The 72,089-nt window shown below is 36.4% G+C and overlaps 4 protein-coding genes, 1 non-coding gene and 1 pseudogene across 7 annotated transcripts; 2 read left to right on the forward strand and 4 right to left on the reverse strand.

The window, feature by feature from the left end:
* Positions 1–2,861: 2,861 nt before the first annotated feature.
* On the reverse strand, positions 2,862–5,363 carry LOC147502245 (uncharacterized). Of its 2 annotated transcripts, XM_086607147.1 has the most exons (4): positions 4,951–5,363; positions 3,867–4,456; positions 3,646–3,732; positions 2,862–3,342 (listed from the first exon to the last, which is right to left on the reverse strand). In XM_086607147.1, exons 1-4 carry the CDS (start codon positions 5,173–5,175, stop codon positions 3,072–3,074), a joined length of 1,173 nt encoding a protein of 390 aa, XP_086463273.1. In that variant the 5' UTR covers positions 5,176–5,363; the 3' UTR covers positions 2,862–3,071. The 2 variants fall into 2 exon arrangements, with proteins under 2 accessions (XP_086463273.1, XP_086463274.1); XM_086607148.1 differs by lacking the exon at positions 3,646–3,732.
* Positions 5,364–8,253: 2,890 nt separating this feature from the next.
* Positions 8,254–10,900, reverse strand: LOC147502246 (pollen receptor-like kinase 4). Its single transcript, XM_086607150.1, has 2 exons — positions 9,519–10,900; positions 8,254–9,147 (listed from the first exon to the last, which is right to left on the reverse strand). The coding sequence occupies exons 1-2, from the start codon at positions 10,849–10,851 to the stop codon at positions 8,525–8,527; spliced, it is 1,956 nt and encodes a 651-aa protein (XP_086463276.1). The 5' UTR covers positions 10,852–10,900; the 3' UTR covers positions 8,254–8,524.
* Positions 10,901–18,212: 7,312 nt separating this feature from the next.
* TRNAG-UCC (transfer RNA glycine (anticodon UCC)) lies at positions 18,213–18,284 on the reverse strand. The gene has a single exon. It is a non-coding gene; the product is annotated as a tRNA-Gly (tRNA).
* Positions 18,285–34,207: 15,923 nt separating this feature from the next.
* LOC147502248 (uncharacterized) lies at positions 34,208–45,137 on the forward strand. The gene is given in 13 exon segments (XM_086607151.1): positions 34,208–34,369; positions 35,491–35,759; positions 35,762–36,654; positions 36,657–37,072; positions 37,074–37,108; positions 38,591–38,770; positions 39,672–39,767; positions 39,857–40,043; positions 40,256–40,388; positions 40,484–42,250; positions 42,337–42,520; positions 43,939–44,520; positions 44,612–45,137. Coding segments are annotated over 11 exon segments (4,185 nt in total). The 5' UTR covers positions 34,208–34,369; positions 35,491–35,710; the 3' UTR covers positions 44,184–44,520; positions 44,612–45,137.
* A 2,152-nt stretch (positions 45,138–47,289) lies between these two features.
* LOC147502249 (uncharacterized) lies at positions 47,290–52,020 on the forward strand (annotated as a pseudogene). The gene is made up of 6 exons (XR_015221642.1): positions 47,290–47,631; positions 48,406–48,495; positions 48,635–48,813; positions 49,354–49,452; positions 50,387–50,628; positions 51,399–52,020. The product of XR_015221642.1 is annotated as an uncharacterized LOC147502249 (transcript).
* Positions 52,021–59,194: 7,174 nt separating this feature from the next.
* Positions 59,195–63,055, reverse strand: LOC147502250 (2,3-bisphosphoglycerate-dependent phosphoglycerate mutase 1-like). The gene is made up of 9 exons (XM_086607152.1): positions 62,809–63,055; positions 62,253–62,518; positions 61,923–62,146; positions 61,337–61,455; positions 61,093–61,249; positions 60,800–60,901; positions 60,597–60,716; positions 59,523–59,582; positions 59,195–59,448 (listed from the first exon to the last, which is right to left on the reverse strand). The coding sequence occupies exons 2-8, from the start codon at positions 62,515–62,517 to the stop codon at positions 59,538–59,540; spliced, it is 1,032 nt and encodes a 343-aa protein (XP_086463278.1). The 5' UTR covers position 62,518; positions 62,809–63,055; the 3' UTR covers positions 59,195–59,448; positions 59,523–59,537.
* Between the last annotated feature and the right edge of the window lie 9,034 nt (positions 63,056–72,089).

Below are 72,089 nucleotides of genomic sequence, written 5' to 3' on the forward strand. Positions count from 1 at the left end.
CACATTTACTAAAAGAAACACATTAATTTAGGGGGGGGAGGGGGGAAATAGACAAATAAAATAAATAAATAACATACTATGCTTGAATATTTGTCATAAAATTAGAATGACAGATAGGGAGTCCAAAGTTGAACTGCTCTAGGAAGATGATTATCCACAGAGTTAACAACTTAAAACAAAACAAAAGCAATACTTCGTCTGAATACCAGAATCATGTAAATCATTGAGCCTTTAGCTTGGACGGGGCTCCAAGCAGTAACGGATCGACATGCCAAGAAAAACCAAAACAAACGCAGCAAACAACTCCTGCTTATTTGCAAATTTGCACGGTAAGGACCATAGTCACCATAACGCTGAGCGAGAGCGGAAGCGGCTAGCGTAAGAGCGCCTAACTTGAGAAGCTCTGTGTTTCAGAGCGCCTTGAGAGCGGCGTATATAACATATAAATAATACACATATTTGTAAAACAAAATAGTAAAAAAAATTATTCAAACAAAGTAAAGCTTAGATATTCAAAATGAAAGGAAATATAGTTACAAAAAAAGAAAATAAACATATGAAATTTCTTAATCAAGATTACTACCAACTCATTATCTTTAGTTTTTTATCATTTTTTTTAATATAAAATATCCAACTCCACTCTCTTCTCTCCTTTCTCTCTTTGTTTGCCAAGAACGCAATGCCTAAACCAGTGAACACACACATGTCAAGTTTGATTTTTTTATCATTTCGACCCAAATACTACTCCTTTCAACTGAAACTTCTTGTAGATAGACCTAAAATAAGTTCTAAGGTAGTTCTCAATCTTTTTTGTTGAAGGAAAGAGACGATTTTCGTTAAGATTTCGGAGAGCGCGGTTTTAAAAATCTCAAAGCGCGGTTTTATGGAAGATTGGCACTTAAACCGCGAGAGCGAGATTTTAGAGCTGGAGCGATAGTCACTTCACACGGTTTGTGTGACTAAGGTAAAGACTAAATGATCTTTAATTAGTAGAACTGTCAAACTATCTCAAGTATCTCATATATCTTTTTGTTCGTATATAGTTCAACCTTTTCTTAAGCAAAGCTTACTTACCTGAAGTTGCTTGATTTTCAACTTACTTTGTAGTTAGTTTTAAGGTTTTTTAGACATTAGTCCTATTATTACTATGGTAATTAGATTTTTGTCCAAAAATTTTAAACATTAGTTTTTTGTCCTATTTCTGTTACTTGACCGTTAGACAAATTGTTGGTCGTCATCTCTCACTCTTAAACATAATTTAATATTTGACCCAGATAATAATGTCATCGTTAGGACTTCTTATTATAAGTTAGATATTAGAGTTTAGTCATACTTTCTGACGGTTGGGCAGTTTAAGTGCCGCATAATCGGCGCATAAGCACTATGCACCTCTCGATCGATCAGATCAAGAAAAAATTTAGAGGTCTAAGCAGATGTCATAAAACGAGCAATTTCTTCCGCTTAATCGGCCGATTTTCGAAAAATCGGTATAAGAAAAACACTGATTAATAGGTTTGCAGATTTTGTTTTTTTTTTAAAAAAAAGTAAGTCCACAAAAAGACCCAAAAAAGAAAAGCCCACGAATCTATATATTAACAACATTTCACTTCACATAGGAAAAACAATCAAAACCGTAAAAAGTGAAAAACCAAAAAAAAAAAAAAAACTAACTCTTAGGCCAGCTAGCCTTCCACCACTTACTCAGGCTTGTAGTTTTTTTTTTTTTTTTTAGATTGTTATATCACTTATATGTGGCACATATATTATAGGTTAACTAAGGCGATTAATTCCGATTAATTGCTATAAGCTTTTAGAGCGACTTGCTCCCGATTAGCGTTTAGACTGCACAGTCTGACGGTCAAGTAACAGAAGTATGACAAAAAACTAATTTTTCAGCATTTCTGGACCAAAATCTAATTCTATAGTAATAGTAAGACCAATGCCTAAAAAAATAGTAAATTTTGGAGTTCTTTTTCATTTTTACCTTTCTAAGAGAAGCCGACGAAATACCTTAATCTAACTTCTTTAAAGAAAACGAGGGCTTCAACAGTAAATTCATCACGTCATTAATTTTTATTTTCCGATTTTGCCCCTTGCCAAACACGAATATTACAGCTCATGCCGTTTTTTGTTTTATTTTTTTATTGTCTTTTTGCAGGGGTAAAATGGTAGTTTTACGTTCATAAATTAATGAAAAATAAAATAAAAATCGGAGATTGTTAACGTGGCGGAGACACGTACAAAGAGGCTAGTCGTGCTTAAAGTCCAAAAGGATCCCAATACGGCAATCGGCACAAAACTATCTTTTTCTTTTTAGCTTTTTCATCTTTAGGAAAATTACCTGAATATCTTTGCACATTTTAACCTTTTCTTCCCCTCCAACTTTACTACCATACAGTTGCATTCTGCGTTCAAACTGTCATTAGTTGATCCCATACTCACTAAAAATTATTCAGCTTCAGCCTTCGTTAGGAATGACTACCAAACCAAATTTTTGTATTTTTAGGATGAGTTAGCTACAATTTTGATTACAGCAATGCTAGCTACCAGAATAGCAGATAATGCAATGACATATCAATTCACTTCGTTGATAAAAATATTGCTAAAAGGAATAGCTGAATCGTTGAACATGCTGACCAACAATCAGATCCTATATGGGTATATTGCATATAGGAGAGCAGCACGAGAAAAGAGACCTAAATTTTGCTTGAGTAGCATATAGTAGTGTGGTAAGACCGTAAGACAACAAACTCTATGCATCAGCAACAGCGAGGCCCTTAACTCCCACCCTTTTTTGCCGTGTAAACAGAGGTTGAGACAAAACTGCAGTATTGTAGACAGATGTTGGTTGCTATAAGGTCTAAGCCAAGAAATATTTCATCACTTTATTGAATACTCAAAACTGTAATTTACAAACTGAAAGTATCACAATCTATCTGGGGTATTATGTCACTAAACAACATGCCAAGCAACCGAGTTTACAAAAATACACTGTTTTCCTTCCCTGAATTTTATCATACAACATAATGAACCAAATTGTAAAAAAATGTTAGATATTCTGTAGTATTCCGTCATCTCTGTAAGTTCCTCAACTGTGATTTGCTTGCTACAAGTGTAGTTGATATTAGAAGAAGAATGACAAAAATGTAGGCCATTATTACATTGGATTCCCTGGCAAGAGAGCACTGGCTGACAGTCACTGCTTTGTTCCTCCCAAAGGTAGCAACAACAAACCCAGGATCGTCCCTTGCACCCCACGTCATGGATGGAACAGTAACTTCCCGAGTTCCATCTTTGTGTGTGTGATCACAAAATCCATTGCTGTGTGCACTAAATATTATCCTGAAAGTAAGAATGAAAAAGGAAATCAACACTAAGTATGATGATAGGATGCGAGCCACCAGTGGAGGGAGATTGACACTCGATAAGAAAACAGACAACTAGCCCATGTTAGAATATAACTATGTTACATGGACACACCATATTTCAAAAATAATCTGTGTCGGATACATATCCACGTGTCCGTATCAGATACACACGGACACATATTGTGTGTGATATACCTTAGTTTTTTATATTTCGCCATGTCAGACACTCCGTATCCGTGTCAATGTAACTTCGGAATATATATATTCAACTCATTACCTTGGTTTGAGAGCTTGAAATATGTATTCAGTTGCATTTGGCGGGAGTGTCTGCAACAAGTCATATGGCCCAGGACTACCAAGTTCTCTGGAAGGAAATAAGGGAAAACAATGATTAAAAGATGCAATTATATGGAAGGACTAGAAGTAATATGTGAGCATGGAAAAGAAAATTTTATACCTTAAGCATTCAAAAGAATGACCTAGAATAAACATACCTACCGATTATGAAGCAATTTCAAACTCTCGTCTGGACCAGAAGAGATATGATCTTTGAGAGTATTGTACCCTTTGCAATTATTATTCGGTGAACGGTGCAATGGGAAATGGAGTAAGAGTACAGGACCAGAACCGGATGGCATGTCAGTCACTCTCCACCCAAAATGACCAACACTTTGACTTGGCTCATTTTCTCTTTCTACCAAATCCTTGCTAAAAGTTTGCAAATCTGAATTTTCCCTCTCTATAACTTTTTCAATGCTAAAGCGTAGGTCATTGTTTCCACAAAGCATAGCCACGGCATTGAGTGAAACAAAACTAACATTGCTCATTTCAAATGCCCCACAACCTGAAGAGTCTAACCCTGGCATATTGCTAGCTATCCACCTAACAGATTTCAAATCTAATTTACTGCACTCTCCAATATCCCTGTCACCTAAGATAATATGAAGCGGAAGACCAAGAAAAGGGCCTAGCATCCTCTGAAATTGCTGAAGCACAGATAACCATCTACTTTTTGTCAGCTCTGACCCTCTTGCAGAAACATCCCCCAAAACTATAAGCATATCAGGCTGTAGTCTATCAAAGGATTTCTGGATCAAAATAAGTCAAAGATTCATTCTTCAGGACATGAAGACACAAAAATTAATGTCCAAAGCAATATGCATATATTTATTGATTGGTACATACGAAATAAAAAGGCATATATATATGTCAAAACGAAACAATCTAACTCAATGTAACTGATAAAGGGAGAATATTGGAGCAATAGTACTATTAAATTGATTTCTTTGTTTAACCAGTGGATCAGAATTAGTTCTATTGAATCAATTCCGTCTTCTCGTTTCTTCGGCAACTTCTTTATCCCCATCTCGATCTCTTGATCACTCCCCTAAAGCTACTATCACCCACACTAATGCATCAAAAGTGATTGACTACAACGACATTGCTATAAATGTGCTCTCTCACAAACCCTCTTCACTATGTATCTACAATTCCTTCCAACAATATGCTTCAATAACAATGCAATTCAAATTAACTAGTACAAGAAAGAAAGAAAGAAATAAGATTATAAATGAAGACATACCTTTAAGAATTTAGCCATATAAGAGTCCCTAAAATACATATTCATATAACCAGCTTCAGATCCCATCAACAATAAATTAGCAACCATCATCACTCTAAGTTCCTCTTTATCAACTTCAACACCATCTCTAGGAACAATTTCACATGATGGGATTGAAACCCTCTCTTCAAAAATCGCTAAACCAATTACAAAAACTAATGGAAATAACCATTTTAAAGCAATCATTTTTATTCAAGGCTTTGAATTCTGTTAATAATAATGTGGATTTAGAAAATGAGGAAGAGAGAGAAACTCCATTAGAAGTCAGAGCAGTTAAATTTTGGTTAATGTTTTTCGCCATTGTCACAATCTTTGTTTTGCAGAATTGGAAATTTTAATTTACTGTTTTAATGTTTGTTATTTTGATGAACGATAAGGCCATTTTTGTACTTTGATTCAATATATAGCACGGAATGTCATAATAATGTCACGGGATATTTCACCTGTCCCCATCGTGGACCAGATTATTATCAGAACAATTTGCAGTGTTAGAGCATCTTTCTAGGCGGTGGTGGTAGTATTTTGTTGAAATTTGAAGGCGAAATTTGGAGAAATTAGACGCAAATTTTAACCAACTCTAAGTGATCGCAAATATCTACCGCAAATTTGATTGTAGGGTCTACCACGCGCCATAACTTCGTGCAAGGTTGAAAAAAGTGGGAAAAAAAATCCACGCGACATTCCCAATGTAGCGCCCAAATTGAAAAAGTCAAAAAAAAAAAAACTCACGCGACATTAGGAGTGGCGTGCGACAGTATTACTGGCACGGTATGCTGGTCAAAGTCAAAAAAAAATTTGGGACAACATTTGAAATGGCGCACGACATTACCACTGTTGTTCTGCATCCGCATCCGAAATCCCAAATTTGCGAACAAGAATGCGGCTAGATAGGTGATACAACTGAATTTGCTTCCACCTAAACTTGGATTTCCACAAAATTCTGAATTTTGGAAACAAATTTGAAGAATTTGAAAGGTGATACTACCACCTAAAAATACTCTTAAGTAACCTAATAGCCGACTGATTTTTTGCTCCCAGTGTTCTTGCCTCCAAAACATCCGAGTGAATTACTAGCTACACACGTATCACACTCCACAAAATAAGGGAAGTTACAGCCTTGTACAAAATTCTCAAAAGTTTGATTTTACATGTTTGTCTCTCTACCTAAACAGTAAAAAACAAAATACGAAATAATGACTCGTGTATTCATTTTTTGTGGGTTCGATCTCTTATCTTCTTCCCGCAAATAAATGGCACAGGGTTTAATTGATCGTACACAATCTTCGATAATGAAAGATGCATTGTTACTTGGTCAAGCAATTAAGGAGCAACCAAACAATCTTTTGAAAAGTGACGCTATTGTTTACTAAAAATATTATAGGAAATTTGCAACAAAGTACGCTCGTTGTTTGACTAAAAATATATTTGGACTAAAAGAGTTTCCACATGGTCATTCAAATGGTAAGTTTGAACTTCGACGAAGTTTGGGTATATGCCTGTTTCACCTCAATAATACCTGCTGGAATTGCTACAAACAAGAGAAATTATTTACATCTATCAATACATTTATAATGCCTAAGGAGTATTTTTTATGAGAGAGAGGTGTTAGTTTTTGGATAGAAAGGAAATATGCCTCGGGAATAAGATGAAGACTAGCGTTCAACTTTTTTTCTTTTTGTTCCAAGATCTAAGAGCATCTCTAGGTGGTGGTAGTATTTCCTTCTATTTGAAGGTAAAATTTAGAGAAATTGGTCACAAATTTTGACCAACTCTAAGTGGTCGCAAATATTATTTGCAAATTTGAAATAGGACTACCTCGCGCGGCATTACAACTATCGCCGCAAATTGGAAAAAAAAAAAATCACACGACATTCACTGTCGCACCAAATTGAAAAAAGTTAAAAAAAAAAAAAAAAAAATATTAGCAATAGTGGCGACGATTACCAGCGCGTGTCTTTGGTCAAAAAAAAAAAAAATGGGGGCGACATTTGCAATGGCACACGACATTACCACTGTCGCTCCGCATCCACATTCGAAATCCCAAATTTGCGAACAAAAATGCAGCTAGACAGGTGATGCGATCGATTTTGCTTTCACCTAGAGTTGGATTTCCGCAAAATTCTGAGTTTTGGAAGCAAATTTGAACATTTTGGGAAGTAATACTACTACCTAGAGATGCTCTAATGTGTTTTCCGTATCTGCCGGCTTTTTTTAGAGGGACAAATCAGTAAAATTGACTTTTTAGAGAATCTTTTACCAGCTGTAACTTCCCATATTTTGTGGAACTAGTGATACGTGTGTGGCTAGTAATTGGCTTGGAGGGCTTGGAGGCAAGAATGCTGGGAGCAAAAAATCCCTACTAGCCTCACTGCCTGCCCATTAGGCTTTTGTCAAAGAAACTATACGGACCATTCGACGCACAACAACTAGCAAGGAGGTTAATTAACTTGCTTTATGAATTTTGAAGGTATCCTTATTAGTGAGTGTTTGGATCTCATTTTTTAAAAAAATCAGTTTTTTTTCAAAAAATATTTTTCTGAAAAAATATTTATTCTAAATAAATAAATATGTTTGGTTGAATTTTTTTCTTAAAAGCTATTTTATCAAACTAGCAAATTTCGTAATATTTTTCAAAATATTTTAATATATCTCGACATTTTTTTACTAATGGGCAATCTGATGAGAAAGTGAGAAGAAAAAACTATTTTTTAACATGAAAAACAAATTTTGCTATTTATCATAAAACATGTTTTTTGGACCAATAAATATTTTTTGGATGAAAAACTAATTTCTATAAAAATATAGACCAATTTTTTCAAAACACGTTTTTTCACTAATAAATGGTTATTGACAATAAATAAATAAGATCCAAACACCCCTTTTTTAGGCTCTGAGTCTGCTTATTAATATACAAACGCCTTTCCCACCTACTATTACAACAGCTTACTTGTTCTATTTAAACTTCAAAGTTCAAACACTTCAAGTGGACATTCCAACAAAGCAATTACTAAATACCTTTATTCTCATTTCAAAAGTCAAAATATTGTATAAGTCCATACGGGCTGAAGATCAGATTAAATGTGATTCATGGTGTGGTTGGAAAATGGTCATTAGAATAGCTTTTACAGATATAACAGGATAGGAGAAACACCATCCAACACACACTGTATTGTTCATAGGTTACCATATATTTGATCCGGAAGTACGGTGTAAGATGTCAACATACACAAAATAAGCAAATTCAGAGAAAAATAACATATACAGTTTAGCTAAAGAATTTTTTTTTATCAATGCCAAACTTTTATTTTATGTCTATAATAAAGATACTAAACATTTAATATGTAAACACTTTACAGTACTTAGGCTAGGAATTGTTCATACACACTATAACAAATCCTGTACTTTGTCCAGTTGTTATCTAAATTTTACATGTATGTTCCATACATCTTGACTGATGTAAAATTATGGTGATTAAATCACAGAGCAATATTTTCTTTACTCTCCAACTATTCTTGAACCGTTTAGTTGAAATTTATTATGCACTCACAGATTGCTCAAAGGAGAAATCAGAATCATAATCTGATTCACAAATCCTTATCTCTTCAACCTCTCTTACAACTTGTTCCATATCGGGACGCTTCTCTGGTGACTTGTCACAACAGCGTAGCGCAACTTGTAGTAAACGTAGCATTCCATCACCAGCATTCCTCTGTCTTGATATCTCTAAGTCGAAAATCTCTGCTGTCCATTCTTCTCTAACTGCTTTGTGTATCCAACTACCTAGGTCCACACCATTGATGCCTTGAGGAGCAGAGTAAGTCGAGATTTTTCCTGTTAGGAGTTCAAGGAGAAGGGAACCATAGCACCATATATCAGCTTTCTTTGAGATCCTTTTACGGGTTTGATATTCAGGGCATTTATATGAAGACATTCTCTGTGCTGATATAGGTAGAGCAATCAATGAAGCCAGTCCATAATCAGAAACAATAGCCATTTCATTCGCATCGAGAAGAACGTTTGAAGATTTCAGGTTCCCATGGGGGATGGCGTTCTGTACCTTACTATTGAGATGCAGATACTCCATGGCTCGAGCTACAGTTTGAGCAACTGATAACCTTGAATTCCATTTGAAAGGAATCCTGTTTATCCCTCTCCCTCCTGCCATCATTAACCATCAAGGATTTCATGTGTTAAATCATCCTTACAGGAATTCCGTTAAGTAAATGTGATCCAGATACTAAGAAAGAAGCTTTTAGTCATGTGAACACATAAAGGAGTGGGGACTGACTTGTTTTCTCTTCTTCTCAAAGTTCTGAACAGTTCGATCATAGCAGTTAGTTACCTAAGAGTTCACTTATTTGTTTATCTAATTAATGGAAGTGGTTTTGAAAGCTCTATTATAAACAAACAATTCCTCGCTTGTCTTCATTTATACTTGTCTGCATTTTGTAGAAGGAAAATAGATTTAAAACTAATAAGTTCATAAAAACTTTGAGAGCATGCATCTCTAATGTAACAACTAAACTCACCAAAAAGACGGTTGAAAAGGTTTCCGTTTGCCAAGAATTTGTGTATCATCAACTTCTCCTCTTTTGAAAAGTGATAAGCAAGAGGAGGCAACAAATTAGGGTGTTTCAGATCAGCAATCAGCCTCATCTGCTTGGCAAATTCATCGTCAGTTAAAGGCCTCAGGTCCCTTAGTCGTTTAACTACAACCTCTGGACCATTTTCCAGTTTAGCCTTATATACATTTCCGAAATTTCCTTTACCCAAACCCTCAGCAGAAGCTTTCAGAAGATCTTGAAGTTCAAAGTGTTCTACTCCATCCAAAAAGGTGAGTTTTCTTCCATCTCCCCTGGCAGCAGGTCTGCTTGCTCCATGACCTATCTTGTCATTCCTTTTCTCATTCTCTTGTTCTTCCAACTTAATTTCTTTTGTTTCAGTCTTGTTCTTTTTCGCCTTTTTGTAGTAAACGTAGAACAGAAGCACTACAATGACTAGTCCAATGATATCTAATACCACAAAAATTGAAATCAGAGAAGCTCCAGCGATGGTTTTATTCTTGTTATTATTAGCTGTAGCGGGCTCACTATAAGCACTGCCACAGGTTTTCAACGTGGGCAAGCCACATAAACCCGGATTGCCAGCAAACGAAGACGAGTTACAGGATTGTAGAAAGCTCGTTCTTGGAATCTTGCCAGACAGATTGTTGTCAGAGACGTTGAACTCTGCTAAACTCTGCTGATTAAATTCAGGTATAGGACCTGTTAAAATGTTACGTTGAAGCTGTAATGACTCCAACACATCTAGACCAAGTAATGAGTTTGAGACAGGCCCATCAAACAAATTATCAGAGAGATCAAGACTTCTTAATTTTGTATTGAATGTGAAATCCATCAGATTTCCAGAGATCATATTGTTCTTGAAGCTTAAGCTAGACAACTCTGTGAGGTCAACTAATGCATGGACATTTACCTCGCCAGTAAGACCCATGTTTTCTAATAATATCCCTGTAACTCGACCATTTAAACATTGAATTCCATACCACCTGCTAGGTGGTTTGTTCAAAAAATAGCATGGAAGACCAGTCCAATTCCTGACAAGAAAATAGTGTTTAAAATCAGCATTTAAAGCAAGAAGAGCGTCTCCCTCCGCGCTCTGGTATACTGCTGGAGGACCATCTTGAGTGATCACGAAGCTAGGAAGTACAAGAAAAATATAGCAAGAAGACTTGTTAAGGGTGGGATTAGCTTTTGGAGAGAAACCATCGTTCAAGGTAAGTGAAATTCTAGTAAAGTTTTCCTTTATGAGAGTTGTGCAAGGAGTACTCTCTTGCACTTCAATTGCACTTTGATGAAACATTGGATATTCTAATGTGGTGCTGTCACAGATAATATTTATTTCTGTTGGGGACAAAAACAATGAGTTTGTAAACTGTTCTGTTGGAGTTTTCTTTTGAGAATCCGAGGAATTTTTGACATGAGTTCACCTTGGCTACATTCATAATGAACTGTAGCTAGCTTAGGAATACATGTGTGCTTTAAACCAAGGATATTTGCTATATTATCACGTACATTTCTAAAATGTGACTATATGTTTCTTTTGATGCGAAACCAAACACATTAAAAAATCTATGCCAACTTCACTGGAAAATTGAACTTAGTGTTGCAGACATGGCCGTGTTAAAAACAGCTGCACGTACAGTATCCTCACATAGATAAATTTTCATTTTCTTATGCATTCAACTTGTTTGCAAGAGAGGAAGATGTGAAACTTGTAACTTAAAATCTGTACATAATAAGAAAGCATGCAACTTAATTTTGTTAAAACGGATGTCTTATTATCTTCCCTCTGTCCATTATATATTCAACAACCTAAATCACATTCTTCACACACACGTACATTGTCTCCGATCTGTCTCAGCTCAGTCTCACTCTTTTGATCTTTCCATGGCTAAATGGCTTTCAAAGATTTATGCAGGGTCATGGGAGCTATTACTGTTGGGGTTTACACCAATACCAATCGGTTCCCCCACTACACAGATAATTTGTATATGAACTCAATTCAACTCCGGATAAAATCTAAATATCAACTACAACCTATACTAACATGCCCAACTCGCTAAACAACTATCAACAACAAATAATAATGTAAAGCAGTAAAAGGCAAACCACAACACAAAGATTTACCGTGGTTCGGCCAATGATGTCTACTTCCACAAGAGCCAGTTCTTAATAAAGTGGGAAGGAAGATTACAATCTCTCCTTACAGTCTCTCACCTTACTAGATCACTCTTATCTCTTTACAGGGTTGTTTCTCTGTAAATGTTCTCTCTCTTTTGTTTTAGTCTGGATTCCAATCCTTCTGACTTGTTTGGTTTTGTTTTTCCAAAACCTTGATTTTTGGTTTTATCTCCAAAAACCAAATTTCGCGAGTACTGTAGTGAAGCCCACGGGCCAAAGACTTGGCCTGCGGCGCCCCCTATGTGGCGGTCGCTAAGACAAGACATGGACAGATCGAAGCTGGTCGCGCTTTGGCCTTGGGCTCTATATCTTGGAACTTCGAACGGTCGCCCCTATGGCCTGGGCGGGTCGCCCTATTCTCTTGGAACTCGGCGAGCGAAGTCGCTATCTGGCGCGCTGGCCTTCCTTCGACATGTTCGATGTCGAATTCGCCCGTTTCTCTCCAGCTCTGTTTTCTCTCCTCATGTGAGGGATAACTCCAACAATCTCCCCCTCCCGAACAGTGAGGGGCTTCCTCCATGTAATTTCCAAATCAACAGGAGGAGTGTGCTACCAATCCGCATAGCACAACAAACATCAAACTTACCTTTTCGGTAAGACTTTGGTCATCATATCCGACCCGTTCTTGTCGGTATGGATCTTCTCGATACACAAATGCTTGTCTTCGAAACTTCTCTAATCCAATGATAACGACGTGTATGTGCTTGGATCTAGAATGAAAACTTCGGTTCTTGCTCAAGTGGATGGCGCCTTATCACATAGAACTACAAACCGCAACTTTTTAGCCCTATTTCGTCGAAGAACCTCTTCATCCATAGCAACTCTTTGCAACACTTTCGATGGGAATAATATACTTTCGAAATACGTAGTGGAGAGGGCAACACACTTTTGCAACTTAGATTGTCAAGAAACCGCTCCCCGCAAAAGTAACCCGGATAACCGGGGGTGGACTTCATCGAAGTCAACATCACCGCCATGTCTGCGATCGGTGTAGCCTTCAAGTAAGGGCTTACTTCCACCAAAACACAAACCACGATCACGGAAGTGCCTTTGAGATATCTCAATATCCACTTAACACCTTCCCAATGCTCTTTACCCGGTTTGATGAAATCGCTTACAACCCCAACGGCGAAAGCAATATCCGGTCTAGTACACACCATGGCATACATCAAAGCGCCCCATGCGGATGCATAAGGAATCTTTTCCATCCGACTCTGCTCATGCTCACCCTTAGGACACATCTCTTTGGTCATGCGGGCGCCGCCAAAGCGGACAACCGACCGGGCAGCTTTGATCCATGTTGAATCTCTTCAACACCTTCCGATGTAGCTTTCTTGAGAGAGCCACAACTTCCCACTCTTTTCTCATCACGGTGATCCGCGATCCCAAGTATCGCTTTGCTTGACCCAAATCCTTCATCTCAAAGGACTTACTCAAGTCTTTCTTCAAATTGGATATCTTGTTGATGTTTGGGCCAACTATCAACATATCATCCACATCCAAATAATAGCCTGATGAAATCCCCATCCGGAAATCTCTCGAACAAACACACAATGATCGGAGCGGACTTCTTGTATCCTTGCTTCGCCATAAAGGAATCAAACTTTATGTACCAATGTCTCCGGTGCTTGCTTCAACCCATACAAGCTCTTTATCGGCTTGCATACTAGGTGCTCCTTGCCTTTGACCTCAAACCCCTCGGGTGGTCCATGTAGACATCTTCTTCAAGGTCTCCATGAAGAAAAGTCGTCTTAACATCTAGTCGCTCAACCTCTAGGTTCATACTTTGCGGTCATACCCAATACCACCCGGATAGAAGTCATCTTTACTACAGAGAGAAAAATCTCATCAAAGTCAATCCCTTTTCTTTGACCAGAATCCGCTTCCACAACAAAGGCGAGCTTTATGCCTTGGGTGAGGATTGTTCTCCTCATGCTTGACTTTGTATATCCACTTATTCTTGAGAACTTTTCTCCCCGCATGGGTTTCTCAACTAACTTCATAAGTGTGATTCTTATGCAAAGAATCCATCTCGTCATACATGGCCTTCAACCACTTTTCTTTGTGCGTACCTTCAAGTGCCTCTTGATAGTACATAGGTTCTCCACCATCCGATAGTAGCGCGCACGCATGTGGTGGATACCGGTTGAAGCTAGTCTCCCTCAATGTCGGACCTCCTTGCCTCATCTAATGGGTGCCTCGGGAGGTTGCACTTCTACTTGCTCTGGTGGTGGTTCATGCATCTCATCTGCATCTTCTATACCAATAGGTTCTATCCCATCATGAGCAATAGGATTCTCATCATGAGCTTCAAACTCATGGTTCTCTGCATTCTCAATGCCTTCTGCACGTTCCACAGTAGGAACTTCTGGTTCTGAATCAACAAGATCATTAGTGAAAGCCTGTAACTTCTCACCCTCCTCAAAGTCTGCTATGGTTTGGTCTTCTAAGAACACAACATCTCGACTTCGGATTACCTTCTTGTTAATCGGATCATAGAGTTTGTAACCAAACTTTTCATCTCCATAACCTTAAAAATGCACTTTGCTTGGCTTTGTCATCAAGCTTGGATCTCTCATCCTTCGGAATATGCACAAATGCCCCCGCACCCCAAATACCCTCAAGTATCCATAATCAACATCTCTGCGACCATACTCTCTCCGGATAATCACTATTCGAGGCTTTGCGGCGACGGGTTGATCACATGCACGCGGTATGCGCATTGCTTCTACCCGGTAGCTTCTAGGTAGCTTAGAGTGAGATAGCATGCATCTCATCCTCTCTACAATGGTGCGGTTCATTCTCTCTGCTATTCCATTCATTTGCGGTGTCTTGGGAACGGTGCGCTCATGACGAATCCCATGACTCGGCAATACTCTTCAAATGGCCCAATGTACTCACCCCATTATCGGCGAATACATTTCAACAACTTCCCGGTCTCTCTTTCCACCATCTTTGTGGAATTTCTCAAACACGCCAAATACTTCATCCTTGGTCTTGGACTATAGGCCCATATCTTTCTTGGACGATCATCAATGAATGTCAAAAGTACGAAAGCTCCCCGGTGGGACTTCACTCTCATAGGACCACATAAGTGCATTGTGCACTAGCTCAAGGGCGATTGTCCTTTCTCGTGAGACGGGGAATCTTTGGAAAGACACCCTATGTTGCTTTCCTACCAAACAAATGAGTACATGTATTTAAATGTGTACCTTTAATGTCCGGCATGACCTTTTGCTTAGCAAGAACTTCCATCCCTTTTATGCCCATGTGACCGCGGTCTCTTGTGCCCGATTGGATGAAGCTTCTTCTTCGCGCGTTAAACTTCGCTTTACACAAACTAGCCCGTGTTTTGTAAAGAGAGCAAGTTTTCTTTCCTCACGCTGCTTCTGATGGAACCTCTGCTTTCGGTTTCCATACCCCGTTACCAAACGAGTTTACAAAGCCATCGTCATCTAATTTCCCAGCCGAAATTAGGCTTAACCGTATGTCAGGGACATGTCTTACATCCTTGAGTGTCAAGGTGTAGCCGACATTGGTTTCTACATGAACATCTCCAATGCCTATAATCTTCGAGGCGCCATCATATTACCCATCCTCACTTCACCATATTCACCACACGGTTGTAGGTAGTGAAGAATCCCCGCAATCGCGATGTGGCGTGATAGGATGCTCCCCGTATCTATCACCCACTCGTATCCTCGACATGAGGTACTAAGGCGGACACACCACAATCGACCACAATTCCCCACTAGGTCGCCGACTAGTGTGGTAGTATCTCCTGCCTGTGTTTCCGTTCCTCTGCACCATATCTTCATGTACCACGTTATTCTTCTCATCCCTCTTCGATTGTTACGCGACTCATATCCGAAGTGGCCTTTTGTGGCACAATAGTAACATTGCCTCTCTCGCGCTTAGGAGTTCTAGCTTCACCCCTAGATTTATACGCCATCACCTCTAGAACGAGATGGTTTTACTCCCGACCTCTCCCCGTTTCTCGTGAAAAGATCTCTCGAGTGAGAAGAGCCGCTTCTTGCACTCCTTCTAGTCTCCTCATTCAACAAAGGCGTGGTAGCCATCTCCATGGTAACAATTCCATCCTTGGTCGCTCCATGTAGAAAACCGCTAATGTCTCCCACTTTCGGGTAGAGAGCCTAATAGAAACAAAGCCTCAACCGTCTCCCAAATTGATCTTCATCAAATGCATCGATTGATGATATTACGTACTTCATTAAGATGCTCGGACATTGAAGAACCTTCTTGGTACTTCCGTTCCGCGCAAACTTCTTAACGACTAGCACTTTGTTTCCACCCGACTTCCTCTCATAAAGGTCTTGAGTTTCTTCCATAGGCCAAGGTTGTAGTCTCTTAGGCCACATGGTGAAAGACACAATCGTCAATCCAATCGCCTAATGTATCCAATCGCTTTTACGTCAAGCTTTTTCCACTCCGGCCTCATCGATCTTTTACGGTTTTACTCCCTCATTCTCAATGGGAAGTGCCAAGTCCTTGCGGTATAGCAAGTCTTCCATCTTGGCTTTCGGATGGTGTAGTTCTTCCTATTCGGACTCATCATACGAGTGTTCACGGAATGGTCCATCTCTACAAGTTATTTAACCTCAAATCTTCTCTCAGGAATTTCGTCAAACACCTTCTGACCAAGATTCGGATAACACCCTAGGCTATTCTAACCAAGGCTCTGATACCACTTGTTGGGGTTATTTACACCAATACCAATCGGTTCCCCCACTACACAGATAACTTGTATATGAACTCAATTCAACTCCGGATAAAATCTAAATATCAACTACAACCTATACTAACATGCCCAACTCGCTAAACAACTATCAACAACAAATAATAATGTAAAGCAGTAAAAGGCAAACCACAACACAAAGATTTACCGTGGTTCGGCCAATGATGCCTACTTCCACAAGAGCCAGTTCTTAATAAAGTGGGAAGGAAGATTACAATCTCTCCTTACAGTCTCTCACCTTACTAGATCACTCTTATCTCTTTACAGGGTTGTTTCTCTGTAAAGGTTCTCTCTCTTTTGTTTTAGTCTGGATTCCAATCCTTCTGACTTGTTTGGTTTTGTTTTTCAAAACCTTGATTTTTAGTTTTATCTCCAAAACCAAATTTACGCAAAATCTTGTAGTGAAGCCCACGGGCCAAAGACTGGCGCCGGCGGCCTTATGGAGCGCTGGTCGCTTAAGACATCGACATCGGCGGTCGGTCGCTTTCAGCGGGGCGCCTCTATGTATCTTGGAACTTCGAGCGGTCGCCCCTCTATGATGGCGGGTCGCCTATTCTCTTGGAACTCGGCGCGCGAGTCGCGCTTCTATCCGAAGCGACATGTTCGATGTTCGATGTCGACCCGTTTCTCTCGGCTCGTTTCTCTCCTCATGTGAGGGATAACTCCAACAATTACAGCATCCCCCAACAAGCTACCAATTAGGCCAGGGCACAACCTTAGGGCCCGGCTCTACGGTGAAGGGGGAGGTACCGGAGTTTGCTGGAACGCTTTATTCCAACTGAAATCTTGCAGAAAAGAGATTGTTCTTTTCTTCATTGATGGTGAGACTGATCTAGGTGCTGAATGGATATGTTGCCGAGCAATTCACATCATTACTCGTGATTGCTGGCCTAGTATGCTTACTTCATTGGTTTTACGTCCCAAGAAGGTGGTATACTTGAAGGTTACTGGGACGCAACATTGGCTTCTCCTGCAGAACCAGTTCAGTCTCCTCTTATGTCACCTCCTGCTGCAGTTTAGTTAGTCACAGTGTCTACTCATTCTAGCTTACTTAATTATAAGTGATGAGTGCAGTTGGAATGATGTTACCATAAGCCTAAGCGCTTTAAAATCTGTATTTATTTGTTATATTTCTTGGTCTACGTTTGAAATCAACATGCATATACGCAGAAGATCTGGCTTGAGCAAAATCAACTAGTGTATTCAAGGGTAAATTCCCATGCCTCAGGGTAGACGAGTATTTGTTTTGTGTGCATACAACGTGCAGCGTAGGCCGCAACAGATACTCCAGATTATACTTGAAGTCATTTCATTGGCCTATTTATTTGGAAATGGTGCAAACGATATGAAAATGATTGTTCAGTTTATAGTTATTCTCCAGCCAATAACGCCGAATTGGAACTCAATCATATATCACACAAAATATATGGTGCATATGGACATATGGTGATTCGACACTGAATTATATTACTACTAGTTTACACCCAACAGTGCTGCATAATGGGCGGTGTCATGCTGTTGCCTCTTGTGAGGGATTAGTGCCGGGGTTTGTCCAGGGCAGGCGTGGATGCCTAGCCTCAGTTTGAGCATGGTTTCAAGTTTCAACAACCAATACATACAATCAAAATAACCCTAAATCCTATCAATAGTATACTTACTTGTACAAAATTAATTGCTAGACCTGCATTTTAAAAAGTGACTCCATTAAGTTGGTACAACCAGGATGCGTCTGCCGGGAGTCGAACCCGGGTCTATTGCTTGGAAGGCAATTATCCTAACCGTTGGACTACAGACGCTATGTGTTCATACTGGTTAATTGATAAAGAACACCCAAAAGTAGATTTGTTTTTTTTCTTTTTTTTCAAAAGTAGATCCCTTGGTTAATTGATTACTTCGCATATTCAAGAGGTAGTTACTGCTGTTCTCTTGCATATTCATGTGGAAAGGGGGTGTTAGTGATGGATTGATAGTTTTGTCCATTCAGAAATAGGTATTCTCTTGTCCATTACGAATTACGATTCTTTTTTGTTGACGAATGAACTCTTGAAAAGGAATAACCGTTCATTGTGAATTGAACCTTCATACTAGTCTTTACCCCAAAAAAAAATAATAAATAAAATTAAAGTCCTAATTAAGTCCAAATGAAAATGGAAACAAATTAGTTAAATACTAGATTTTGGACCCGGACATACGTCCGGGATCTATTAAATATTTTGTGGGCTGAAAATGCTTTACAAAATGTCTCACACACATTTTCGAATCAGAATATATTTTTATTGAAAATAAATCGAAATACATTAATGACCAACGATTATGGTGCATAAGTATTTGGAAACTAATTAAGAGATCAAATTGAGATAGCCTCATCACTTTGTGGTGTGGATATTAATCCGTAATTTTCAGATGGAATTATCTTAAACTCGATCTATCTTGTATAATAATTTTATTATATTTATGGTCGTTTAGCGGCAAATTTTCGAATCAGAATATATTTTTATTAAAAATAAACCGAAATACGTTAATGAGCAGCGATTATGATGCATAAGTACTTGGAAACCAATGGATCAAATTGAGATAGCCTATTCACTTTGTGGTTTAGGATATTAATCTATAATTTTCAAATAGAATTATATTAAACTCGATCTAGCTTGTATAATAGTTTTCTTAGATTTATGGTGATTTAGTCAGAAATTTTTTTAATCGAGAATATATTTTTATTGAAAATAAAACGAAATACGTTAATGAACAGCAATTATGGTGCATAAGTACTTGGAAACTAAGGGATCAAATTAAGATATTCTATTCACTTTGTGGTTTAGAATATTAATCTGTAATTTTCAAATGAAATTATTTTAAACTCGATCTAGCTTGTATAATAGTTTTATTAGATTTATGGTGATTTAGCGGTAAATCATCACCGTTAAAACTACGTACTAATGTGTACAAATCACTAAAACAGATTGATTGTTTCCATATCCTCAAATAATACACTACTCCCACTTGAAAAGATTTATCATATGATCGTGTCCTACGAACGGGTGCCGTTATATTAAATTATTCTAAAAATATTAGCAACTATGCATAGTTATGAGATATGAAAATTATATTAATTACTCATTTAAATTTCTTGCACCACTCTCTATAAAATGAAGCACCAAATCTTGATAAAACTAATCGACTTTTTTTTTTTATTGTTAGGTTTAATAATTGAAGTTATGCCCAATCTTGCGTGAAGATAATATTGAAGATACTTGAATAGCAAGGTATTCCCAATCACAATAAAAAGAATTATAATAAACAATACTTAAAATGCAAAACTATATTTGTCGAGACATTTATCCCCCCTACATAAAATACAAATATGTTTTAGGGTTATTAGTTCAATGCATTTGCACCAAGTTTATGATTTTCCATTAATTATTCTTTGTGGTTAGTTTAATATAGTATGTTGCATCCCGTTTCTAATTTCTCATTAATTATTCTTTGAAGTTAGTACAATGCAGTTGCATCAAGTTTTCGATTTTCCGTTAATTATTATTTGAGGTTAGTACAGTGCAATTACATCCACTTTATGATTTCCCGTTAGTTATTAATTAAAGTTAATTCAAGACGCATGTCTGATTGCATCCAGTTTTTGATGTTTAGTTAATTAGTCTTTGAGATTAGTTCATTGTATTTGCATCCAGGTTCCAATCTCCCGTTAATTACTCTTTGAAGTTAGTTCAATATATTTGCATCCAGTTTCTGATTTCTCATTAATTATTTTTCTAGGTTAGTTCGATAGTTTACAATTTCTATACAGTTTGCATACATGTAAGAGTCTATTTTTATAAACTCACTTTCGCTTTTGGGTTCATAATTACTTGTAATTACTCATATGAGAAGGCTAAAAAGTGGATATTTATGCCTTGAGGTCAATCGATCGATGCAGTTACATCCGACTTCCGATTTCTAGTTAACCATTTTTTATGTTATTTCAATGCATTTGCATCCAATTTTTGATTTCCGTTAGTTAATCTCGATTTTAGTTTAATGCAGTTGCATCCAGGTTTTAGTTTTCCATTAATTATTCTTTGAGGTTAGTTCAATGCAGTTGCATATAATTTTTAGATTTTATGTTAATTGTCATTTGAGGTTAGTTCAATGCATTTGCATCAAGTTTCGATTTCCGGTTAATTATTTTTTTTGTTAGTTCAATGCAGTTACATCAAATTTATAATTTTCCGTTAATTATTCATTTAGGTTAGTTCAGTGTAGTTTCATCCATTTTTTAATGTTTCATTAATTAGTCTTTGAGATTAGTTCATTGCATTTGGATCCAGTTTCCGATTTCCTTGTAATAACTCTTTAAAAGGTTAGTTCAATACATCTGCATCTAGTTTCTGATTATTTATGCTTTGAGGTTAGTTCGATATAATTATATCCAGTTTTTTATTTTCCGTTAACTATTCTTTGAGGTTATTTCAATGCATTTGCATTTAGTTTTCAATTTCCCACCAATTATTTTATGAGGTTAGTTCAATGCAGTTACATTCGGTTTTTGATTTTATGTTAATTATTTTTTGAGTTAAGTTCAATGCATTCGCATTCAGTTTCCGGTTTCCCATTAATTATTATTTGAGGTTTGTTTGATGTATTTGCAATTTTGCATACCATTTCCGATTTTCCAATAAATATTTTTCAAGGATTTGCATTCAATTTCTAATTATCCGTTAGTTACTCTCTGTCATTAGTTTAATGCAATTTGCATAAAGGTTATGATTTCCCATTAATTACTCCTTGAGCTCAGTTATGTATTTGAATCCAGTTTCCAATTTCCTTATAATTATCCAATGTGGTGTGTAATACCAACTTCTACTGATCCATCTGTAGTGTCATTGAAAACATGACATAAAAAGTAAATTATACTTAATTTACTATGTGGGATCATCGAAGATTATCTATTTTCGATTTCTCGTTAATTATTCTTTTTAAATTATGCATGACTCACTATGTGGAATCTTCAAAGATTATTATCTAACGGGTGTTGTTATATTAATTATTCTAAAAAATATTTGCAAATATGCATAACTATTATATATTAATATTATATTGATCACTCAATCAAATTTCTTATAACGTGAAAACCTCACTCTCCATTAAAAAAAATAACTCACCTTTGATAAAATTCTTCAACTTCATTTTTTTGTTTAATAATAGAAGTTTGATTGAATTTTTGTGAGATTGCCTAATAAGGCGAAGTTCATATATATTGAAGCTACTTGAATAGCAAAGAGTTCCCAATCATACGGAAAGAGATAAGATAAATATCATTTTAAATGCAAAACTATACTTATCGAGACATTCCCACAACATATAACCCAACTATGTTTTGAGGTTAGTTTAATGCATTTGTATTTAGTTTCGATTTTTTAAGTATTTATATTTTGAGGTTAGTTCAATGCGGTTGCATCCAATTTCCAATTCCCATTATTTATTTTTTGAGATCAGTTTAATGCAGTTGCATCCAGTTTACGATTGATCGTTAATTATTCTTTTTCGTTAGTTCAATACATTTGCATCAAATTCCCAATTTTCTATTAATTGTTTTTAGGTCGGTTCAATGCATTTGCATCCAGGTTTCGATTTCCGTTAATTATTCTCAGGAGATTAGTTTGATGTATTTGCATCAAGTTTTCGATTTCTCGTGTTTATTATCTGATAAAGTTGCATTTGCATCTAGTTTCGATTTCCGTTAATTATTGTTTGAGGTTAGTTCAATGAGTTTGCATCTAGTTTCCGATTTCCCGTTAATTATTTCTTGAGGTTTTGCATCCAGTATATTTTTTGAGATTAGTTCAATGCAGTTACATCCGGTTTTCGATTTTCCGTTAATTATTTTTTAAGATTAGTTCCACGCATTTGCATTATGTTTTCAATTTATAATTAATTTTTCTTTGAGGTTAGCTCAATACAGTTGCATCCAGTTTTCGATTTCCCATTAATTTAATCTTTGAGGGTTAGCTCAATGCATTTGCATCCAGTTTCTGATTTTTCGACAATTATTTTTTTATGTTAGTTTGATGTATTTGTATCCAAGTTTTGATTTTCTGTTAATTATTCTTTGAGATTAGTTTAATGCAGTTGTATCCATATTCTGATTTTATATTAATTACTTTTTAAGATTAGTTTAATGCTTGCATTTGCATCCAGTTTCCGATTTCCCGTTAAATATTATTTGAGGTTAGTTCGATGCATTTGCATCCAGTTTTCCGTTCCTCATTAATTGTTTTTTGTCGTTAATTTCATTAAATATTATATATATTTTAAAATATTTGTCATTATTGCTTTGCCGTTATTATTATTTTTTTCATTTTCTATTATATCTTTTGTATAATTATTTTTAACTATATTTTGAAGTCATGTTAAGGATATATTCGAAATAAGTCGGTGTTTTATCATAGATACTAAAATTGTATGATTTGTAATATGAAATTAGTTTATACAAATCACCTATTTTTTAGTATTTTTTTTTTATTTGATCAAATATAAATTAGTTTTTACTAATCACCTATTTTTTAGCAATTTTTTTTTATTTGATCAAATATATAAGAATTGGAACACTAAAACTCTCCAAATATAAGAATTAGAAATACACTCAAACTCTCCAAATCACCTATTTTTTTAGTAATTTTTTTTAGTATTTCTACAAATCACCTATTTTTTTAGTAATATTTTTTTATTTGATCAAATATATAAGAATTGGAAATACACTCAAACTCTCCAAATATAAGAATTAGAAATATACTCAAACTCTTCAAATATCTTTCATATTAGAGTGCCACATAAGATAGAAAAAAAAAGCTAACTCTCATATTAGAGTGCCACATAGGAGAGAGAAAATCCTTCTTTAAAGGTCTCTCCTTTAGTATATAGATAGTAGATACGCCATCAAACACACCCAAAGTTGAATAAACAAACATACATATATGTGTACAAATTAAGATTTAATTAATTTCGACTCATATATAGTTAGTCTCACTTCTATATGTAGTTCAAACTAATCATTTTAAATTAAAGGTGACAATGGTTGTCAAAAAAATTTGTATATTAAAAACCAAAAATTATATTTCAAGATTCTTTCGAAATCACAAACTATGAACCTAAGACAACATGAGTTTGACAACCAGTAGTCCAATACTACGTTTCTATTTGTTTCCATAAAAAACAGTAGTTATTTATAGTATAAAAGTTTTATCACTCACATGAATTCGGGCCAAATTGTATATTTCAACCATGAAACATGCACAGATTGTAGTATTAGTAGGGAGGGGTTCATGGGACATAAAAATAAGGGTTAACTATCTCTCTAGATGGGAAATTAGGGTTTTCTCCCTAAACACACGGTCAATTTGAATTGACCGTTAACTTTCAAGTCAAACAACTGAAAATAACATAAATGTTCTCATTGTTTTCAAAAAATGTGTAGTAGGGGGGGGGGCTAATTTCCCATCTAATTGGAGAATCTTAATTGGGTCATTTAGTGGGGATAATACTAGTTAACCCTAAAAATAATACTTAAAATCGCTTAAGTTGTGGGCTTTAGATCTTTAGGAATCTAACGGTCACAAATTGAAATGAAATCAAATGGATTTGTGGGGTTGAACCGGTTCTTTGGATTAAAAGTTTCATCCTCTTTCTCAATCTAAACCGGTTTGCAGTAACAAGTTTCAGCATGTTATTCGTGAATATGAATACTACTCAACTCTCTCCTTTTTTTCTGAATTATTCAAATCCAAATGACATATTAATTAGTTTATCACTTATATAAAATATAATTTTGCACGATCTCAAAATTTATTTTTTCAATTATATTGTACTTTGCCCTATTGTGTTTGTGCGTATTCGATTTGCCGTGAGGAATAATGAGAAATTGAGTAAGCTTTTTGGTGCTGCGACGATTGCCAATGGAGGGGGTTTTGCTGCTAAACAATACTGAAAAAGGAATGGGTGGTGAATTTGGTTCAGCTTCTAAAGAGTTCGATGCTAGGGGTGTTATTTCTTTGTTTTGTTGATTTTAGTTTGAGTAATTCTTTGAGATGTTAGAACAATTAATGAATGGAAAACAACTTGCATCTCATGCATATTAATGAAAGTTTTGTACCTGGTGTTGTTTCTGAATTTGTGTTGAACCAATTCAATTTGAATTGTTTTGGAAAAGTATATTATGGGGCAAATTTGAAATAATTTGACCAATACGCCTTTTTGTTTTACTGGTGATGTGAGCATGATTAAGACGATGAGAGCTTCTCAAAGAGACGTGAGGCAGGGACCACAGGATGAAAACGATGAGAGTTTCTCAACTTCTCTTTCTCTTGTATTCCCCACAATTCAACCAAAAACCGGTTCAACCCCACAACCCATTCGATTTAATTTATTTTTGTGACCGTTAGATCTCTAAAAATCTAAAGGCATACAACTTGAGTGATTTTATGTGTTATTTTTATAGAACGGCGGTATTGACATCCCATCCCATAAAATGGGACTAGCACCTTTTTATGGCATAAAAATCTAAAGGCATACATCCCGTAAAATGGGACTAGCACCCTTTTGAATGATTTATAGGGTGCCCCAGCCCTTTTTATATGTCTCTTAACCCCTTCCTAGAAAAAAAAAAAGAACCCCTCCTACGGTAAATTCAACTTTACAATAATCCTCCTCCGAGGTGATTTGTAAGACCCAGCTCTTGTCCCGACAAATATTGAAATCCTTTTAGTGTACAGGGTGTACTTCTGAATTTTGTTGTCTGTACATGACTACATGCTTCACAGTTGAAATATGGTCTTTGGGTCAAAATATATGGCCATATGTGGAAGGTGGAGATAAATGTTTTAGGTGGTTTTGTAGGCCATTTTTCAATCAATATGAAGGAAGATTATGGTAGATTAGTGTCATTTGCAGATGCTAAATTAAATTATCAACCCACTTAGGTACTATACCACTATCAATTCAATTTTCTTCCATTGTCTAATTAAATATAGACTTTCACATCATGAGGCAAATCAACAAAAAAGAAATTAACATTAGTATATTTTGGCACACTCCACCATTTGGGGTGTTCTTACCTTAAATTGCCTACATTTCACACCAAACAACAGGTGAATATTATCATACCACTAGCTCAGTTGGTTTGGATTAAAATTTAAACCATACACTAGGAGGTGTTCAATCCGAGTCTTTTTGGATACCAGAGGCATATGGGGAATGCTGGTGTGGCAAGACGGGCATGGGTGCTACCTTCAAAACTGAAAAAGAAAAGAGTTCATCTACCACGAGGATATCCCTATAGGGACGCCAGCCGAGACCGTTGGATCCGAGATCTAACGGTCTGAAAATCAAAAACAAATCCATATTCTCTCTCTTCCTTTTTGTTTTTGATTTTCGGACCGTTGGATCCGAAACACTCATCCCTATAGGGATATCCTCGTGGTAGCCCAAATCAAAAGAAAATTGGTCAACACAAACTCTATGGAATATAGACTTGTTTGTTTCCTTTTTAATCTCCCGATAGATGAGTGTACATGTTTTACTGCATTGTATACTTTGTAAAGGTTATTTTTGGTTAACCTTATATATGTAGGTGACCTACGGAGAGAAAGGTGTTTGTGGGATTGAATTGACCGAGTTCATTTAGATGAACTGCCTACGTATCAAGTTCTCTCTGTTGGGGGAAGACTTGAATCAGGTCAAATGTAGGTCAAACGTAGAAAGGTGACCGCGCGCGCCTCCTCCTCTCTCGCGTCAGGTCAAGTTCTGGACTTGATGACATTTAATGAACCATGAAACTAGGCGTCCTGCAGTGGAGTAATGGCAAGCGTAGCTGAAGCTCTGGTCTTGATAATGCCAGCTGCAACATACATTACTAGCCGTTGGGGTGCTGGCTAGAGTTAGCGTTCTAGAAGTTTGACGTTCTCGACGCGGGCGCTCTGGGAGAAGGACGTTTGGGGTGTTGATGAGGTCGCTTAATCTGTATGAATTGGTCATCAGCGACCTGGACGTGTGGATGAGTGTGATCGTCCTAGTGTGCTGGACACGTGACTAATATTCAATGGAAGTGTATATTACTCCCTCACATAGCCCCCTCTCAGCAGGTTGTTAAGTACTAGATAGCGATCTGGTAAGAGATTTAAGTTGGCACGTGGGACGGTTGATTTGAAAGGTCACAAGCTAACCGCCTCGTTTTATGGAGCGACGTGGCACGTTAGGGTTGAATACATGATTGTGTTTCTTTGGGAAACGGACCGGTGGCTTGCAATATATGCCTGGAGAACTGAGGAGTTTCTCATTGCATCCTTTGAGTTCAAGAGGCTAAGGTTAGTTTCTGCCATTTTCCTTTGCGCTTTTCTTTCTTTTGATTCTTGTTTTCCGTTAGGTTCGTTAGGTTTAGCTGTAGTTACTTGTTGTCGTGAACTTGTATTAGAAGAGGAAGTATGTCTGATTCAGATGATACTCGATTTGATGAGATTCGAGAGGTTTCATTGAGTGAGGAAGTTGAAGATGTTGGTTCTGACTCTGTGGTCGCTGTGGCGAGCAGTTCTGGTAATAGGTTTTCGTCATCCTCTAGTGGTTTACCGCCTAGGATAGTAGATAAGCGTGTTGCTAAAGCTTTTGTAGGGTTAAGGGAAGCTTATGATATACATGTAAGCGACCTGGATATACACGAACTTGGGGAAGATGCAAACGTGTTTAGCAATGGTTACATACCGCTAGGTTTTGGGGTAGTTGTCTGTGAGGGGCAGTTACAAGCTGGTATGAGGATACCGTTCTTGAAACTTACTTGTAGTTTTTTGAACTTTTGTAAGAAAGCGTCATGCCAGTTCGTTGGCAATACCTGGTGGTTGCTTAGAGTTTTCGATCTGTTGAATGATAGCGAGAGTATTGTATTGAGGTTGCTGATATTCTTGAACACTTCGTTGTGAAGCGATCTCGTGCTAATCATTTCAATTCGCAGACGCTAACGGGGAAGTCGAGCGTTCTAGATGGTGTGAGCAATAAGCCTTGGGAGAGAAAGTCGTTGTTGTTAATTGGAAATTACTGTGCTAGTGGGTTTGCAGTTCATACTAGGATTTGCAATTTTGCTGGTATGTTTTTGTGTCCTTTGTTGTATATTGAGCAATATTTGTTTGTTTTGAACTGACTTTGGAACTGGTTGTTTTGCAGAGGCCGCTATTACAAGTCGTACTAACTGGGGAGTGATCGAGAGGTTCGCTAAGCTTAGTCGAGCTAAGAAGCAAAAGAAACTACCTGAGGTAGCAACTTTCTTTGTGGAAAGGGAGGTCGTGGGATAAGGCTAAAGCAGAAGAGTCAAAAGAAAAGGGCTCGTGGTCAGGTCGATAGTGCGTCGTCTAGCGAGTTTGTCATAGAGAGGGAAGATAGTGACATTGTAACTAGGGAGGCTAGGAACAAGAGCCAGAGTGGGTCGGTGAGGCTTGTAGGTGGTGGTGGGACCTCTGGGGGTGATGGTGGTGTGACCAACCGTTTTGGTGGGAAGGGCCACCATGCTGGTTCTGATCCTACTCCTAGGGAACAACCTAGGAGGCGTATTCCTGTTCTGGTGGATGTAGAGGAGCTTAGTGTTCCAGTTCGTGAACCTAGAAGCTTGTTAAAGAGAAAAGCTGGTGTTGAGGACGATAGGGCGGCCAAGGCGGCTTGTCTGGAGGGCATAATGAGGGGGTTTGAGTCATTGCTCTGTTGATAGACTGACTGGGCGAACTGAGGGTGGTTCGAGTTCCCGGGGGAGGTCGTTCCAGAGGGTCGACTTGAGAGATGTGGATCTGAATTCCCTCGAAAAGGAGAAAAGTAGTTATGATGTTGTTGTTCTTCCCCCTGCTGGTAGAGGCAAAGAAAAAGGTTCGAGTAAGGGAGGTGCCAAGACTGGTTCTTGCAAGGGAAATGGTTAAGTTGTGCCCTTGAGAAGGGGGTTTCCTATGTCAATCCTGACACTGGTGAGACTCAATACGTGTTGAGCTCTGACTATAGCTTCCAATCGGCTCCTATAGCAAGCTGCTTGTTGGATAGCATTGCTTTCGATGGAGATCGGCAGAACCTGGACGCCATGGGAGACCTTGCAGCAAATTTGAGGGCGATGGACCTTAGGTATTGTTTGGTATGTGTTTGTGTGATTTGGCTTTTTGTGGTGTGTAGGTAGAATGATATATTGATGTGTGAGTGTACTATTGTTTTGTAGGTACTATATGGATACCATTAATTGAAAGAGCTGGCCATGATCGCTGATGCTGAAAAGAGCGAACGAGAGAGGATGAAAGAAGAACTGGAGAACGTTCGTACCATTCAAGTCTATCTCCAAGCTAGTTTTGACGAACTGAAGAAGCAGCACGATCAGGTCGCTTTGGAGAAAATGGTTTTGGTGGGGGTGCTAGAGGAAGCGAATGACGAGGTGGCATTGTACACTGGGTACGTGGAGAATGCAACAGCTGCAACCAAGGCGGCGAAAGTCGTTTATGAGACTGTTTGGAGAGGCAACTAAGCTGGCCAAAGATTACAACGAGATGGAGCAGAAATATCTTCCTTTACAGGAGGAACCATAACGTGGGGCTCGAGGTGCAACAATGATAGACACACCTAGAGATGCTAGTACCATTCTTCCTATATTTGAAGGTACTGTTCTTGTGAATGACTCTGCCTCAGATCTAGCCTTGGATGCAGCCGCTTTGGAGGTCACATTGGAGCCCCTAGCCACTGAGAATTAGCCGAATGTTTCTTGAATCTTGTCAGCTTTGAGTGAGTGTTCTCTTGAAAGTCTGTTTGTCTTTGTTTTGTCTTTAAAAAGGTTGTCTTGATACAATAGAGCTGATTTCCTAGGCTTGCCTGGGCAGTTCGTCTTTTATGTTCGCTATGACTTCGGCCACATACATTAAGAGTTGTTAACCTGGGCCGACCTAGGCATTTCGCTTTTACTTTTTGTTGTAATTTTGGTATTTGGATGAGCTGGTTTCCACATAATTAAGTGGCAGTTCGGTAGTTGTAAAGAACTAGTTTCTTGAGTATGTTCAGGCAGTTCGTATTTTGCAGTTATGAAATGCATGTTTGCTTTGAAGTATTAGCTTTCTTTTGTTTGAATGCTTGGTGCGTGTTATCTTGACATCGGAGTAGGAATTAGATCTAGAGATGTATATCACGTTGTCTAGGAAGACTTAGAGTGCCATGAAACATTTGAGCTCGATTGAGCGTACTGCTCAGGAGAACGTTTCGAGTGTGCCATGGAACTTTTTGCACTAAGTTGATCCTAGAGTTGTAGGTCCACAACGAGTGAGAAGTGTTGGAGCTATTAAGCCCTTAAGCTCGAGTGAGCGTTTTAGCTTGAGTAAGTATGGTGTTCTTAGAGAACGTTCTACACTGAGTTGACCCTAGAAGTATAGGTCTCCAACTAGTGTGAATTGTGTGAGCTATGTAGCCCTGTGCTTGATTGAGCGTTTGATCGTAGAGAATGTTTGAGCTCTGGAAAGTGTTTAAGTTCGTTTGAATGTGTTGCTCTTAGAGAGCGTTCTGCACTGAGTTGACTCTAGAAGTGTAGGTATCTAACTAGTGAGAAATGTTAAGGCTAAGTAGCTTGTGAGCTGTGTAGAAATCGAGCCCTGGTTTGGAGTTTGATCTCAATTCAAAACGGAGTTGAAGTGAGCATTCATGGATGTAGATCGCCTGCAATTCTTTGCGTAAAATACCTGTACAACTAATGCATCCCCATGTATGTTCAAAATATAGCTGACCTGCAAAGGATCCAACTATAATAGAAAATTCATTAGTAGCTACGGGTTGATGAGGTTGTAAAGTGCGAAGATCAAATTTGTATCTCCTGTAACAACTTAGCTACACTAGGAAAAAGCAGTAGTAGTCTCAAATTTTGCGAGGTCGCCTTATGTAAGAATGAGCCAGATTGTTTAATTCCTTTCTTGATTGCTAGAGGATGTCTTGATCGACTTCATGTATACAAACTTGAATATTGATTGCATAGTTATTAAGTAACCGATGCAATGGTATGTAGGAACAATATGTGATGAAAAATAGGCGTGAGTAGTGCATAATTTTATGTTATTCTGTTTATATTGCCTTAACAAAAAATACCATTAGCATCACCAAATTGAAAGTAGTAGCTAGTACATATATTTAAGAAGAAGATTCCTTATGCGGAAATCCTCTGTAAACTGAAAGTTTCTTGTCAAAAAAGAAATAAATGTGTACAGTACACAGCAAGCAAACAAGTGCAGTAACTGCAATTTCTTGTCAGGTTGAGCCACAACGAACAACTCGAGATTTGATAGATCGACCATGATTAAGTTGATAGATCGATCCTTAAACATAACTAGAATTTTGTGCTGAGGTGTTCATTACCAGACCGGGCATATTGTTTATGGGTCGACATGCTAATCAAGCTCACGGTTAAAGGTATGGTCATCTCTAACATGACATCTTCAACTGTCTATATCAAATGCCAAATGGTATTGGATGCAAGTATATATGTAATCACTGAAGATGCAAATAAATGAATATATGATATTGGCTCCTCTAGATCAATGTACTGATATAAGTCATAACTAAAACTGAGGCATTAAAAGAAGGGAGTATGTGGTCTCAAAATTGTCGTGATTCAATTCCCTTTAAGCCTTGACAGTGCACAATCATTATTTGAGCATAGAACCTAGGCAGGTCGCTTACACCTTATTTGTTAAACACGCAGTGACCCTCCGTAGTGATTTTTTAGCAGAGATAACCCATGTGACCATTTGGATGGGCAAGTTAAAAAAATATATAACAAACCATACATGTTAGATAATGGGAAAACTTATCTTTCATGTACTAGCTAACTAACTCCATGAGCTAGCTTTTGTTTGATGACTGATCCTCATCGATTTCTTCAGAGCGACTATCACTACGCTTCTTGGGCTTGGAAATAGAACGTATAGAAATGTAAGTTAAAGAAACAAAAAAATTTAGTAGTTGAATTTCCAAGAAATTTGACCCACGGACGGCGCCAATGTAAAAGTTATTTTTGGTTAACCTTATAGATGTAGGTAATCTTCGGAGAGAAAGGTGTTTGTGGGATTGAATTGATCGAGTTCGTTTGGACGAACTGCCTACGTATCAAGTTCTCTCTGCTGGGGGGAGATTCAAATCAGGTCTGACGTAGTTCCTCATCTTCTTTATATAGGCAAAGGTGACCGCGCTCATCCTCTCTCGCGTCAAGTCAAGTTCTGGACTTGATGACATTTAATGAACTATGAAGGCGTCCTGCAGTGGAGTAATGGCAAGCGTAGCTGAAGCTCTGCTCTTGATGATGCCAGCTGCAACATACATTACTAGTCGTTGGGGTGTTGGCTAGAGTTAATGTTCTAGAAGCTTGACGATCTGGACGCAGACGCTCTGGGAGAAAGACGTTCGGGGTGCTGATGAGGTCGCTTAATCTGTATCAACTGGTCATTAGCGACCTGGACGTGTGGATGAGTGTGATCGTTCTGATGTGCTGGACACATGCCTAATATTCAATGAAAGTGTATATTACTCTCTCACATATTTTTTCATTTAAAAAAAAAAATGAAGAACAATCTTTACAAAATAGAAAAAATAGGTACCAGTTTCTTATATTTTATCTTGCTTTTTCTCGTTCACTTCACAAAATTGAAAAGAAAACAATTAAAATCATTTTGGTATCGTGGAGAAGAACTTGGAATGATTCAAACTTCAAGCAACAGTAATTTGGTGGTTGAGACTTGAGAGTACATGCTGGACTGCTGGGGGACTAAATGGTTTAGGGATTGGGTCTAATAAAGTGTGTTGACGTGGCTTACCAAAAGAGTTAGAACAGATTTCAGACGGTGCACCAGCCTCATAAGGCCCATGGGCTTGGTGTGTGTATATCCAATATCCTTATTCCCTATTGTACTCCACAATGTTTGCATCGACATATGCATCTGGCCCACCGTATCATAAAACTATGGGTTAGTTAGACTTACCCCTATTATTAGTTGCAATTAGTGTTACCCCCATTTTCAAAAATATTAGTGATACCCCTCCCCCCCATTTGAGTGATCTAACGGTCAGATTTCTTCATCTGAAAAAAAAAATTCATTTCGTAACCGCTAGATCTTGCAATTGGAGGGGTATCACTAATATTTTTTAAAACAGAAGGATAACACTAATTGCAACTAGTAATGGGGGGTAAGTCTAACTAACCCTAAAACTATGCAACCGAGGACCACTCAAATTATGGTGTGTTCTGGCCTAAATAGGGAAGGGCCGCAAGGCGCATCAAATAGCAAATGTTTATTAGCTAAGCCTGTCACGCATTTTTCCAACCAACTAGGGTGTCAATGGTCCGGTTTTTAGTGTTGTAATAACCAATAACTATTTACTTTTGCAGTTCCTGTTATTTATAGGTTTTAAAATTGTAGCACCTTACCCATAACTATTGGTTCCTAGCGGGTATTTTTGGGTCTAGTTTTTTCATTTTGGTTATTAAGAAATTCACTATTTACATACATTTTTTATTAGTTTTATTAAAAAATGTGTACCAAAAATACTAAAATACCACACGAACGAGTCAAATTTTAAATATTGATATAAATAATTATGTCATTCAATAATAAAGTAAAGAAAAACCATACATTTAAGGTTGTAAACTATATTTTTTTATATTATTTATAACATTAAATACTATTAAAACTACATATTACACTTATAAATACAATTTAGTAATATATAAATGAATGTTTTGAGTTTTTATATACTTTATTTAGATATTTTTTATGTTAAAAGTACAATAATATTTTGTTCCGGTCCAGTTATTTTGCTTAAAAAGCCATTCAGTTCTATATGGTATGTTTTTTTATTATTTATTTTTAAATGGTTCCATAATTATGATTTTTTCTGCGGTTCCGGTTAAACGGGTACCCGACACTCTTGTTCCAACGAGAATTTCAATTAAACAAAAATAAATTTAAGTGTCATATATACCCTCACTGATTATAAGCAATAATTTGGAAAATGGATAGGAACAGGAACCACACAAAAGTCCAAACCTTTACCCACACTTAAAAAAACAAACATATATCTACACAATTTTTTAATGCTTAATTTTTCTTGCCTAATGCTTTGATTTTTTGATGCATCATTTCGACATTGTAAAAAATAACAAGCTACTAATAAAATTATTATTATTTTTTTATTGAGAAAAGTCAAAACGTTGCTGATCTTTTTCTAAGCAGTATATAATTGAGTTGTCTTAATTAACTAATTAAATCGATATTAGCTTCGCAATAAAAAACCAGATGGAAAATTAATTGTGATAATTAATATACGATTATGCTTGCCGCTTAAGCAACAAAAAATTTAAACAATTTAAGTATGTAACCAAATTTTTCCCGGAAGGACAAATTGACAAAATGCCATAACAAAAATTGTACTATTTTCAACATATACGCAAGCATTTTTAGAATCCAAGTTTCATTTCTAGTAAATTAATAACCATAATATGCAAAAATAGTTCTTATGCAATTATGGATATACCCTTTAATTTGACCAGGTGCAATTTAACCAATGAGAAACTTCAATGGCACGAGAGTAAATACCTTGAAATAACAAGGGTATAATGTCAATAATAAATAAAAAAAAAAGAAATAAAGAGAGCCGGAAAAAATAAAAATACGGTGATCGGACAAATAACCCATCCGATGAATTGGGGTTCGATATTTCCTATATAAACCCGTCCACACACACCTATTTTTTCTTCACATTTGAGCTCTCACCTCTTTTTTCTCTCTCTCTCTCTCTCTCGAGCCCTTTGTTAAAAACTCTCTCGTTTGTTTCTCTCTTTTAGATTCCTCGAGAGGTAAGAAAGATTCCCTTTTCCTCTCATTAACCATCTCAACCTCTCAATTATTTTTCTTCTGCCTTATTATTAGATCCTTTTTTAACCTTAAAATAATCAGATCCGAAACCAACTTAAAACTTATAAATAATAATCTAATGTTCCTCAGATTTCTTAACATAACAACTTAAAAGAAGAAGGATTAAATATATATATGAAGTTGAGGGGTAAATAAACACTTATTTAATGAATACCCTAAGAGATTAATTTGAACTGAATGTTTGGTTTTGAATTTTGATTGATGAAACCCTAAGATATTGATGTTTGAAAAAGTTTTTTTATAATATTGATTTGTTGGTGGGTATGGTGAACAGTTCTTTTTTGCAGGTTTTTATAATCAAGATTGTTATTAATGTGTTTGTTTTAATTACTGATATAGTTGTAATTAGGGTTAAAAACATCTAATGATTAAAAAATTAGGGCATTGGATTAATGAAGGGCATGTTTGGAAATATATTTTCTTTGGGAGTTGGGTAAGTTTTAATATAATTCATAGGATTATTTTAAGTTTGTAGTTGGAATGTTCTCTTAGTACTCTAGTCTCTACGTAGGTTATATTGCATGTTTGGGGTACGGATTTTGTAGAAGGTGGTCTGATATCGAGCTTTTACCTGGGGTTTTATTCACTTGGTAATGTTTGCTATTATGGTTATTTGGAGTTTATAAACTATAAGTGCCATTGACATGGGTATTGTGCCTAGGTAAGGTGTGGAAGATGGTCATTTTTTGTATTCGGTTTCTGTAACACCCATGAGTTCAGTTTATTTAGTGTTTGTTTGTGCTGTTGAATGTAATATCTTCCAACTGGTTATCCTGCAGAAGATTGTTTGACATTTTGTATTTTTTATGTTGTCTTATGTGCCTATACACTTTTACTAATCATTCATTTGGAAAGCCATTTTTATTTTCTATCTCCACTTACCTGCACCTGTTTCATATTTGTGATTCTTAGCCTTTGACTCATGTCTGTATTACTTGATATTTGCAATTCAAAACTTTGGTAGTTGGACGGGATTAAATTTCTAAACTTTTCAAGCAAGATCTGTTCTCTTACCTCCTTATGTTTTGTTTATTTTTAACAGTTTTGCACGTCTCCACGAGCTTCTCTACAATTCAGTTTGAATTTGACCCGGGACAATTTCATAATTCAGTAAGGCAATTTGAGATTTTGGAGTTCTCTAATTTTTTCCGTCATTTGCATTGGTGGCATGTCATGTTCAGTTTTCTGTAAAATAGAACTGCAGAGAAAGTCACCTGGCGTTACTTGTATATAGAGATTGTTTGTATGTTTCTACATATGAGATGGGCTGTCGAGGAAGACCGTTATTTGATCTTAATGAACTCCCTACAGAGGGGATGGAGAAAGTGATGTGGTCCTTAACCTTCAACCTCAGAGGATACGTCCTTCTTTAAATTCTCATACAGCTGACTTGTTTGCACCAGCAGAAGGTTGCCAAAGAATACTTAATAGTAGCTCTTTCTCGCATGAACCTTCTGTTTCAGGCTTCCAGCCTTTTGTTAGGCCAAAAGATCCACATAGCTCTGATGAGCTTGCTAAACGACATAAGTTACATCATGTTATTTCAAATGTTGCTTCATCTTCTAATATAGTGAATCAGCGTGAAGAAAAGAAAGCAGCACTTGTTCTGGCTCCAGGGTTCACTTTAATGGATGCTGAAGCTGTAGAAAAGGAAGAAGGTGAGTGGTCTGACGTGGAGGGATCTGCGGATGCATTTCTAAGGAGTCCAATCATTATTAAGCAAGAGAGACCAAGAATTGTTGACTGCCCAACTGAGCACAAGCAAGGAATGGCTGAGAGAGCAAGTGTTTCTAGCTCTGGAAAGGCTGCTGAGAAAAGCTCTCGCGATGTGAAGTGGACCGAGGGTCTCAAGGATGAAGTGGTAGAAAACAGCAAGGGTGAAACTAAAAATCATGGTTCAGAGTTTACCTGTAGCGGTGTCCGTGATTCAGATGACAGTGTGAAGGGTGATACCTCAATTGTTGGACAGGAAGAAGCTTCATTAGCATTTAAGCAAAGAGATGTTAAAGGAGCCGAGGTGCAGGGAATTAAGCCTGCAAATAATCCTGGAAAGAAGCTGAAGCATGACCCTTACAAAGAGGCGCAGCTAGGGAAGAAACGCAGCAGACAAACTGTGTTTCTTAATTTGGAAGAGCTTAAGCAAGCTGGCCCTCTTAAATCTTCTACTCCGAGAAGGCAGGCAGTCTCTTCAACTTTAACAGCTCGTGCACTGTGAAAGAAGTTCGCTCTGTTCCTGCTGCTGAGCGCAGCGGAGAAAGGCAGGGGCACCCCACCACCAACGAAGACATATCAAATAATGAAGGAGGTACAGCCATGGAGTACAGTGATAATAAATCTGAATCTAATGGGAACATGAATACGGGACATAATGCTAAAACTAGTAGGGAAAATAGTGTGAATGATATATCATCAGAAGTATATCCACCACCAATCCCAAGACAGGGATCATGGATGCAGTCCACAGAGTTAAGGCAACTGAAGAATCCACCGCCATTGGCCAGGAAACCTATTATGGGCAATCAAATTTCTGAAAAATTGAAATTGGGGAACAAAAAGCATCCTCCAGTGAAGAAGCCAAATACAAACATTTCTCAATATCTTGATACATCTGTGGAACGCCTTTTGGGGAGTGACCAACGATAAGTTCTGGCAACATCCAGGTTTGGAATGTTTAAGTTTTTGTTGTTATTCTCTTTTCTTTCTGAAACTCTTAACCTCATTTATCTTCCTACCCGGGTCTAATTGTAGCACTGTTTCGTTTTCTAAACTACAACCATTTACAAGTGTGGTGTAATTCACCAAAATCTGAAAAAAGTTGAAATGGAGCTTTGTGCTTGTGGATCCAATCAGGTCTGCCTTCAGTACTGATAGCCTCATTTTCTGGTTAAACAGCACCCCTTTTAGCTACCTCCCTCCAGATAATGATCGTCCACAAACATGGAAAACGGAAAATATCATCAATATACGTTGCTGTCTGACCGAGTTTTTAATTCTGTCTAGTTTTACTTCTTGGTATTTGGATCATATGTAATGTGTTAAATGCAACTAAATTCTTATTATTGCAAGAATTTTGCACTTAGGTTTCTGTTGATTTTTCCTTTTGCACATCTCTTTAGTGGGTGACCGTGCTCCAAAACTCGTTACTCTATTGATGCTAGTGGCACCATAACATTCAACGAATGCCTCTCTTTTCTCCAATTATGGCCCCTCTGGGATGTCACTTGCACATGACACTTTCTTGTTTCTTTCCGACTTGGTGTGTCCTATTGAAATTCTTTATACACATAACGAGCAAGATATACATTAAACTAGTGTTAACTTATTAAAGTGAGTAAATTTGTTATATCAATTTACAAAATTTGGGTGGACTCTCAAACGAAGTACACGTATTGTAGAATTTCTCTCTTTTTTTATTGTGCAAGTAATACCCATTGATGGATGCAGTTAGTTTGAACACGGGGTTACACAAATTGTAAAATTGTAAAATATTATCATTGTTTGACCTAATCAAATTAGCTTACGTCGAAACTGGGTAAGTTGTGTGTGAAATGATGTGAAATGATTCGGAAAGTGTGATGATTGTTGAGGGTTTGGTCAATACTGTTTTTAGTACGCCAAATCTGTAGGGTAACTATTGCATTCTATGACTCGAATTGAAATTTTCCATGGCAAACAGATGAAGAACTTATTTTGGAAAAATGCTGCTGCATCATCTTAAATTTTCATGTTTATTCTACTCGGAGGAGATAAATATACTATTGTAGCTCTATTTTAAATTTCATGAAGAGTTGCTAATTTTCAGCTTAACTGTTTTATCAGTAGAAGATTTGTTATGGAGAACTTCCAAAGAGTTCCTACATTATTTTCTTGTTGTTTAGTTTGACGAGTGATGATCCCGTAAGGTGCCCTTTTTACGTAATACCACGGGGAGCTGATGCGGCATGTTTGATATGTGTTTCAGTGGTAGTTAGTCCTTGGAAAAGACTCCTTTAAAAGTTTTTGTTAACGATTGTGGTTGGCTTCCACTCAAATACACCAATCTGAACATGCCACACCATACCCCAGACCACATAGAAAATAGGATCATATGTGTAGTTTTCTTCTAGATGTACATACACCAACATGTTTGTTTTGTCTGCCAGCGGAGACAGATCTACAGTGTGTTCCTGGTCGCTTCGAATCTGTTGAGGAGTATATCAGAGTTTTTGAACCTCTTCTCTTTGAGGAATGTCGAGCACAATTGTACAGCACTTGGGAGGAGCTGGCTGATACAGATGCGCATATAGAGGTCCGCATAAAAAGTGTTGAAAGGCGAGAAAGAGGTAATGCTCTTAATGTTTTATTTGTATGCTTAACCCTTGACTTTACCTGCTGAAGAAAAATATACTCGGTAGTGTGTGAAGCTTTATAAGCTTACCTAACGAAAGATTATCGTAATACTAGGAAGTTTGGCCTTCAAACTGTATCCTTCTATTTTCTTCTTCTATAGTTTCTATTTATCACCTAGACTTTTTCATCTCTTCAAAAATATCCCTGTGATGTGGGATCAGTTGATTTGTTTTAAGTCGATATTGTTGTTTACTGTTTTGAGAATTAGTCCCTGGCAGCAGATTTACTGAATGCTTGATTTATTTCTAAATTTTAATTAGAAGTGATGCTTAAATATTGAACACGTAACATCAGGGATTATGTGTGCTGTCTGTCTAGTGATATCATTCTTTTGAATAATAGTGTAGCATGTTATGTTACTTTTCTGTTGTCATACTCCATATGCACTAAGGTTATTTTGATGTAAATATATAATTTTTTTAATTTTTTTTTGTTGGCAGAGTTAGACTAACAGTTTGTGGCGTATTTGGTTTTTATTGAATCTGGTTCCTGTTGTATAACTTTTCACAACATATTGTTACGGACTTTCAAAAACTAAATTAAGTGTGACTGAGAATTATAGCTCTATCCAGTGTCCTTGTCAAGTTCAAATTCACATATAGTATTTTTGTGTTTGGTTCTCAAATAATATATTTTGTTCTTACTCGCTGTTGGTAGTGAGGAATGGTTGCGAGTTTGACACATTTGAATCTAATATTTGTGTTTGTTATTGGTAGACCAATATATTTTTTGCTGTTGATTTACTTTTCTCAAGGACTGCACTTTTACCTTATGAAAAGGAAAAAATATCTTTTCTTGTTTATTAAGTATTTCAAGTTGGTTTATGGAATCCAGGCTGGTATGATGCTATTGTTTTTCCTCCATCTCCTGTGAATTGGACGTTTAAGGAAGGAGAGGTTGCGGTTCTCTCTTCCCCCAGGCCTGGAGCTGGTTAGAATTTTTTCTTGCTCAGTGTACTGAATATGTTATTCAAGTTTGCTCTTAATTGATTAATATGAACTGGTTATACTGTCAAACAGCCAGATCTAGGAGAAGCGAAACAGGTGCAAGTGAAGATGATGTGGAGTCCGAGGTTTCTGGACGTGTGGCTGGTACGGTTAGGCGACACACGCAAATAGATGCACCGCGAAACACACAAACAGATGCGCCTGCACGTCGTGGTGCAATCCTTCACTTCTATGTTGGCGATTCTTATGATCCAAACAGGTAACTAGAAAGTTGGGGTCTGTTTTACTGCTATTTCATATATGTTGATTTTTCTTTGATCCGAATTTTGATCATGTAATGTTTGATGTTCTTAATTCTTGTTCGTTTATTTGTTTATAGAAGCAAGCTGGGTCATGTTTCATTTTCTTACTATTTAAACTTCCTAGTTGTCATATTTACTTGAACAATATTTCTTATTTGGATATCTTCAGCAAAGTTGATGATGATCACGTTATAAAGAAACTTCAGCTGGGGGGAACTTGGTATCTAACAGTTCTCGGAACACTTGCAACGACTCAGAGAGAATATATTGCACTGCACGCATTTCGGTCACTTAATTTGCAGGTAAACTGTTTATGCTTTCGAAAGAAGCCATTTTCGTTTTATATTCTTTTGTTTGTATGAGAAGTATGTTTTGACATATGTTATTGACATTGCAGATGCAAACCGCAATACTTAGACCTAGCAGGGACCAGTTCCCAAAATATGAAGAGCAGCCCCCTGCCATGCCTGAGTGTTTCACCCAGAGCTTTGTCGATCACCTACACAGAAGTTTTAATGGGCCTCAGTTGGGTGCAATTCAATGGGCTGCAATGCATACTGCTGCTGGTACAAATAGTGGAACAACAAAGAGGCAAGATCCATGGCCATTCACTTTAGTCCAAGGGCCTCCTGGAACGGGAAAGACGCACACAGTCTGGGGAATGCTGAATGTGATCCACCTTGTTCAGTATCAGCACTACTACACAGGACTTCTCAAGAAGCTTGCACCAGAGAGCTACAAACAGACAAATGATAGTAGCTCTGAGAATGTTAGCACTGGATCAATTGATGAAGTTCTGCAAAGCATGGATCAGAATCTCTTCCGCACGCTTCCAAAACTCTGCCCAAAACCTAGGATGCTCGTTTGTGCTCCTTCTAATGCAGCTACTGATGAGTTACTAGCACGTGTTCTTGATAGGGGGTTCATTGATGGTGAGATGAAGGTTTATCGACCTGATGTGGCTCGTGTGGGTGTTGATACCCAAACTCGGGGTGCACAGGCAGTTTCTGTTGAACGTAGAACTGAACAGCTTTTATCCAAGGGTCGCGAGGAAATCATTACTTGGATGCATCAGCTTAAAACCCGAGAAGCTCAATTGGCACAGCAGATAGCGTGCCTTCAGAGAGAACTGAATGTTGCAGCAGTAGCTGGTCGTTCTCAGGGGTCTGTTGGTGTTGACCCTGATGTTCTTGTTGCTCGAGATCATAACCGTGACACATTGTTGCAGACCCTTGCTGCAGTTGTAGAGGGAAGGGATAAGGTTTTGGTGGAGATGTCTCGTCTTCTCATTGTAGAAGGCAAATTTCGTTCAAGTAGCAGTTTTAATCTTGAGGAAGCTCGTGCGAATCTGGAAGCAAGTTTCGCCAATGAGGCTGAGATTGTGTTTACCACAGTTTCAAGTAGCGGTCGCAAATTGTTCACCCGTTTGACTCATGGCTTTGATATGGTTGTTGTTGATGAAGCAGCCCAGGCTAGTGAAGTAGCAATTCTTCCTCCTCTAGCACTTGGTGCAGCTCGGTGTGTTCTAGTTGGCGATCCTCAGCAGCTTCCTGCAACAGTTATTAGCAAGGCGGCTGGAACTTTGTTATACAGCAGAAGCCTCTTTGAAAGGTTCCAGCAAGCGGGTTGCCCTACTATGTTGTTATCTGTGCAGTACAGGATGCATCCGCATATTCGTGATTTCCCTTCAAGATACTTCTACCAAGGTCGTCTTACTGACAGTGAAAGTGTTGCTAATTTACCTGATGAGATGTACTATGAGGATACTTTATTGAGACCTTATGTATTCTACGATATTACACATGGGCGGGAGTCCCACAGAGGTGGGTCTGTCTCCTATCAGAATATTCATGAAGCGCACTTTTGCCTCCGCATATACGAGCATCTTCAGAAAACTTTAAAATCTGTTGGTGCCAGCAAGGTCTCTGTTGGCATAATAACACCCTACAAGCTACAGCTGAAATGCCTTCGAAGTGAGTTTGCAGAAGTATTAAGGTCAGAAGAAGGGAAGGATCTATACATCAACACTGTAGATGCATTCCAAGGCCAAGAACGTGATGTGATAATAATGTCATGTGTCCGTGCTTCAAGTCATGGGGTGGGCTTTGTCGCTGATATTCGCCGAATGAATGTGGCTCTCACTCGTGCAAGGAGAGCGTTATGGGTATGCTGTTACATTTATTTATTTATTTCCCTCTTTGCTAAGTATACATTCTTGCTAATGCTTTAAATAAAACATGTTTTTAATAGGTCATGGGAAATGCCAATGCCCTGATGCAGTCCGATGATTGGGCGGCGCTAATCACTGATGCCAAGTCAAGAAACTGTTATCTGGACATGGATGCTCTACCTAAGGATTTCATAAATGCAAAAGGCGGTGCTTACACTCAGTTGCCAGTGAAGGCATCCACCAACACAAGGGGGTCAAGAACAGGTGCGTTGTTGTCGTCGTCATGTCAAGTTTGTTTTACATGAAATCATTGCCCCCAAGGGCAAAAGTATAGAAGCTTTAAACCTTTTTACTGTTGCCAATCTGCAATTATTATTGTTATTACTATTTTTATTTTCTGAAAGTAGTTGCTCTTTTTATTGTATATAAGTTCATATGCAGATGTACTTAAACTCTTCCAAAAAAAGAAGAAATAATTTTTAGGTGCCGTAAAATTTGAAGCGTTGTAGTGTATATGCACCTATTCACTGCTCATATTCAATTTTCACTCCTGAAACCCTTTTTCAAGTAACTTGTTTATGTGCTTTTACTAAAAGAGTTTTTCTCCTCAATTACATATACTCTAGTAAAAGCCAGTCGCATGATAGGGTATCTCTTGGTTTCCCTTTGTATATTAGACACCATTTGGGTATGTCTTGGCACATTACTCTCTTGTACTCTGTTTTTCCAGTCTAGTTTTTGTTGCTTTTTGATATGTGTTGTGTGAACTCGTGCACAAGTCGTTTTTGCTGTCACAACCTTTCCTTGCTGCTGCTGCTGTCATATACATACATTCTATTGGCCGGCCTCATTGAATTCAACCATAATCACCTAGTTCAATTTGATTATACAGTCATCAAAGTTTTTGGGAAGTTAGGAAGTAGATACTTCCTGATGAAATGCAGATTTAAATAGAAGCTATATATAACTTAAAGTTATTAGCTACTAACAAAAATAGAATTACCACAAAAGCCAAAAGATCGAGAGCAAAAGGTTATACAAAAGATCTGTTCTAGCTCCTTGAAACGAAAGAAAGCAGTTGTTTGCTCCAAATTCAAACAAGTAAGTGAAAGTTGTTTAAGTTCTTGAATCTGTATTTTATCTGTTTTGATCTTGTACTTTCAGTCACCAGATGGGGTCCAAGAGGATCATACACATGTACAGTTATATACCATTATACCTAGACCTTCAATCGTCAAACCAAAAGTAGGGGAATCAATATACATTAGTATTTATTAGGAACCTGATATCCTAAAGTTCAAATATCTTGAAAAGGTTGATATATGAAGCAAGGGAAATTAGTTTTGAATTTGAAAGTTGCAGACTTTTATGGGAGAGAATTACAAAAGGTTTTTTTAGTTAACTGGGTTATTATTCATATTGCTGAGTTTCATTTTTTTGAAGTTTTCATATAGTCTCCTTTTTATTGCCAAGGAAAGAATTACATCTTGCCGAGGGTCATCTTTTATGTATTTATCATCCTAAATTGACTTACATTTTTTTCACTTTGTATGGGAATTCTGTGTGAGATCCACATTACTCTTTGTAAAATCATATAAGGAATTGCTCCCCAACTCACTCCAATAAGTATTTTGTATATTATTTTGAATCGTAAGATACTGACAAGTGACGACTATGGGCAGGTGTTCCGCGTCATCGACATCATAATATGCATCCGGATTCCAAGTCTGGAACTCCATCAGAAGATGATGAAAAATCTAATACTTCATCAACTTCAAGGAATGGAACTTATAGAAGCTTTAGGCCACCAATTGAGAATTCCATGGACGATACTGTACAATTGGCAGATAAATCTCGAGATGCCTGGCAATATGGCATCCAGAAGAAGCAAAGTTCATCTGGTGTGTTGGGCAAGAGGGATATATGATTGGCATCTGGAGATGTCTGCGAATTCTTTTTGTGATGAGGGTGACCGTACTGGGTTCAAGATGGTCACCGCCTGTCGGAACCAAATGGAATACCGTCTATTGCTTTCTCTTGCAGAAAAAATCAGTTCAAAAGTAGCAGACAGATGGCAAGAGTTGAGGCAACGTCAATGGCTATGGTGAGGATATGACTGATTAGGGCCAGAAAGCCATAAATTGTGGGAAGCAGGATTGCTCTGGTTGAGTCTGGTGGTATACTTGTCTCAAAAGGAGCTCTATGCGCAGGGGACGATTGTGCCATCTTCTAGGCCCAAGAAACAATGGGGCATTGCCTAAAAGGTAGAAGTATCTCGTGCATTTATCTACTTCTTTTGTGCAATTGATTTCTGTTTGGGGATTAAATTTGGAACCTGGGCATGCTATGTAGCAGAGGACCAAACACCCAGCTCAAGAGAGTATGCGAATTGCAGTGTGTCTTGCTAGAAGGTCAGGACATGTGTCACCATATCTTGCACGTGGATTTGATTGAAGCAGAGGGAGGGTCGACTTCCTCAGCTGGTCACCCCATTGACTTTGCAGATAGCTTTGCAACACATTCAGCCTGCAGGTGCAGATAACACTCAGAATGTTATGATGATGTGTCATTTAATTGTGGAAGATCCATATCCCGAAAGATATGGTGCTTTGATAATACCAGTTTCATTCATTTAATTCTTTTATTTCTGTTCAATGAGGTGGCACATTGTTGCGTCGGCCGAAAAAAGGTAAAACTTAATTGTAAAGAGGTTGAAAAAGGGATGGGAACAAGAAAATACATTGTAGAGGAATATATTGGTGTCAACTTTCAAGTGTACAATATTTTCTTTTTGTAGTCATTTTTAAGACCTTTATTTTTGGGACAAGTTGTTTTAATCTTCACTATTTTCTAAGTTTGAGAAATGTAGTTTGCTTGATCAGGTATGATGTGTTTCGTCAATGCCACTTCAAAATGATCATGATTGGTACTGAAAAATGCATACAGTAGAACTCTTGGGTTGGCTTTCTTGTGACAAAGGATCTTGCAAGGTGTTATTCTCAACGGACAAGTGTCAGAATGCTGCTTTTGGAGTGGCATTCATCATATGCTAGAGGTAAGGTAAGCTAACCGGATGCTTATCCGGTTCTTTCCTTGCATTGATTGAGCAGCTGACCCACTTTCACTATTATGCTTTTATTCCGTAATAAAATGAGTCATAGAATTAGTAAGTGTCCTGCTAGCAAACCTTACACGGATAATGAGACCTTAGGGTAGTTTTACTCATAGTACAAGATATATTGCGATATATATTGAGAAATTGAAAGTGGATATATAAATATCACGATATAGAATTGGATATATTCTAATAATCCAATACAAATATTTTCAATATTTATCGATATATCGAGATATTTCAACGATATAGTGGATATCACAATATATCACCAAATTTGATCATCGGGTTAATGATAAAATTGAAGGCTTTTGTTAGTCGAGCTAAGATTGTTCAAATTGATATTGAACCAGTTGAAATTGGAAAGAACAAGCAGTCTCATGTCTCGATATGTGCTAATGTAAGGTCAGCTTTAGAAGGAATTAAGGAATTAATAGATTGCTAGAGTAGGGAAGAAACTTGAAGCTTGACATTTTTTGGCAACCCATTAAAGGAATTTGAAATTTATCCAAATTGATTGAAAATTGCTGAAGGTTTTATATACCACATGTCACAAGAAAATACGAGTTGAAGGGGTAATTCAAAAGATGGATGTCATATCCATTGTGACTCATCAATAGCATGTAAAGATGTGATCACTGAGGGTGATGGGACTCGGGAGATCAACATATTAATTGTATTTGAGTGACTGAAGCTGTAATTGGTAGTAGTGTATCATAGGCTTTTGAGAATCATGCCGGGAAAAATGGTGTAGCTGGTAATTTGGTATTTGGTTTGTTGTGTTAGTCTTTTTCCAGTTTCATTAAAAGAGGTAGTTAACTTATGTTAGTTTGCCACTGTTGTCTTATTGACTGTTACGCTTTTAGCTTCTTACAATCTTACTGATACTTAAATAATTGCAATAATTCACAAAACAAAGAACTTCTAATTATGTATTTACATAATTATAATTACATTAACCAGGCAACGTTGGAAATTATTTATTAACTAGCAATTTTTTTGGGTTCAGTGAGTTTTTCTTTTACATGCGCAAAACTATATTTTAAAAATTATCCTTGATATTTGTGGATATTTGTCGATGTATCCAGAATATTTACAGATGCCCCAATGTAAAATATCTCCACATAGAGAGATACATATCTATAAATCAGGAGTATATTGAAGCAGCTCAACATGAAGATATGTAGTATGTTGATTCGTGTTGTTTCAGTTCAACCTGAAGGCCTTACGGGAAAACAATTACAGCTTTCGAGTTTAAGCGTTTTCGATGCTGTTGGTTGATAGGCATCTTGCCAAACTGAAACTCAATGACTCGCAATTGTCAATCAATCTTCTGATTTGTTAATTGAACACAAAAGTAGAACAAGCTCTAATCGTTAAAAAGCCTAACGTTCCACAACTATATTTAGTCAAATGAGATCCGACAGATGTCCATGGGTATACACATCCACGTCTAGGTACATTAGTAAAAAAATAAAGGCATTTGGAATTGAAATATGCATTTTCTGAAGTGAAGTGGTACGGATACTTATTATTAACCTGATGATATTGAAAGCAGTATCGGTTGAGCGGTGATTAATTTGTGTTACCTAAACATAGTTGTGAGGTATTGCGCGGGACCTTAACTCTTACTTGTCGGAGCTGTAGTCCTACTTCTACTGTTGGCAGATGACATTCCAGGCTGAAACCACAACAGTGACACTGACCTCTGGAGGTTCAAAAGTTTGAAAATGCTCGTAACAAGAAAATTTATTGCCAATTAAAAAAATAAAATAAAGTAGTGGACAGAAAAGAGTATATAATTTCCAACTACATAATTACTTTTTCATAAACACCCCCTAAATGACATCCTAATAACCACTCATAGTCACCTACCAGTCTATAGACAAGTACTAAAGACAGGAGAAAAATGTCAAGAAAAACAGCACCTTTTTTAGGCAGGCATCACACTGTCTCAGATTCAACAAAATAAAAATACACGGGAATACGAATATCCATTCTCTCTTGTTTTGTCGTCACTACAACGTTTTTTTTTTAAAAAAAACAACAACTCTATGTCCTATTGTCTCTTAATAAACAATACTAGCTCACCTTCTCTCTCTTCTATTGATCTCACTTGTTTTCTCTCAAACCCCATCTCCAAGATCTGTTTTCACGGATACTCTTTTGAAGGTTGACTCTAATTTAAACCATTTCTTGATTTTGGGGCACTCGAGATCTTTCAGTAGTGCAACAGAGAGTGTTTCATTTGTATCACAAGGTAAGCTGTTTATGTTTTTTTAGAAATACAACTTCGGGTGTGTCTTAATATCTTCATTTTATGTTGGTATGTTAAATTTCCAAAACTTTATTGATGCGTGAAATGGACTGATTAGTTCAACCAAATTTAGATACTACTGAATATTAGGAATAATTCGAGGGATTAATAAGTGTTTGCTAGTTCAAGTGCATGAAATTTCTTTAGTGGGATTCTTGCTTATGTTATTGGTTGGACAAGGACTTGGAGTGTAGATGTATATGTATTTTAGTTGGGAGTTGAGGATTATATGTTTATACGTTAGAGGCCACTTTCTGTGGGATGTAAAAGAAGTAGTTATCAGATTTTTTTGGCTTTGGACGGATTAAAAAAGTTTGTTCAGCACCAACTCACAGTACTAGTGATAATATTGGTTCCTATGATAATAAGAAATGAGAAAAAGGTGAGACGTAAAGAAACTCGAAAAGGATTATCAATTTTCTGGCTGTTTATTATATGAATCCAGGTTGCATGGACCATAACTCTCCTTGAATGAAATGTTTTCCATGTATCCATAAGTATGACAATGCACCGTCTTTAGGGGAACTTCCGTTATTTTTATAATGTGTACCAAGTTTGTCATTTCAGTGATTATGGCGAGTCTTATCATGCAGTCTCTTGAGTCTTATCATGTAGTCTCTCTCTTTCTCAAGCACGCATTTGTGTGTGTGTGTTTTGTGGAGAAAATAAAATAAAAATGCATATTCATAGATAACAGTTTAAAAAGTTCTCCTGCAGGGTATTTCAGAAATTATGAGTACGAGTTTAACAAAATCAGCTTCTAATGGCACTGAGAAGTCATTATCACCGGCAGAAGAGCAGGAAAAGGTACTCTTGTTAAACGATTATGTTTCCGAAATTTATAATTCTTTCCCAAACCTCTTCATGGAGCTGTATGGAAAACTCAAGTGGTGTCGTAGATGGGCTTAATCCAGCAATTTGAACACTCTGGTTATTTATTTTGCAGATTAATGAGGTGAGAAAGTAAGCTAGGGACTTTGCCCGATAAGTTGTTCCTTTACTGTTAGGATGATTCAATTCTTGAGACATCTGAGGGCACGAAATTGGAATGCTAAAAAGGCAACTAAAATGCTTAAAGATACCTTGAAGTGGAGGTTTCAGTACAAACCAGAAGAAATACGCTGGGTATGCTACTATTCTCGCATTATTTTACGCATTGGTACCTGCTTTATAATATTGTGTCACAAAGTTCTCCTAAATACTTAATCTGTCATGGATTTGAACATCTGTTCATCAAAAGTGTGACTTTTTAGGAAGGGGATTAGTGGCTACTTCATAGGTGTGGCAGCCATAACTAATAGTTGCCCATAGTATTGAGCGAATGAGCAGTGACATTTGCCTTCTTTTATCACAGCTGTTTGCCTTCTTTTAACCAATAACAAAAGTTAATTTTCACTCCAAAAGATACATAGCAGATCGAGGCATTCCTTGGTGGTAAGCCTTATAAAGTCACTGTCATACCCAATGCATTAGAGTAGCATAGCTAGTTGTCCCACACAAGAGTTCCAATTGCATACGAAACTTTGATAGCCCATGTCCCTAAACCCCCCTCCCCCCCCCCAAATCACAGAAGACCTCCGTAATCTACATGAGAATCATACGAATATAAATGAAATTGATATTTTGGTTCTTCGTAGTTCCTTATGGTTTTCTGATGTAATGTAGGAAGAGGTTGCCCATGAAGCTGAAACAGGGAAAATTTACAGATCAAATTACCTTGACAAGCATGGTAGACCTGTTCTTGTCATGAGACCTGCATGCCAGGTTTGATCTCTCTCCTCTCTCAGACAGCCCACATACGCATTAATGACTGTACTGTTAGTTCTTTTTGACACAGTCAGTAAGGCCAACCTCACAAAATCAGTAAACTCCAAAACTCTCGACCTATAAAAGGTTTTCTTGATGATGGAATACATTGTCAAGTGCACGTAATTTATGTTACTTGAGCTTAGCATTTCACAGGGATTGTACTATTGTGTAAAGGTCACCATGGATAAGCTGCAACTGCGCAATTAGATCGTACAGTTTCATTTAGTTATAAACCCTTACTTCCAATATCTGAATTAGGTATCGTTTGTGTTTATTTCATCATGACCAATGTGCCATATTTGGATGATTGTTCCTAACTGGTGGTACTTCTTCTGGTCTACATTCCACATGTTCTTTAACCAATGGTTCATTGGACTGGCCATGCCGTTTGTAGGGACAGATACTTTTACTCCTTGGTATATCTTCATACTGAAATTCAACATAGATGGTGATTAATTGGCCCTTCTATATCTCATTGATATATAAAGAGAAAATTCATGAAAATGGTTCTAGTCATTTCTAAATCCTGTGGATATTGATCATCTATCAGGCTTACTTGGTGCAGTAGAATACTTCATAGACTTGTGATGGGAGAGAAGTGTTTTATGTGGCAAGACTTAGAGCAACCAATTTGTGTCTATATATCACTAACATTTCCATGTGTAATTTTAAATGGAAATAATTGGAGATTAAAAAACTTTTACGCATTAGTGAATGGTGCAGCTAATTGCAGCTCAGTCGCCATGCCTCCTTATTACAGTATATAGATGAGTGGTCATGTATATGTGTTATTCAGATTCATAAACTGAAAGATTCTAATTTCTAATCAGTGGTTCATAGTGATTTAGTTCTTTACCTTGATTTATCTTTGCTCTTTCTAAAATTGCAGAACACAAAATCGACAAAAGGTCAGATTAGGTATCTGGTATACTGTATGGAGAATGCGATTCTAAATCTGCCTGCAGGGCAAGAACAGATGGTCTGGTTAATTGATTTCCAGGGCTTCAACATGTCACATATTTCTGTGAAGGTGGCGCGGAGGCGGCCCATGTTTTACAAGACCATTACCCAGAAAGACTTGGTGTGGCAATCCTATATAATCCACCCAAATTTTTCGAATCTTTCTGGACGGTTGGTTTGTCTTCTCTTTATTGTATTTTGTTTTCAATGAATATTTTCTCTCCTTGTTGATTTTCGAGATTCAAATATAGAGTATGTAGTCAGTACATGTAGTCTAAGTTATCAAGGATGGTATGCTAAATTAGCCAGAGGTTCTGTAGGATGTGTAGCACACTAGCACATATATATCCTATTATCCTGGGTAAAATCCTGGCCTAACTGGATCATCATGTCCTCTAGTCTTTTTGGTTTTGGTTTTCCAGCTTGGTCCTACCTTCCCTTTCAGGCAGTTATTAACCACAGGTGACAGGTCTGTGTAACAACTCCCACAAACTTCAACTGATCTAATTTGGAATTACCTAAAATAGACGGATGGTCCATCTATATGTAGTCTCTAATTAGTTGTGCTCATTTGTGGAACTGTTTTGGTGTTCTGTATTCTATGTACATGCTATGTTCTGTATTTAAGTTAATGATTACTCCGTGTAAGTATCTAACTTGTTTTTCATACTTGTGCAGGACAAATTCTATCAGTGTTTTTTTTTCCTTTGCTTTTCAAAATTATGAACTCAACCATTAATTTAATATTTGAAATCTATTTTAAGTTTACTATAACATGTAATTTTTGAATGCCATCTTGTGCTTTAGTTTCAACTGAAATGAATTGTTTGACATCTTTGGATTCTTGGAGGTGCCAAGTCAGGACACTTGTCGATGTTGTTGATGCATTACCGCTCTTCTATATGCTTTTGGTTGGAGCTTACAAAAATCTGTTATTGCAGGTGGTGAAGCCTTTCTTAGAGCCCAAGACTTACAGAAAAGTGAAGTTTGTTTACTCTGATGACGTCAACACAAAGAAGATAATGGAGGACCTATTTGACATGGACAAGCTCGAGTCCTCGTTTGGGGGAAATGATCAGATAGGTTTTAACATTAATGATTATGCTGCTAGAATGAGAGAGGATGACAAGAGGATGCCCTTAGTTTGGACAAGAGAGACAGCTCTTGTGGACCCGGAACCAACCCCAGATCCTATTTTTGATACCATTCATTCCGAGTTGGATTCTGAAGAATGTGGTATAGAGCAAGCAGATAACACTTCCTCGCATGAAAACAATTCAGAACAGCAGTCTCCTAAGAGCAGTTTGGCGGAGGAAAATTTGAATGGCAATGACCTTGAGGCTGGAGATGGTAAAGGGACTGCTAACCTTATGCAGGGTCTTAGTGGGGCACAGTAAGCTGGCTGTGAAGACCTAACAATGCTAACTGATTTTCTTAGATTCTAAACAGAGAAAACCTTTTTATTTCTTACTTCAGCATTGTGAACATTTATGATTCCAATGCTCAAACAAAGTTTTGTACTACGGATAATACTACGAAACCCTTGGGTCGTTTGAGACAAAATGACCTCGTCATGTAGTTTGAGCGTACACTCAAACGACCTCACCATGTAGTTTGAGTGTACACTCAAGCGGTCTGCGCGTGTCGTTTGAGACAAAACTCTCGGGTTTTTATCTAGATGATATGGCGGAGTCGTTTGGGCAGTCTCCAGGACAACATGGCGGGGTCGTTTGGGCAGTCTCCAGGACAACATGGTGGGGTCGTTTGGGGACTCTCTTGGGCGACCTGGCTAAGTCGTTTGGACTTAAAAAATTCGGTTTGTTTGTTATGATGTTTATTTTAAAAATCAACTTCCACTTAGTCAACCCAAACTCGAACTCAAATTCGAAACGATTTCATCAAGCTTGGGCAAACTTGAACTCAAGTTTAATTAACCCAATCTTTTATCTAAATTCTAAAAAAATATCAAGTTTGAAATCATCAAGTTTAATCAATCTAATCAAGTTTAATCAATCCAACCAAGTTTGAGTATATGTTCAAACGGGACACGACTTGAATTGGGTGAAGTCGCTAATTTCAATTCTCATTGTTGATTGATTTACAACTCAACACTCGAAGTATGGACATGACAGAAAATTCGATTTTTTTTTTTTTTGGTTCTCAGTCTCGCGAGAGAGGTGATACCGGTTAAAAATGTTTGAAAAAAATGGTAGCCGGTATGCGTTGAGGTGGGAGGGTGTATTGGGCTATTGTTGTTGGACTTAGTTGTCAGGTTTAGGCCGGAGACTGCCAAATGCAATTTGTTGAGTGCCCGATTAAATCACCTTTAAATTTTGCCTCCGGTTCACACGTCACACTACCCATTATCAAACCAAAAACAAACAAAACAAATGCAACACCAACACCACTTGGTTTATCAGGTACGTAGGTTATACTGTTATAGTGGCTGTCACGTTAGCCTTTTCCACAGATATCTATGAAAATTTCTTTCTTTGGTTCACACTCATTTTCTGAATTAGTTCTCTTTTGGTGTGACAATGGATATGGAGTGAAAACGAACCATATACTAGGCGTCTAGGCTCAGGGAAGAAGTCGTTCAATTTCTTCTAGTGATCATCTGATATATTCTGAATTATGGTAGCATATAAATGTTGATCAATTTCGAATTCCAGAACACATGGTAAATAGCAGGAAATGTTTTTAGTTAAACAATTGGACCAAGGAGGCGAGGCACACGACCAAGCAGTCTTTCTATTGCAACATGAAGTTTTCATGTTTTTATTTACTTAAAGTTGAAACCACTTGGAGCATATATGCATACACCAAATTTAATAAAGAATAAACGTGCAATGTCGATAACAACCAAAAAAGTCTCAAAAAACATACGATGAAACAATTACAACACTATATCAAAGTTGGTTCAATCCAGATAGGGGGTGGAAAGATTGCCTCGCTCTTCATTTGATGATGTGGTTTAATCCAAGTTGAAAATTCCCATAGTAGAACCGGCGGCCTCATAGTAATGTGAAGTAGATACAGTTAGCCTTGCATCCAGGGAAGTCTGAAGATGATATAGACATGGAAGAATTATTTTCCCCTAAAAACAACGTTCGGCCAGGTAGGCTCCTTACATGAATCCACTTACTCGTGACAAGATCCAGTTTAAAGACTTCGAAACCTTCAATATAGCATGAGTCGTCAGTCACCTTGAATAGCTTTCTAATTTGCAAGATATCACCAAAGGAATCCACGATATACTTCTTGTCATCATTCTGAACGTTATATGGTGGTGCAGCTACTTTTGAAATCATAGGATGAGGATGGTTCCCATCACACGCAAAAACTAATCCAAAGAAATTGACAGCAAAAAGTTGATCTTTATGGTATACCACATCGTCAATCCAATTGTACGTGAAATCTAGGTAAGTCCAAGTTTTGTCACCAGGCTTCAAGATCGCTACTTACCATAGATTGCCATAAGAACGTACTTAGGATTTATTGTTGGGTTGGCTGACAAAACTGCCTTGATAAGAATGGATTCACTAGACGAACATCTGATAAATTCTTTTGCGTAGTTATCAACCATCCATAGCTGGAACCACGACAAAACTGATTGTGAGGCACTGGTAACTGGAAAGTTAAAAGTTTTTTCTCATTGAGGCTGTATAAACTACGTGTATGGTGGTTTTTGCGGTCGCCTTCAGAAGGAAGCATGAGGAGAGGAAGTTGACGGGCACCTCGGCTGTACAGATGTCGATTTTCAACATAAATAGATCTCCATGAACGACATACAGCTCCAAAACGGATGCAATCTTTGTTATCATTAAAGTTTTCCATAACAAAAGGTAAAATATGGTCCGGAAGGTCCAACCAGTTGATCTCCCTATCTTTCTTTCTTTTCTTTTTCGAGAACATCTCCCTATCTTTCTGATCCATGGTAAAGGTATCATTGGACATATGCATTGTTATTCGTTCGCTTTAGAAAGGAATCATGTTCTTTGCTCGGTAGTCCCCTTCGGAGTCGAGTAGCATGAGGGAGAGAAAGCACCAACGTGTTAGGGTTTCTGGTCTCCTTGAATTACGTTATTTAGAACATGTTAGATATATATTATAGTTATATGCTTACCAATCTTTTTTTTGAGCACTTAGAGACTCATGTTTCTTCTAAACTCTATTACTAACTAGCCATGCAGCCCGACCTGTGGCCGGGCCTGTTATTCTTAAACCCATCATGTCTGGGCCTATATTTAAGGGAAGCACTTGGAAGTTTAACATATCCATATCCAATAAGTAATACATATCATGATCCATTAACTAATTCATATCCATATCTATTAACTAATACATATCCATATCCATATCCAATAACTAATACATATCATGCGTACATTGAAATAATGAAATAATGCGTAGCTTTGTTTTTTTGTTTTAGCATAACACATGAAAGGACAATTTTAATTTATATTAAATTAGAGAGCATGCCAAATTCAGGGTTAGTTTGGTAAGAAGACAAGTAATTATTTTTCAAATAGGGACTATTTTAAAAATTTTGCTGATGTGGCTCACTATGAGCATCTTGGGAGAAACGGATATTAATATAGGTAGGATTACGAAACAACCCCATCTACAGTTTCACATAGTCTCCAAATTTTCATAAACACTATAGCTAATTACGGAAAAAAAAAAAAGACAAAACTAAATTGTTATAAACAATAATTTCCACAAAAAACGATTTTTCTAAAACCCTTACGCCACAAAAATAATCTCAGTCAAAGTTTAACATAACAAAGTTTTTTTTTCTAGAAAATAACAATGAAACTATGAAAAAACAAATGAAAAAAATGAATTGAGTTGTTTAAACATTTACTTTATGCATTTGTTAACTACACATGTGACTTCGGAAAAAAATGAAAAAAAACCAACTAATCATAAAATAAGTAACAGTGTACACCAAAAACAAATAAAATTGTATTGTATGCATTATATGGGCCTAAACAAATAAAGTTGGATCGATTTGATGCACCATCCACTGTGAGATTTAGACATTTAGTCATAGTTAAGGATTTCAAAAACCACAATTCTAGCCACAATAATTACGACATATTCCAATTAAATTTATGAATTTATAATTTTTCAACACTATATCGAACGTTGGCTTAAATAAATTATATAACTATGGATTTAGTTAAAGTGGACGTTGGGCTTAAATAAATTATATACCAAACCAAAACAAATTACATGTGGAAAATTAAATTATACAAAAAATAACATCACAAAATATATAATAGAAAATGAAAAGTAAAATAAAAATAGCGGCAAACCAATAATGACAAATATTTTAAAATATATATAATACTGCATGAAACTAACGTAAAAGAACAATTAACGGGAAATCGAAAACTAGATGCAAATGTATTGAACTAACCTCAAATAATATTTAACGGAAAATCGGAAACTGGATGCATATGCAAGCATTAAATTAATCATAAAAAGTAATTAATGAAAAATTGGAATATGGATACAACTGTATTAAACTAACCTCAAAGAATAATTAACGAGAAATCAAAACTTGGATGCAAATACATCGAACTAACATAAAAAAATAATTGTCGGGAAATCGGAAATTGGATGCAAATGCATTGAACTAATCCTCAGAGATTAAATTAATGGGAAATCGGAAACTGGTTGCAATTGTATTGAACTAACCTAAAAAAAATTAACTATAAATTGGAAACAGACTGCAAATGTATGAAACTAATCTTAAAGAATAATTAACGGAAAATCGAAAACCAGATGCAACTACAATGAACTAATCTCAAAAAATAAACTGCCCATTGAACTAACCTCAAGAAATAATTAACGGAAAATTAGAAACTGGATGCAAATTCATTGAACTAACCTCAAACAATAATTAACAAGAAATCAGAAACTAGATGCAAATGCAACCTTATCAAATAATAAACGAGAAATCGGAAACTTGATGCAAATGCATTAAACTAATCTCAAAAAATAATTAATGGAAAATCGAAAACTGGATGAAAATGCATTGAATTGACATCAGAGAACAATTAACAGAAAATTGGAAATTAGATGCAAATGTATTGAACTAACCGCAAAGAATAATTAACAAGAAATCGGAAACTGTATGCAACTGCATTGAACTAACTTCAAAAAATAAATAACATAAAATAAAAAAACTGGATGCAAATGTATTGAACTAATTAACCTCAAAATATAGTTGTGTTATATGTTGTGGGAATGTCTCGATAAACATAGTTTTGTATTTAAAATGATGTTTACCTTATCTCTTTTCGTATGATTGGGAACGTCTTGCTATTCAAATAGCTTCAATATGAACTTCGCCTTATTAGACAATCTTACAAAACTTCAATCAAACTTCTATTATTAAACAACAAAATGAAGTTGAAGGGTTTTATCAAGGGTAAATTCTTTGTTTTTAATGGGGAGTGGGGTTTTCACGTTATAAGAAATTTGGATGAATGATCAATATAATATTCGTATATAATAGTTCTGCATATATAGTTGTATATATTTTTTAGAATAATTAATATGACAGTAATACCCGTTCGTAGATAATCTTTGAAGATCCCACATAGTGAGTCAGGTGTAATTTAAAGAATAATTAACGGGAAATCAAGAACTGGATAATCTTTGATAAATGATCCTATATAGACATATACTAAATCAAACATAATTTATTTTTATGTCATATTTGCAAGGACACTACAGATGGATAAGTAGATGAAGTTGGTATTATGCACTACATTGGATAATTAAAAGGAAATAAAAAACTGAATTCAAATATATTGAACTGAGCTCAAAGAGTAATTAACAAAAAATCGAAAACTTTATATAAATGCAATAAACTAAACTAAAAAAATAATTAACTAGAAATCAGAAACTGGATGCGCAACTGCATTACACTAACGTCAGAGAATAATTAACGGGAAATTAGAAATTGGATGCAAATCCTTGAAAAATATTTAATGGGAAATCGGAAACGGTATGCAAATGCATCAAACAAACCTTAAATAATAATTAACAAGAAATCGGAAAATGGATGCAAATGCATTGAACTAACCTAAAAAAATAATTAACAAGAAATAAAAAACCGAATACAATTGCATTGAATTAACCTCATAAAATAATTGGCGGGAAATCAGAAACTATATGCAAATATGTTGAAATAACCTAAAAGAATAGTTAACGGAAAATCAGAAGCCGGATGAAATTGCATCAAACTAACCTCAAAGCATAAATAATTAGAAATCATAAACTAGATGCAGATGTATTGAACTAACCTCAAAGAGTTGTTAATAAGAAATCAGAAGCTGGATGCAAATGCAATGAACTAATCTCAAAGAATAATTAACGAAACATCGAAAAATGGATGCAACTACATTTAACTAAAATCAGAGATCAAAGAATAGTTAACTGGAAATCGAAAACTAGAAGTAACTGCATCGAACTAACCTCAAAGCATAAATAACCGAAAATTGGAAGCTAAATGCAAATGCATCGATTTCACCTCGAAATATAATTAACAGGAAATCAGAAATTGGATGCAGATGTATTGAACTAACCTCAAAAAGCAATTAACAAGAAATTAGAACCTGGATGCAAATGCAATGAATTAATCTCAAAGAGTAATTAACAAAACATCGAAAACTGGATGCAACTGCACATATTGAATTAACTTTAATGAATAACTAACAGGAAATCATAAACTTGGTGCAACTATACTGAACTAACCTCAAAGAGCAATTAACGAGAAATTGGAACTTGAATGCAAATGCAATGAACTAATCTCAAAGAATAATTAACGAAACATCGAAAACTAGATGTAATTGCACTGAATTAACCTTAATGAATAACTAACGAGAAATCATAAACTTGGTGCAACTACACTAAACTAACTTCAAAGAATAATTAACGGGAAATCAGAAACTTTATACAACTATATTGAATTAACCTCAAAGAATAGTTAATGGGAAATTAGAAACTAGATGCAATTACATTGAACTAGTCTCAAAGAATAATTAACATAAAATCAGAAACTTAATACAAATACATTGAACTAACCCCAAAACATAGTTGTATTATACGCAGAAAGAATATAATGTCTCGACAAGTATAGTTTTGCATTTTAAGTAGTGTATCATAATTCTTTTATTATGATTGAGAATGTCTTACTATTCAAGTAGTTTCAATATCATTTTCACCATATTGGACATTTTCACAAAACTTCAATCAAACTTTTATTATTAAACCTAACAACAAAAAGAAGTCGATAGGTTTTATCAAAGTTTGGTACTTTCTTTTTATAGAGAGTAGTGCAATAAATTTGAATAAGTGATTAATATAATTTTCATATCTAATAACTCTATATAATTGCTAATATTTTTTAGAATAATTTAATATAACGACACCCGTTTGTAGGACGGGTTTGAAAACTAATTTATATGATGACCAATCCTTCTAAGAATATCACCAACATAATTATGAATCTAAAAGCAAACCTTTATGTACATTGCTGCCAAAACCATTACATTTGGGCTTAAAAGAAGCCCAGCTCATAACAAGGCCCTTCCAGAGACCGCAGTGAGGAAGTTTGTGTACAACTTGATTGTCAGAATACAGGATCCTACCAAAACATTGGACCAAAGTATAGAACCCAAACTGAAAAAATAAAAAATATGAACGAATCACTGACAAATTGCAAGAAGCTGTACGTTTTTATATAGTTATATCCATCCATTACAGTTTTAAGAACCAATTGGCTCCGAAGTAAAAAGCACAGACACAGCCAAGCACCTAAAACGACTCAGCTTGATCGACATACATAACAAACTTACAAAAGGGACCCCTTCAATATCTATCAATGGGAAGAAACTATCACAAGGCAACCACTTCCACGTACAGCTTTAAACATAAAAAGATATCTAGCATAAGTTGCAATGAAGAACAACCCTGCAAAAACAGAAAGACTAATGAGCAGACTGAGCCTGACAGTGCTAAAAAGTTCTAGCACGATTATAGCTTACCTGTTCAGCAACACATTAGTGCAACATTTCATCTAACTTCTGCCTGTAAAGAGCTAAATTCTGCAATGAAGAAATACAAGCAGCCGAAAGGGTGTCATCATTTCAATATCTGGTGATAATATACATGAAAAAAAGCACTGAAAGAATTAGACAAATATCAGTCATTGCCAACTATTTTCTTCTCTCAGTAAGAACTGTGAGAGTTTTCAGTCGCAACTGCACCTTATTGTCCACACTCCACAACCTTTAGTTGAATGAAATGGAATATGGTTCACACTTCCCAGAAATGGTTCAGTCAGTAAGAGTTGAACCTAGTTAGAAATTAGGTATGAAATTGCTAATTTTATAGACAGGCAAGGTGTGGAGCATCAGCATTGGAGGCAAGTGATATTGCAATTATAAGGTAAGATCATATTCAAAAGAAGAAACCAAATAGTGTTTCTATGTCGTCGAGTTCCAGCATTTTTAGATTTCTCAGAGAATAGCACATGGAGTTTTCTTTTTTTATTCAAAAACAAATAAATAAATATATAAACCAAAAAAAAAGTAAAAAACAAAAACAAAAACCACTGAGAAGCAATCATAGCTAAGTAGATCATCCTATCAAGAAGAAAACTGTATCCTATATCATTTCTAATTTTTTTACAAACATATCAGTTCTTGGTTATAAGATCTAGAACATAACTGAGAAGCAACAAGCTCTGTTCAGTTCAAGATAAAAATTTCGGAATAACATTAAAAAGGTACTCAGATTCTATAGCAATCATGCCTTCTGGCCAGGTTTGGTTGATGTACAGTATTGGGAATGTTCATATAACATGTGATTTGTAGATCAATCTCTACCAAGGAAAACAAAGTTATAAAACAGTTAATCTAAATTTAGCTCAACATGTCCTAACTTTTGTTTGTTAGTTGCCTCATTAGCAATCAGTTAGTGTCGTCTCATAAATCTATAGATAGTACAATTCTGTTCTACTGCCCTCCCTTGAGACACAAGTGAGAACGATAAACATAAATGCAGAATTGCAAACAATTCAAGAAAGATTAGTAGCAGTATGGAGGGACATGTCATACCCTAGTATAAGCATAAACACCGGCCTCAGAAGGTCCCATGGGACTCCCCCTTCTCATGAATTTTCCTTCTTTGAAAATGTACAGCATAGGGATCCCAGTAGACAGTTCTAAGCTAATGACCTGTACAGCATAACAAACTAAGTGATATAGACCACCACAAAATAATGCAGAAATACTTGACAATCAAAAAAAAAAAAGTTTACCTCTTGCGATGTCAACTTATCAAGATACATAATAATGGACCTCAATGAATTGCCGTGTGCAGCAATCATCACATTCTTCCCAGATTTCAACTGTGGTTCAATCTGCAGGGTAAAAAATTTGGTCAGATGCCTGTGGAAAATACACGCATTACCACCCAAATCCCCTGACATATCATATACTCAAGTTTCGCTACATTATCAATTGCTCAGAAATCCGGGCCTATCAAAGGTACCACAAGACAACTAATAACAGGAAACTAAATTTCTGGAAAGAAGATAGTAAACATCTTTACATGCTCTGTAAAATAAGCAACCGCTCTTTTAGCACACATTTCGAGGCTCTCGCCATTGGGGGGAGGAATATCATAGCTACGGCGCCACTCATGAACTTGCTCTTTTCCATATCTGTCTGCAGTTTCTTGCTTGTTGAGACCCTGTAGCTCCCCATACCTATATAAAGCAGACCATTAACATTTGCAAGGTCAAAACAAGTAGAGGGAAGAAGTGAGTTATCAAAACATGGAAAAATATAAGTACATTCTCTCATTCAATTGCCATGCTGTTGTAACTGGAATAGATTGCTTTCTGGTTTCTGCACTGAAAACCTGGCTCCATGCTCTAGCTTGTTCATTCTCGTCATGCATAATGATAGGAACCTGCAAAGTGAATCAGAATAAGTACCAGTACACAGTATACCATTTCACATAAGGATTGAACCATAAGCCACAAGTACAAGGTACCAAGTGTATAGACACTATAGAGCCAAAGGTACGAAAGGCAATGTAGGAGTATCAATAAAAATAACATGATGGGCAAACATCTTAGGTTTTACAATTCTGGGTGTCTGGGGGATCATCTTCACTAATGATGCTAAGCATGTCCATTCTAAAAGGTCTAACACTTATCACATAGAAACAGTCAACTTTAAGTGCTCACGAAAGAAATGATATGAAGCCATTACTGCAAGATCTTCATTTTCAAACAGAATGTTTTTCTAGCAGATATTATTTTTGGTAACAAATTTGAATATATACACCCACCTAAAAATACATACATTTTATCTTCCCTCTACGGAAGAAGTAAGTTTAATGAAAAAAAATGTAGACACAATTTAGGCGTATACCTTCTTGCGGCGGTGCTGGGTCATGGCAAGCATGGCCGTCATTTGTGCACGGATTAACGCAGATGTATAGATCAAATCAACGGGTATGTTGCTAATTTTTCGACCAGCTTCAATTGCTTCTTCCACTCCTTTCTTGGTCAAGGGCACATCCACACAACCAGTAAAAAGGTTCTTCTCATTCCACAAAGACTCACCATGACGGATCAAAATTAAAGCAGCTTCACCTGAATACAGAGATTGTAAGAAACGCTTTAAATATTGAACATAATCACATGAAGCCGACTCCAATGAAACTAAGTAGCAGCAAATAATAATAATAAGGGCACATACTTGTCTTAGTCTTAGAGTCACTGGCGTTATTGCTCTTGGGTGATAATACTGGATCGGCCACCGAAGTATTTGAGCTCGAGGCATGAATAACATTCAATTTCCATCCACTAGAATAAACACCTCTCAATGAATTTACCTCAGCCTTGAATCCCCTTGGAACCAACTTCACAGACCAATTTCCTAACCCCTTTCGCAAATCAGAGCCATCACAACATCCATGTGGCTGAATGGTCCCAAAAGTTTGATGACATGCAGCTGTTGCCATTCTGCAACAAAAAATAACCCATTTTAGATCTAGCAGTAAATATTTATCTACCATAGAACAAAATCAATTTTTTTTTTATGATTAATAAAAAAAAAAAAACCATCAAAGATCCAGCAGTTTTAAACAAAGTAAGTGACAACACGTTAAAATATCAAAAGGGGTTCACCACATTCATGTGAAAACTCTACATAACACCCAAACAAGACTAAAGACACAGACCCAAACAGTAATCTTACATGAACAAGCAAAACAAAAAGAGCCCAAGAATGAAAATGAAGAAAAAAAACTCACCTTTATATAATAACAAAATGGGGAAAGCTGTATATATGTATGTAGAACGTAGAGACCAAGGTGGAAGAAAAAGATTTCAAGAGATGAAGAAGAAGAAGACGAAAGTGTTCATCGATGAAAAACAGAGACAAGGAAAACGTTTTTGCCAGATGTGAGAAACTAAAGACAAGTTTTTGTTCTGCTTGTTTGACAAGTGAGACACACACACGCACAGAATGAGACTAATCAAATTGTGTTACTTGTGTTTTTATATTTTTGAGTGGGTTTCAGTTTTATGGTAGGTTGGTGGGTATTTTTTTATTTTATTTATTTTTTCGATTTCTTTTCCAATTTGATTTAGCAGAAAATAAAGTTAGCATTTGAGAATATGCCAGTATAAATTCTTGTTTTGGGATTTTGGGTAATGTGGTAAATGGTAATGACTGATGAGACCAAGTTTTACTTTGGAGGACATGAACACATCGGGTAATCTTGACCGTTCTATTAGACTTTGTACAAAGAAAAAGGTTATGAAGCAAAGCGTGACTTAATTTTGCTATGAAATTGGGGTTTGAAAAGTTTTGAGGAATGCTCATTTTCTGGCTCTTGGTGTTTGCAATGGCATTTCAAAGTGTCATGCAATTGATGCAAACCGGATGCCAAATCAACCGAGTTTTTGTGTTTCCGTAATTCATTATCAAATTTTTATTCATTCTACATCTTCAAAATTTTAATAGTGGAACCACATGCAAAACTTCAGGAATCGACCAGTGTGTTTAGATCTAAAATCCAAATTCAGATAATTATATAACAATAATGGTGTTAATTAGACTAAATCCCTTAAAGTATGTACCAATTTAGACTAAATCCTTTATTGTTTAAATCATTAGACTTAAATACTTTTTATTCTATAATTGCTCCTATTATTTTTTTTCTCGATCACTCTCTTACTCTATTTTCCTTACATTACCACCATATTTATACAAAATTATAACCTAAATATCAAGAATTTGAAACGATACCTACTTGGTAAACTGTTCAAACTATATTATGAACTCTTCTACTCATTATTCTCCCTTTGATATAATTAGAGGAATTAAGTATTTGGAGGTTGAAATTGAGTATTATTGGGTTTACTTAAGGATGAGTATATTATTGGTGTTGGGGTTATGTGCTGTGATTGTTTTGTGGAATTAAGTTGAGGTTGGGCCGTTGGGGAGGGCAAGTGACTGGAGAAAAAGATGAAATGGACAAATAAGGGTAGCCTTGGAAATAATTGAAATGCCCAACTATTTTGGGTGTTTAAGTCTAATAATTTAAACAACATGAGATTTAGTCTAGACTAATTTATACTATTTGAACCTATTAATGTGTCAAAAGTCTTAATTATTGATTTACATAGAGATAAGTGTCCATATGTATTGCAATACAACCCAATGTTATCCAAATAGTAGGTCTAAAAAATAGGTCCGTGTACCATTACTGAAAAAAAAAAAATTAGATAACATAAATAAAGAAGGATAGAAAGAGAGTAGAAACTGCACAAATGTGACTTAGAGATAAACGCCATGTTCTGAGGATATTAACAATTTCCTTATTTCCTCTCTTCTTACACCCATTTTATTTCATTTTCGCATAACTTATCTCGATCTTATCTTGATCACTAAACTCTGGCTAAAATTGAGAGTCTACCTGGTGAAAACCTGCTGATACGCAATAGATTTTATATTGATGTATGATTGTATGAATAGTGGGTATGTAATTGTGTGGTGCTTTTTCAAATCTCTCAAAATGGAATCTGTTCATTCAAGAATGAAAATATATGACCAATATTATAGGACGGTCATATTGGTCAAAAGATTTAAACAAGCAAACATGCACATCAACTGATCAACATGTGCATAATTAAAGTAGGGTCAGCATCTTAACACCTCATTTCTTATAAAACTAAATGGTATATATTTTGAGTTAGAAAGAGTGTGCAAATGTATATATACTTAACTAATGGTGATTAGATAATGATCAGATATAAACCATTATCTCATACTAATGCCAATTTTATGGTGATGGTGGCTTGGATCCAACATGCCTGCAAATCTGCAATCTGGTGATTGAATTAATTTTATACTATCTGTTAAAAAATTATCAGACCATGATGGTACACTAAAAAAATGTTGATTTAGAATATCTGACTTGGCATAGATCCCTCAAGCCTGGAATGCCTACTATGCCCGAAAGCATTGGAGGGAAGATTAGTCAATACAAGACAATAGATATATAGCACATGTTTCACGAGACTGCGGAACATGCAGTCCTAGATGGACCGTTGATTCTCCCATTTACATATTTTAAGATCATCAGAAGTGATAGTGTGATGTAGAACTCCGATCCTTCCAGGACTTCGTCTTATACTTTGAGTGAAATTTCTGTTGTTAATCGTTTCTCATATAAAATTTCGTTTATTTCGCGTAAGAAAGTCATAAGAGTTCAACAAACGATTTGAAGTGTGTGATTAACTCAAAATGTTGTTCGAAAACCAAAAAAGGTTAGAAGTCTGCTTGACACTTGATATCTTTAAAATTTCTCAGTTGTAACCAAAATATTTAGTTTTGAAATCTGCAGGAAGAGTAATACGGAAAGTCTTGTTTGAATACATGCTTTAGGAGTTTCATGATAACTTCAACACATTATATTAAAACACAATTTCAACACATTATATTCACTTCTTGTTACATTCCTTCTCCAGCAGAAAAGCAAAATGTTGCATCCCTAGAAAGCTAGCTTAGAAGTTAGTATACGTCGTGCTTATATCTAGCAGCTCATTTCAGTGTGAAATAATGTGGACGCTAATTTAGTTGGTTCGTGCATAACTGTTACGTACATGGTTTTAGTTTGGGGCATCCTACTTTGTCCTACCAAATAACCAAAAGTGATTAGCTAGTAATGAATAACCACTGGCCCATAAAGCTACGTGAAAGTTAATTTGTAAATCCCAATTAAAATCCAAATTCAAAAATATAAACTTCAGTAGGTAATAGGTTTTGGGGGTTGTTTGGAAACTTGGGGTTGCTTAAGAATGATCGTCAACTTTAAATGCTGACTATGTACTGTGTGGTTGGCGAAAACAAAGGCCACCAAGTCAAAACAACTCGAACAACTTCATTTAAGAGAGGTGTTGAGAGAGACGGATGTTGATGAGAATCACTAACAACAAGGAAGGCTAATAATTGTCTTAGAGCATCTTTAGAATAGCAGCAAAAAAACATTAAAATTTTGAACTAAAAAAACACCAAACCAAAAAAATATCAACCAATTTCAAGAGCAACATCAAATTTTCGACATCAAACTACGCGGTTTTGAATAAACCGCGCCATATAGCACATGCGGTTTTTCCAAAACCGCGTCCATAAAACCCATCTGACAGGCCCAAGCTCACGGGGTTTTCCAAAAACCGCGTGCTATAACCATTTAACCCTTTTGATCCTGCGAGGTTCTCTTTATTTTTCATGTTCCCCTCTAATCTAAACTCATCTTTTTGAAAAAAAAAAAAAAACACTACCAAAACTCTTGACGATTTTTCAATGGATCATTCATCTTCTTCTGATTCATCTTTTTCTGATTCTTCATCGAGCTCGAACTCTTCAAATCATAACACTGCAATTAAAACTCGTAAATTAGTGGCTATTGCTCTATCTTTGGTTCAACATCATATCGTCTGAGTTTATTTAAAATCGGGCCAAGAAGCGGAGTCTTCTTATAGACCACATGGTTGTTCGAAGAAAGGAAGAAAATGTAAGAATCGTTAGTACGATGCAACACTGGCTCGTGTAAATGTTAACTACTTCGATGCAAATCCTATATTCCGTGACCACGACTTTTGACACAGATTTCGTATGGGTCAGTCATTATTTACTCGTATTTTGAATCATCTTAATCATAATGTACTATATTTTCAACAAAAAGTTAATAGTGTTGGTAAGTTTGGGATTAACCCAAAAATAAAAATAATTGTTGCTATACGAATGCTTGCTTATGGGACTGCAACTGATCTAGTAGATGACATGTTACATGTTGCTGAGCCAACTGTTCATGAATGGATGCGCTATTTCTGTGATGGAATTATTAGAATTTTTGGAGGTGAATACTTGCGCAAACCAAATGCTGCAGATATTCAACGTTTGCTTGAAGAGTCTGAGGAACGCAGATGGCCTGGAATGCTAGGAAGCATTGATTGCATGCACTGGCAATGGAAGAATTTCCCATCCGTCTGGCAAGGGTCTTGTTTCGACCCCCACCTACGTGGCAAACGTCCATTAGTAGGGGTCTCTATTTTATTCATTTAATCAACAGGGCTAAAGCCCAATTCGCAATATTATGGATCAATGTACAAGCCCATTAACTCATGTGTCTAAGGTTGAACCTTAGCCACATGACTTGCCACTAATGTACATTGATTTATGTCCAGATTCATTTCTTATCAAAGAGATAATTATCAGTTGAGAGTTATATTCTATTACAATTACTCAAGCAACAAGATTACTTGAGCTACAAGGACTCTCTACTCTACCTATATAAATACCACGTTATTTTTTATAAGGAACTACGTTGAAACTTGATCCCTAGAGAATAGATCTTGGTTTCTTAGTGCGTTCTTTACCATTTCTCTCGTTATGTTGAAGCAGTTTACTGCCGAAACAGGTCTCACACTAACTATGTGCATAAACCAACAGTGATTTTGGAGGCAGTTGTTTCTCATGACGTGTGGATTTGGCATGCTTTTTTTGGAATGGTGGGTTCTCACAATGATCTTAATGCGCTTGATCGCTCACCAATACTTGATGATATAGTCAATGATGAAACTATTCATTGTAACTACACTGTGAATGACCATTATTATGATATGGGATATTACTTGGCTGACGGTATTTATCCTAATTATGTCACCTTGATTCAAACGATTGCTAAACCGACTATTGCACAAGACAAACATTTTGCAAAGAAGCAAGAAGCTGCTAGAAAAGGCATAGAAGCGCGTTTGGTATATTTACGGTCGCGTTGGGCTATTTTAGTGAATCCGTCAGGTTATGGTGGTTTTGGAGAACATGGCTACTGTTATGAGGGGCTTACATCATTTTACACAATATGATTGTGGAAAATGAACGCTAAACGGATATCCCGCAAGATATTCCCCGATTTGGAAATACCAAGTAGAAAGGTGCATCCCCGATCAACGTCAATTTGTTCTATCTCGTTGGGCATCCGGGCGTTGAGAGGGGTTTGTTCAAAAGTTGTTCATGATAGATTGAAGAATGACTTGGTCGAGCATTTGTGGAGTAGGCGGGTAGTGGGGTCGGACTTGATTTCTATTTCTATTTGCACTTCATTTGGACTTTGTGTTTATTTATCGTTTCAATTTCTATGTATTTATGTTCCAAGTTTATTTCTATATATTTGTGGTTTTATGAAAGGATTTGTGTCACACCCCAAATTTCCAGAAATTTAAAATAGGAAATTATCCACACCCTATTCCATCTTCTGAAAATCCAGGATGAAACAAAACCCTAATAACCCATTAACAACCACGATATTAAAATATGAGATCAAATTAAAACCAAACGAACAACTCTTAATGTACAAATTCAAGAATTTACTAAACCACTCTATTACATCTGTTTCAAATCAAAACTTTATACTTCATAAAACTTATACCAGTAAGACTCCAAGAGCGAATCCCAATCAAGCGTCTTCATCCGCTGCGTGCATTCCACCATCTAATTTTCCAATAACACACCCATGTTGCAAAACAAAGCAAACATGGGTCAGCAAATTGAATTTACTGGTATGAGTAGACTAACAACAAAATATATATAATAATATTTCAAATTAATAAATATATCATTATCAACCATTTCAACTTGGAAGACAATATAGTTCCGTTTTCCAAACTGGCGTATAGTTTCTTCCCAAGTAAGATTTCAATCCCAATATACATTTCCAAGATAACTCACAACAGAAATACCACTTATTACATACACATATGATAACTTAATTAAATATTGGTTTGATACACATTACCTTTTAAGCCAAAGACGACGTCGCCTCGGGTAGGATATTTACGTCTATGCATAAAAGATTAACAGATCCTACCCTCCTGCAAAAACAGAGTTAGACAGCACTATAAAAGGATTTATCTCAGCCAGTCAAATTTTTATTCATAATCAAACCTCATTTAAGACATTGAAGTCTAATTAATACAACATAGTTCGTCCCGCATATTCGGGGAAAATTACTTATCATACCACCTATATCAAGGGTAGTCATTCACATGACATCATTACGTCATAAAGTTTCCAAGTGTATAACTATATATCTCAGACTATTATAAGTCATTAATGCTTTCATAATAACATATCATTTTAGAGTCATTCCACAATCACAGAAAAGATCACAAGCATTCAATAATATTATTCCCAGTCACACTTCACATCCATAACCTCACACAAACCACCTCTATATTTCTTTGTAAGAAAGCATATACATCATAATACATAAATATTCATAGGCAATAACTCACTCATACGTCAAATCAATATTTCACTTTGCTTATTAATTATCTTGTTGGCTCATTTATAAATAGACTCAATCCAACCTTTAGTTCCTACTTCACGATTTGTACTCCACACATTTGCCAAATCACACATACACGTGTGCCTCTCTCCCACCGAGTATCACTATATCACAGCCATCTCTGAGCTTTCCATACACATAATCACAGCCTCTTTGGCCATAAAATCTCAGGTTATTCATAGTACATTTAATGAATACTTTGGGTCATTCCCGCCACATTCAAAGAATACCCATCATAACACTAACAGGTCATTCATGGCACATTCAATGAATGCCATGAGTCATTCCCGCCACATTCAATGAATACCCAAACCTACATTCTCATACATTCAAGGAATACGACCAACCCACAAGGCAAATACCTTAGTTTCTCTCTAGGGCAGTCCAAACTATTGGGTCATTTATGGCACATTCAATGAATACCCATCTATCACATGACATCACACGTCATAATATCTCATTACCAAATCCTGAGGCGTGGAGAGTTCTAAAGATGTGGGTGACACATTAAAACATTATTATCATTTATAATTATACTAGCATTACTCATGTCAAAACATACCACACATGCAGAGAGTCATTTTCGCGCGTCAAGGCAAATCAAGCACTTAAATATCATTGAATGTAAACAGACTTATAATCAAACAAATACAATTTACATAACCACACTCATATACACAATATCATAAACAAATAGTTTATTAGCCCAAATTCAAGTCCACACACACTAATGTCCAAAACAGATCCACATATACTAAAGTTTATATTCATATACAACTTCTATCTCACACATATATATTTATGTAGTCTCAAAACAACAAGTAATTTCTAACACACTCACATAGTTATCACACAAACTAATATATATATTATAGATATAGTGTAATGTAGTGACTGCACTTTTGCTCAAAGCTGCCCTAATTATCCAAATCTTTTTAAGATTGGAATCAAGCCTTCAGAGTTCTTACCAACCACATAGTCAATGCTATAGTTTTTTCTACATTCATCCAAATGACATGTAACTTAAATATTTAGAAACTAGGATATGTAGACATACTTTTTCATGTAGAACTCGAAGTTCCAACCTCAGTCCATCTAGAAGAAAACTTAAGTTGAAAACGGTAAAAATCCTAATTTTTCAGCAAACTAGATTTCTGACAGACTATCTTCCAAATGACACAATGCTTTCCACAGGTGTCCAAATGCATCGAGGCTTTTTGCGTTGAAAATCTCACACACAGAACTTACTTTCTTATGTTTTACAAAAAAATCCAATCTCATTCTAAATGTTCCAAAACTAAGCTCGAACATAGTGCGAAGAAACTGATTTCTGACGCACTATTTTCTGCCAGTCAAATGTCCAAACACCAAAATAAATTCCACGGGCCTTGGAATGCGATGAGGCTAATTGGAATAGAAAGAAGACTTCCAAATCTTACTCTTTTATGTTTTATAAGAATTCTAACTCTCACCCTAACTATTTTAAAACTGGACTTGAACACAGTGCGAAGAAACTGATTTCTGACGCACTATTTTCTGTCAACCAAACTTCCAGATATTATATCTATTTCCACAGACCTTGGAATGCATCGAGGCCAATTGGGTTGGAAAGAAGACTCAGAAAACTCATTTTTTTATGTTTCGGTGAGAGTTTGAATCTGACCCTAACTATGTGAAAACTCAATTCCAAACCAGGCACAGACCGGATTTCTGCAGTGAACAAATTCTGACATGCTAACTTCCGAACACCGTAACTATATCCACAAACCTCGGATTGCAATGAGGTCAATTGGGTTGGGAAGCAGACTTTCAGACCTTACTTTTTCGTGTTTAGAGGAAAATCTAACTTAAACTCGAAGTATAAGAAAATCAGCTCCAAAACAGGACATAAGTATAAGTGTTCTAGTTTTTAGTTTCATGAAATCAACATATGTATGACAACAATTAAACCCACTAAGCAATATTCATTGATTCAAATACCATCTCCACCTCAGGAATAGCAATATTAAGATCGAACTTCTCTACACTCGTATTTTTATCTTGTAATTTAATGGAGAAATAATCGTCCAAGCCGTTGTAGCTCATGTTTGAGGCTTTTAAGATAATATCTCCTTCAGAATGAGTACGAGAATGATGGGGGTGGGCATTCGAAGAGTTGGAATCGGATATGAATGAGTACAAAAGGTTGCATACACTTTTAAGTCCGATCAAATCCTTCTCAGGAGTTCTAGCTCAGTAATATTTCTAATATTATATCTTCAAAAAAATATAAACTCATTATGATATATAGTATTAATAATGTTGAACAACATTACAACAACAAGAACAGACCTTTGAAAGAAAATCTTGTCTGCCTCAACAACTTGTTACGTTCTGCCTTGGAGCTTTAATAGGTTTTCTAGGCTATTTCCTCATTAACTTATGCTGATTTTCTGAAGAGCTGACACCTCAACTTACACAATTCATTACTAATTACAACAGTAGCTATAATCAAAGCCTTACAAAAGAAAATATAAACTTCTCACATATATACTGAAATACTTGAAAGCAACCAATAGCCTACAGAACACCCATGGCTATAACAACATACCCACGAATATCTAAAATATAGCAGAAGTAAACCTTGAGTCAAGTAACTTTCGATGCCATTTATCTCTTTTGATCCAATTAATAAT

The sequence above is a fragment of the Coptis chinensis genome, chromosome 4 (assembly GCF_015680905.1).
Source record: "Coptis chinensis isolate HL-2020 chromosome 4, ASM1568090v1, whole genome shotgun sequence".
Lineage (NCBI taxonomy): Eukaryota > Viridiplantae > Streptophyta > Magnoliopsida > Ranunculales > Ranunculaceae > Coptis > Coptis chinensis.

Excerpts from the sequence above, each read along its gene's own strand:
- LOC147502245 (XM_086607147.1), bottom strand. The coding sequence starts at position 5,175 with ATGATTGCTTTAAAATGGTTATTTCCATTAGTTTTTGTAATTGGTTTA. Across the intron at positions 4,457-4,950 it reads ATATGGCTAAATTCTTAAAG|AAATCCTTTGATAGACTACA; the intron begins GTATGTCTTCAT and ends ATTTTGATCCAG. Across the intron at positions 3,343-3,645 it reads TTTCAAGCTCTCAAACCAAG|GATAATATTTAGTGCACACA; the intron begins GTAATGAGTTGA and ends TCTTACTTTCAG.
- LOC147502246 (XM_086607150.1), bottom strand. The coding sequence starts at position 10,851 with ATGTTTCATCAAAGTGCAATTGAAGTGCAAGAGAGTACTCCTTGCACA. Across the intron at positions 9,148-9,518 it reads CCTTTTCAACCGTCTTTTTG|GAGGGAGAGGGATAAACAGG; the intron begins GTGAGTTTAGTT and ends TAATGATGGCAG.
- LOC147502250 (XM_086607152.1), bottom strand. The coding sequence starts at position 62,517 with ATGGCAACAGCTGCATGTCATCAAACTTTTGGGACCATTCAGCCACAT. Across the intron at positions 62,147-62,252 it reads TGACTCTAAGACTAAGACAA|GTGAAGCTGCTTTAATTTTG; the intron begins GTATGTGCCCTT and ends CTCTGTATTCAG. Across the intron at positions 59,583-60,596 it reads GTGTTTATGCTTATACTAGG|AATTTAGCTCTTTACAGGCA; the intron begins GTATGACATGTC and ends TCTTCATTGCAG.